General features: G+C 40.7%; 1 gene segment (V, D, J or C); it reads right to left on the bottom strand.

The window, feature by feature from the left end:
- Positions 1-24,192: 24,192 nt before the first annotated feature.
- Positions 24,193-30,036, bottom strand: LOC134352449 (T cell receptor alpha variable 38-1-like). The segment is given in 2 exon segments: positions 24,193-24,524; positions 29,982-30,036. Coding segments are annotated over 2 exon segments (387 nt in total).
- Between the last annotated feature and the right edge of the window lie 42,053 nt (positions 30,037-72,089).

A 72,089-nucleotide genomic window follows, 5' to 3' on the forward strand; every position in this document is an offset into this window, starting at 1 on the left:
ACTGTTTTTTCCGCTAACATTAAAATACAGATTTATCTTGATCATTATCATTTTCCCTCTTACTTTGTAAACATGCCAGAACCAAACATCACCTCCCTAGGTTTTCCTTTTTAATTTAAATTTACTTCCATGTTTTCTTCTCTTTTGTAACATGTCCGAACATGTCTTCTTTATCATACGTTTACTCCACACTCTTCCGAACAGGACTTGTCGTGACCATGCTCCCGCCACCCCACTAGGAATAGGGCTCCCCTGGTCCTCACCTACCACCCTACCAACCTCCGGGTCCAACATATTATTCTCCGTAACTCCGCCACCTCCAACGGGATCCCACCACTAAGTACATCTTTCCCTCCCCCCCTCGCTCTGCATTCCGCAGGGATCGCTCCCTACGCAACTCCCTTGTCCATTCGTCCCCCCCATCCTTCCCCACTGATCTGCCTCCTGGCACTTAGCCGTGTAAGCGGAACAAGTGCTACACATGCCCTTACACTTCCTCCCTTACCACCATTCAGGGCCCCAAACAGTCCTTCCAGGTGAGGCAACACTTCACCTGTGAGTCGACTGGGGTGATATACTGCGTCCGGTGCTCCCGATGTAGCCTTTTATATATTGGCGAGACCCGACGCAGACTGGGAGACCGCTTTGCTGAACATCCACGCCCTGTCCGCCAGAGAAAGCAGGATCTCCCAGTGGCCACACATTTTAATTCCACATCCCATTCCCATTCTGACATGTGTATCCACGGCCTCCTCTACTGTAAAGATGAAGCCACACTCAGGTTGGAGGAACAACACCTTATATTCCGTCTGGGTAGCCTCCAAACTGATGGCATGAACATCGATTTCTCTAACTTCCGCTAAGGCCCCACCTCCCCATTGTACCCCATTTGTTACTTATTTTTATGCATACATTCTTTCTCTCACTCTCCTTTTTCTCCCTCTGTCCCTCTGAATATAACTCTTGCCCATCCTCTAGGTCCCCCCCCCCCTTGTCTTTCTTCCCGGACCTCCTGTCCCATGATCCTCGCGTATCCGCTTTTGCCTATCACCTGTCCAGCTCTTGGCTCCATTCCTCCCCCTCCTGTCTTCTCCTATCATTTTGGATCTCCCCCTCCTCCTCCAACTTTCAAATCCCTTACTCACTCCTCCTTCAGTTAGTCCTGACGAAGGGTCTCGGCCTGAAACGTCGACTGCACCTTTTCCTACAGATGCTGCCTGGCCTGCTGCGTTCACCAGCAACTTTGATGTGTGTTGCTTGGATTTTCAGCATCTGCAGAATTCCTGTTGTTTGTCGTGACCTACTTTGTTGCCAGGAAGAAAATGAAAACCGCAAAAAAAACAGTTGATTTGATTAAAAAAAATCACTTCCTGACGAACATTTTCAACTGTTTCCAACGTGTATTGCGGTTCATAACCGTGAGCATCGGCTTCATATATGTATATAGTTTTAGGAACAATTGATCGACATTTATCTTTATTTCAACAGTTACAATGATCTTTCTGCAAGCAACTTTCTTTCTGGATGTGCGCGTGGTGAAAATGTCCTGACGTTAGGACTGCAATCATTCTCTTGAAATATACAGAAGACGAAAATATTGAATAGGAATGGTAGTTTAAATGTCAATTGTAGAAAACAATGTCTTTACCCCCTGTTGTCAACCGACTGGTGTTCAATTTAAAGGTTTGATAAAACTGTATACTTTCCATTCATAGGGACATACGTAGACCTGCTACATTTGGTAGAAGCCTCTTCCCTATAATTCAGAATCAAAGAAGGAAGCGTCGTTGGTTGATATGAGAGGGGTGAAGTTTAACAGGGAAAAAATAAAGTATTGGACCAATTGATGCAAGAATATTTAATGAACTACGATAGCAAGTGGTTCAGTCAGCTACATAGAACATGGAATAGTACAGAACAGTACAGGCCTTTCGTCCCACAATGTTGTGTAGACCTCCAAACCCTGCCTCCCATATAAGGCCCCACCTTAAATTCCTCCATGTAGCTATCTAGTAGTCTCTTAAACCTCACTAGTGTATCTGCCTCTTCCACTGAATCAGGCAGTGTATTACATGTACCAACCACTCTCTGAGTAAAAAATCTTCGTCTAATATCACCCCTTGAACATCGCACCCCTTATCTTAAGGCCATCTCCTCTTGTATTGAGCAGTGGTGCCCTGGGGCTGGGGAAGAGGCGCTGGCTATCCACTCTATGTATTCCTCTTATTATATTTTTACACCACTATTATGTCTCCTCACATTCTCCTTCTCTCCAAAGAGTAAAGCCCTAGCTCCCTTAATCTCTGATCATAATCCGTACTCTCTAAACCAGGCGGCATCCTGTTAAATCTCCTCTGTATCCTTTCCAAGGCTTCCACATCCTTCCTATAGTGAGGCGACTAGAACTGGACACAGTACTCCAAGTGTGGCCTAACCAGAGTTTTATAGAGCTGCATTATTACATCGCGACGCTTAAACTCCATCCCTCGACTGACGAAAGCTAACATCCCATAAGCTTCTTAACTACCCTATTAACATGTGAGGCAACTTTCAGGGATCTGTGGACTTGTACCCCTAGATCCCTCTGCTCCTCCACACTACCAAGTATCCTGCCATTTATTTGTACGCTGCCTTGGAGTTTGTACTTCCAAAGTGTACCACCTCTCACTTCTCTAGGTTGAACTCCATCTGCCACTTCTCAGCCTACATCTGCATCCTATCAATGACTCTCTGCAATCTTTGACAATCCTCTACACTACCTACAACACCGTCAAACTTGTGTCGTCTGCAAACTTGCCAACCCAGCCTTCTACCCACCACATCCAGGTCGTTAATAAAAAAAAACACGAAAAGTAGAGGTCCCAGAACAGACCCTTGTGGGACACCACTAATCACAATCCTCCAATCTGAATGTACTCCCTCAACCACGACACTCTGCCTTCTGCAGGCAAGCCAATTCTCAATCCACCTGGCCAAACTTGCCTGTATCCCATACCTTCTGACTTTCTGAATAAGACTACCGTGTGGAACCTTGTCAAATGCCTTATTAAAATCCATACCGATCACATCCACTGCACTACCCTGATCTATATACGTGGTCATCTCCTCAAAGCACGCTATCAGGCTTCTTAGACACGCTCTGCCCTTCACAAAGCCATGCTGACTGTTACTGATCAGACCCTGATGCTCTAAATGCCCAGAGATCCTACCTCTAAGAATCTTTTCCAACACCTTTCCCAGCACAGACGTACAGCTCACTGTTCTATAATTACCCTGACTATCCCTACTATATTTTTGGAACAAGAGGACAACATTCGTCTCCCTCCAATCGTCCGGTACCATTCCCGTGGAAAACGAGGACATAAAGATCCTAGCCAGAGGCTCAGCAATCTCTTCTCTCGCCTCGTGGATCAGCCTGCGAGTTATTCCGTCAGACCCGCGGACCTATCCGTCCTAATATATTTTAACAACTCCAATGCATCCTCTCCCTTAATCTCAACATGCTCCAGAACATCGACCTCACTTATATTGTCCTCACCATCATCAAGTTCCCTCTCACTGGTGAATGCCGAAGAGAAGTATTCATTGAGGATCTCGCTCACTGCACAACCTCCAGGCACACCTTTCCACCTTTATCGTATTCATTTCTACCTTCACTCCTGTCATCCTTTTAGTCTTCACGTAACTGAAGAATGCCTTAGGGTTTTCCATTACCCTACACGCCAAGGCCTTCTCATTTCCCCTTCATGCTCTTCTCAGCCCCTTCTTAAGCTCCTTTCTTGCTTCCCTATATTCCTCAATAGACCCATCTGATCCTTCCTTCCTAAACCTCATGTATGCTGCCTTCTCCCACCTGACTAGATTTTCCACCTCACGTGTCACCCATGGGTCCTTCACCTTACCATTCATTATCTTCCTCACCGGCACAAATTTATCTCTAACATCATGCAAGAGATCTCTAAACATCGACCACATGTCCATAGTACATTTCATTGCAACAATATCATCCCAATTCACACCAGCAAGTTCCAGCCTTATAGCCTCATAACTTGTCCTTCCCCAATTAAAAACGTTCCTGTCCTCTCTGATTCTATCATTTTCCATGATAATACAAATGCCGTCTATAATCCATATAGATCACATCCACTGCAATGCCCTCATTTATATGTCTGTTCATCTCCCCAGTGAACTCTATCAGGATTGTTAGACACAATCTGCCTTTCACAAAGCTTTGCTGACTGTCCCTGATCAGACCATGATTCTCTAAATGCCCATAGATGCTATCTCTAAGAATCTGTTCCAACAGCTTTCCCACCACAGACGTAAGGATCACTGGTCTATAATTACCCGGACTATTTCTACTATCTTTTTTGAACAAGGGGACAACATTCGCCTCCCGCCAATCCTCCGGTACCATTCCCGTGGACAACGAGGACATAAAGATCGTAGCCAAAGGCTCAACAATTTCTTCCCTCGCCTCATGGAGCAGCCGGGGGAATATTCCGTCAGGCTCCGGGGACTTTTCGGTTCTTTTGACACATTTGCGCTTTTATTTTTAAGTATTATATAGTAGAGCAGCGGAATGGTACATTAACGTAGCATAAGGCGTTTGTGAGGACAAATTTGACGATTTTTCTGCAGTTCTGGTCAGCTATCTGCTGCAAATGTGTAAGTACCGATGAAATGTTGTAGAGAATATTTATCAGGAAGTCTCCCGGTCTGAGAGATTTGCGTTATGAAGAAAGGATGAAACAATTAGGACTTTATTTCTCAGAGCTTAGGTATTTGAGAGGAGATTTAACCGAAGTATACAAATTTATGAACGATATTACCGTGGAAACATTAACTAAGAACACCAGTGAGTTCGAGTTTCTTTTTTAGAATTTAATTACATGATATCATGGAGACTATGCAGCAATTTTCACCGCCAGCCGAACTCTGATTTTTAGGTTGCACAGAGCTCTTACCCATACAGCGAGATAAACAACTACACATAACTTAGTTTGGCACCTTACGGTCAGTACATGATCAATCGTTTAAAGGACAGGTGAATTATCTCTCAGCGTGAGCGTAACATATCTTCCTGATTCCTGTTAGAACCATAGACCCATAGAACCTTACAGCTCAGAAACAGGTCTTTTGGTTCTTTTGGCCCTGCCGAACCATTTTTTGCCTAGTCCCAGTGACATGCAGCTGGACCATATCCCTCTATACACCTCTCATCAATGGACCTGTCCAAGCTTTTCTCAAATGTTAAAACTGATCCCTCATTTACCACTTCATCTGGCAGCTCAATCCAGATTCCCACCAACATTCCATATTAACATATGACAATTACAGTACGGAAACAGGCCATCTCGGCCCTTCTAATCCGTACCAAACTCTGACTCTCACGTAGTCGCACCGAGCTGCACTCAGCCCATAACCCTCCATTACACTCCTGTCCATATATCTATCCAATGTAACCTTAAACGACAACATCGTACCTGCCTCAACCATTTCTGCTGGAAGCTCATTTCACACAGCCACCACTCTTTGAGTAAAGAAATTCCCTCTCACGTTACCCCTAAACTTGTGTCTTTTAACTCTCAACTCATGTTCTCTTGTTTGAATATTCCCCACTCTCAATGGATCAAGCCTATCCACGTCAACTCTATCAATCCCCCTCATAATTTTAAACACCTCTATCAGGTCCCGCCTCAACCTTCGACGCTCCAAAGAATAAAGACCGAACTTGTTCAGTCATTCTCTGTAATTTAGGAGATGAGGTTACATTTTAGTAAACCTCCTCAGTACTCTCTCAATTTTATTGACGCCTTTCCTATACTTCGGTGACCAGAACTGTACTCAATACTCCACATTTGGCCTTATGTATATTTAAGCTTTAAAGTTACAGTTAAAGTTCCCTTTAAGATTTCCTCCCTTCACCCTTAGTCCATGTTCTTTGCTTTTTTTCTCCTCCCCTAGCCTCAGTGGAAAAAGCTTGTTTGCATTCACTCTATCAATACCCATCATAATCTTATGTGCCTCTATCAAATGTTCCCTCATTCTTCTACTCTCCAGGGAATAAGGTCCAAACTTATTGAACCTTTCTCTGTAACTCAGTTTCTCAATCACGGCAACATCCTTGTAAACCTTCTCTGCACTCTTTCAAACGTATTAATATCCTTCCTATAACTTGGTGACCAAAACTGTATACAATACTCCAAATTATTTCTTTATTAATCTTCTTATTGATTAAAAAAGCAAAAATACTGGCAAGAAGAGAATTAATTCATATGCATATATAAACCAGGTAACAATATAAACCAAGATTAAGATAGACATTATCAATTTCATGGATATTGTTAAACTAGTATAAAATACATAATAAAAAAATGAAAATAATAACTCTCCTCTTGCCAGTTTATGAAGCGAAAGGGGAAAAAAAGCATTGCGTTTTAAATGAAATAATAAAAACGTACACTATAACAAAACGAAAAAAAAAAAAACTAAATAGGACCTGGTCGTCCATTTTGAGGATAAGACCAAAAAAGAAAGATAGAAACACCTTTTCATCAAAATGTAAAACTTCCAAAAAAAAAGATTGTAATAGTAATAATTCAAATAAATGTAAATATTGGATAAAGGCTCGTCATTTTTGCTGAAATTTAAAGGGTTTTCAAATGTCCGATGTCTTACTTTCTCTAAACTTAAACAGGACATAACGGAGGAGAGCCAGTAAAATATCGTAGTTGGATTAGAATCATTGCGCTTTTATAAAATGGCTCTCCCAGCCAATAATGTCGAAAAGGCTATCATACGTTGAGCGGAAACAGGAATGTTTTCTGCCTCCGATGGGATAATCCCGAAACTTGTCATAAGCAAATTAGGATGTAAATCCAAATACGAAACTTTTGATAGTGTTTTAAAATCATCCTTCCAAATGTTATCTAGCTTTATACAACACCAATACAAATGAGTTAAAATCCAAGCTCAGTATTACATCTGTCACAAGTAGGATTAATATTGGAATAAATAAGCGCTAGTTTATCCTTTGACAGATGGGCCCGATGCACAACCTTAAACTCTATCAAGGAAAGACGTGAACAAGTAGATGAGTTTTTAATCGTATGAAAAACTTTACTCCACTGATTCTCTGAAAAAGGACTTTTGAAGTTCCAATTCCCAAGCGAGTATAACTTTATCATAACATATCATTTGCGAGCCGGTTATAGTTTATAGCTATAAACCCTTTTTGAAATGGTTTAAACTGAAAGAGAAGATGTGTCATATTAGGTAGATAAGCGTAAGGGTAATTTGGAAACAAACCACTTAAAAAAAATCATGATTTTTAAATATCTAAAAAAAGTCAACATCAGATAGGAAATATTTATCCAGTAACTGAGAAAAAGACATTAAACAGTCTGCTGATAACAAATATGGAAAGAAGTTTTTATTCCCGTCCACATTAAAAAAGACTTATCTAAAATTGATTTTTTAAAAAAATAAGATAGATATGACTAGAAAGAATAAAATCATTTAATTCAAGAAATCTACGAAACTTACACCAAATTCTTAATGTATGTTTAATAATGGGATAAAATTCTTGTCTACTAACCTTAGAAAACAGAAAGGGAAAAACAATTCCCAGTAAAGAGGACAAAGATAATATTTTCACGGAGTTTACCTCTAGAACAAACCATGAAGGACATTCATGTATATCTAGATTGCGAATCCAAACAGTAATATATCGAAAATTAATGGCCCAATAGCACATTCTAAAGGTCGGCAAAGCCATAGCACTATCTTTTTTTTTGTTTAATTTCTGCAAGGAGGGTTTACTCAATCTAGGATTTGTATAGTTCCAAATAAAAGATAAAGTTATAGAATCTATCCTGTCGAAGATCTTTTTTAGGAACAAAAGAAGGAACTGCCTGAAAGATATATAAATATTTGGGGAAAACAATCCTTGTAATAGCATTGACTGGACATATGTATATATATAGACACACACACACAATATGTGTGTGTGTGTGTGTGTGTGTGTATCGAGATCCTTAAAATTTTAGTAATTTAATATCAAGATAGGTAAAGTAATTTTTCGCAATACCAAGGTATTTGATTATTTGTATCCGAGTAATTATAAATAGGAAATAACTCGCTTGTGTGTACATTTCATTTATACCCAGAAATATAACTACTAAATTCAGAAACTATAGACAACATTGCAGGCACAGATTTCCTAGAAACTGAAATATAGACGAGCAGGTCATCTGCATGTACCGAAACCTTGTGTACTTGGTCCCTTCTCTTTCTACCCTGAACATTGTTAGAATCTCTAAGAGCAATAGCAACGGCTTCTAAGGCCCAGTTAAATAATTAAAGGTTAAGAGGGCCTCCTGTCGAGTACCGCTATGTAATCTAAAATAGGGAATTTTTGATTGTTAATTATAACGGCAGCCAAAGGAGATTGATAGATCAATTTGATCCAGGAAATAAATCGCGGGCCAAGATTAAATGTTTCCAAAATCTCAAATAAGTACGACCACTACACCCTATCAAAAGATTTCTCAGCATAAAGAGAAACAACTCATTTAGATCATTTAGATGGAGAAGTGTGAATAATATTTAATAATCTTCGAATATTAAATTGTGAATATCTATTTTTAATAAATCCTGTTTGGTCATCGGAAATAACAGTGGATAAAGTATTCTCAAGTTTATTGGCCAAAATCTTGGAGAGAATTTGAAAACCCACCTTCAATAGAAAAAAAAAGGTCTATAAGAGGCGCATTCAGATAAATATTTTTTCTTGTTTTAGGAATTAAACATACTGAAGCTTCATAGAATGTCTTTGGGAGAGTCCCAGAGGATATAGAGTCAGTGAACATTTGACATAAATGACGTATAAGTATGTCAGTAAAAGTCTGATAAAATTCCACTGTATATCCATCCGGTCCCAGAAAATTAGCTCATTAGAGAGAGAATGTAACCCTTGTATTTCTGCTTGTTTAATAGGTGCATGTAATGTACTCATACCGTGAATAGAAATTTTGGGGATAATCACTTTTTTGCAAAAAAAAAACAATCATAAATGTAATACTATCTGAAAATTCAGTCTCAAAAAGGTTAGGGTAGAAATCCATAAATATATTTTTTAATTTCACAAGGAAATACCATTGCAGGACTATCAGGTATTATTTTCAGGATCTGTCTTCTACTCATACTTGCTTTTAACTAACCAGCTAATAACTTACCTGCTTTATCTCCATGCATATACGATTGAATTTTAGATTTAAGAAGTTGCTGTTCAATGGGAAAAGTCAAAACCAAATCATGTCCTGTTTGGAGTTCAACCCTTTCCCTAAAGAACCATCACTAGGCGTTACTGAATAGAGTTTATTTTTTTTGTTTTCATCCTATTAGTGATCAGAAAAAAAAGTGTCCCTTAATTTTCCTTCTTGAACCTACTGAATATGAAATTATCTGTCCGCTAAGAAAATATTTCATTGTATCCCAGATAACCAAATTTGACATTCCCTCATTTGCAGTCAATTCAAAAAATAGAAAACAGTTGTTCTTTAATAAAATTTACAAAATTTGAATCGTGCAGAAATGAAGTATTAAATCTCCACTGAGTTATGGGAATATTTTCAGAGAATTCCAATGTTAGTTTCATAGGTACATGATCTGACAACACAATCACATCATAGGCATACTCAACAACAGAGGGCACCATTGCGTATCGAAAAGAACAATAATCAGTTTTTGAATATTTATGGTAATCATGTTAAAAACACACAAAACATCATTTTTCTCTATGAAATTTAAATCTTCAAATATCGACCAGACCGTATTCTAGTAATAAAGAATTAATACAAGTCGCAGCTTTATTAGGGAATGACGGATTGGTGAAGGATCTGTCAATCAACGGGTTAACAGAACACCGCCCATAATAAATTTATCGTCATTTAAATTCGGCAATACAGAAAATAGATTCAAAAAAAAAAAATCTGGGCTGTCTATATTAGGTGCATATACATATGCTGGGCTGTCTATATTAGGTGCATATACATATTCTGGGCTGTCTATATTAGGTGCATATACATATACCAAACCAATTTTTAACCACACAGCAAAACAGTAACAATCAAAAATCTTCCAATTAAATCAAACAGCATTTAAAAAACAAAAGGGATTTTTGAATTAATAAAGAAAATATACCCCTCTTATTTTATTTACTGATAAAGAATGAAATAAGGCTCCATTCCAAAAATTGAAAAGGCGATTTTCATTTTGTCTACGGATGTGTGTCTCCTGCGCAAAAATAAAATCTACATGAAGCGTTTTTAATTTCTTACAAATCTTTTCACCCTTAATAGTTTGGTTCATACCGTTTAAATTCCACCGATATTATATTGATGTTATGAAGATCCGTACTTACAATTTAATATAAACATTTTATAATGTAATCCAACGCGCAGACGCAGCACAAATCGGAAGAAAGTGGGAAGCTTGACTCGATCAGAAAGAAAAGCAAGGTGATTGACAAAGAAAAAAAAACACATGACTGCCCAGTCGAAAGAAAGCTAACCTAATAAAACTACCCACCTCCCACAAAAGCCCAGAAATCGTGCAATAGGCTAACGACATGCTAATCTATTGACCCTTTAACCCTGTCTCCAGTTGGCAGCTCTATTTGCAAAGTAAAAAGTTACCATCATCAAAAAATACATATCAAAGAATACATAAAGAAGTAAAGAAATTCAAAGTATTTTCATACAGTAGTTTACACCGAATTTACGACAATCATCTTAAATCAATTTAGTATACGCAGCCATGTAATTAAAAAAAGAATAAATTCAATCAACAAAAATATACTACAACTAATATTAAAGACTTACAAATCAAAGAAATGTAAGTATATATATATATGTTAAAGTCAGAACTACATTAACTGCTAAAGCAAACAACAACAGATCTGAGTAAGTTAAACAAGTCTGTATCTGAACATTGATTACACGAAGAGCGGACTTTCATCAACGGCGTTACAAAGCACTCCCAGCTAAGGATCAACTCTTGAAATTGCTTACGATGTGGACTTAAACTCTTTAATACATTTCTAACCATATTTTGGAGAGTCAATCCGTTTTGGATGCGCATTGGGAGAAATGATCATCAGACATTCCGGGTAACGCAGCGACGCGCGACAGCTCATTAATAAAAAAAAATAATAAATAAAAAAATCCGGTATCACTTCCCGATATTTCATTCTTTCGGCCTAAATCTCTGTGGCAAAATCTTCCACTAGAGGAATCTTAAATTCATTATAGACGTGCTTATCCCTTTTCCTTGCATTCCGAAGAAGAGCTTCATCGGTTGTAAAATAATACAAACAGAGAATTACAGGACGTGTTTTAATTTCGGCTGATTGTTTAAAACGCCGAATTCAGTGGGTTCTGTCCAACACCGACAGGCTTCGAGAATGCCACAAAAAATTCGGCCTCGCCAATACCTTATACAACCTCACCACAACAATTCAACTCTTATACTCAGTACTTTGATTTATACAGGCCAATGTGCCAAAAGCTCTCTTTACGACCGTTTCTACATGTGACGTCACTTTTAGATGATTTATATCTGTATTCCCGGATCCCGCTGTTCCACTGCACTCCTCAGTGCCCAAAGATTTACCTTGTGCGTACTGCCTCGGTTTATCCTTCCAAAGTGCAATACCTCACACTTGTCTGTATTAAACACCATCTGCCATTTTTAGCCCTTTTTTTCAGCTGGGACCTTATCCCTCTGCAGGCTTAGGAAACCTTTCTCACTGTCCACTACACCTCCAATCTTTGTATCGTCAGCAACATTGTTGATCCAATTTACAACATTATCATCCAGATCATTGATATAGATGACAAATAACAATTGTCCCAGCACTGATCCCTGTGGCACACCACTCGTCATAGGCCTCCACTCAGAGAAGCAACACTCCACTACCACTCTATAGCTTCTTCGATTCAGCCAATGTCCAATTCAATGTACTACCTTTCCATGTATATCTAACGAGTGAATCTTCCTAACTAATCTCCCATGCGGGACATTGTCAAAGGCCTTACTGATGTCCATGCAGACAACATCCACTACCTTCCCTTCATCCACTTTCCTGGTAATCTCCTCAAAAAAAAAAACTCTAATAAATGTATATAACATTACCTACCACGCGCAAAGCCACGTTGAATCTCTCTATATAAGCCCATGTCTGCCCAAATACTTGGAGATTCTATCTGTTGGTACACGTTCCAATAATTTACCAACTACCGACTTCAAGTTTACATCCAAGAATTTCCCGGATTATTTTTAGAGTCATTTGCTGAAATAACATAATTCAAACTCGAGATTCATAATTTACCCGCAGAGTCATCCTCCCTCCTGATTCCTAGTATTTTTTTTTTTAATTTCTTGAATTGCGTCTGTAATGCAAGGTTATTATCAAAATGCATTAACATTCGTAAACCCATCTTCTCCAGAATTGTCAAGTATCCAGATCAGGCTTACATTCACTCAGCTTGGGTGGGAATAGAGAATAGACAATAGGTACAGAAGTAGGCCATTCGGCCCTTCGAGTCTGCACCGCCATTAACTGTGATCATGGCTGATCATACACATCCTTCTCGCTATAGCCCTTAAATCCGCTATCATTAAGAGCTCTGTCTAACTCTTTCTTGAAAACATACAGAGAATTGGCCTCCACTGCTTTCTGAGGCAGAGCATTCCACAGATCCAGAACTCTCTGGGTGATAAAGTTTTTCCACAACTTCGTTTTAAATGGCATGCCCCTTGTTTTGAAATGGTGACCTCTGGTTCTGGTCTCCGCCATCATCGGAAGCATGTTTCCTGCCTCTTACGTCTAATCTGCTAATAATATTATATGTTTCAATCAGATCCCCTCTCATCCTTCTAAATTCCTCTGTATACTAACCCAGACGCACCAATCTTTCAACATATGACAGTCCCGCCATCCCGGGAATTAACCTCGTGAACCTGAGCTGCACTCGCTCACTAGCAAGAATGTCCTTCCTAGAATTTGTAGATCAAAACTACACACAATACTCCAGGTGTGGTCTTACTAAGGCCCTGTACAACTGCAGAAGGACTTCTGTGCTCCTATACTCAACTCCCCTTGTTATGAAGGCCAACCTGCCATTAGTTTTCTTCACTTCCTCCTGTACCTGCATGCTTACTATCACTGACTGATAAACAAGAACACATAAATCTCGTCTTGCTTCCCTTTGTCCTAAATTGACACCATTCAAATGGTAATTTGTCTACCTGCTCTTGCCACCAAGGTGGATAACCTCACATTTATCCACAAATAAACTGCATCTGCCATGCATTTGCCACTCACCCAACCTGTCCAATGTTCCTGCATAATCAAAACATCCTCTGCACAATGCATACTGTCACCCAGCTTTGTGAAATCTGCAACTTTGCTAAACTTACTTTTAATCCCTTCATCTAAATTATTAATGTGTATTGCATATTGCTGCGGTCACAGAACTGAGCCTTTCGGTACCCAATTAGTCACTGCTTGCCATTCTGAAAGGGATCCGTTAATCTCTACACTTTGTTTCCTGTCTGCCATCCTATTTTCTACGCATGTCAGTACCCTACCCACAGAACCATCTGTTCTAATTTTGCCCACTAATCTCCTATCTGGGATCTTATCAAAGGCTTTCTGAAAATCTACTTCCTTAACTACCCTTGGGTGCAGACATTCAGGCCCTGGGGATTTATTAGTCTTTAGTCCCATCAGTCTGTCCAACATCACCTTCTGCCTAATGTGAATGTCCTTCAGTTCCTCTGTTATCCTAGGTCCTCCGGCCACTATTACATCCCTAGTGAAGAAAGATCCAAACTAACTGGTCAACTCGTCTGCCACTTCCTTGTACCCCATAATAAATTCAACCGTTTGTGTATTTCAAGGGCCGAACTTTGGTCTTATCGATTTTGTTTTCCCTCTTCACATACCTAAAGAAGCTTTCACTATCCTCTTAGATATCCTTGGCTAACCTGCCTTTGTCTCTCATCTTTTCTCCCCTGATTGCCTTTTTAGTTATCATCTGTGGCTCTTTTAAAGCGCCCCAATCCTTCGGCTTTCTGCTCATCCGTGCTATGTTATAATTCTTCCCTTTTATTTTTATACTATCATTGACTTCCCTTGTCACCCACCGTCGCCCCTTACTCCCCTTAGAATCTTTCTTCCTCTTTGGAATGTACTGATCCCGCACCTTCAGTATTATTCCCAGAAATACCTGCTATTGTTGTTCCACTGTTATCTCTGCTAGGGTATCTTTTCAGACAACTTAAGCCAGCTTCTCCTTCATGGCTCCATAGTCCCCTTTGTTCAACTGTAATACTAACAATTCCGATTTCCCGTCTGCCTCTCAAATTGTAGATTAAAACTTATTATATTATGGTTACTACCTCTTCATGACTCCTTTAGCTCGAGTTCCTTTATCAAATCCGGTTCATCACACAAAACTAAATCAAGAATAATCGTCTTGCTGGTAGGTTCCAGTACAAGCTGCTCTAAGAATCCATTTCGGAGGCAGTCCGCAAACTCCCTTCCTTGGGGTCCAGTAACAACATGATTCTCGCAGTCTACCTGCATATTGAAATCCCCCATAACAACCGTAGCGTTAACTTTGCAACATGCCAATTTTAAGTCTTGATTCACCTTGCACCCTATATTCAGAATACAGTTTGGGGGGCCTGTAGATAACTCCCATTTGGGACTTCTTGCCCTTGCCTTTTCTCAGTTTTATCCATATTGACTCTACATCTCCTGATTCTATGTCGTCCTTCGCAAGGTACTGAATTTCATTCCTCACCAACAGAGCCACCCCATGTCCTCTTCCCACCTGTCTGTCCTTTTGATAGGATGTGTATCCCCGAATATTCATTTCGCAGCCCTGGTCCTCATGCAGCCATGTCTCTGTTATTCCCATAACATCATATTTGCCCATTTCCAACTGAGCCACAAGATCATCCACTTTATTTCTTGTACTTCGTGCGTTCATATATAACACTTTTAATCTATTACGCCCCTCACCTTTCACATCAGTTCCTATTGCACTTGGCCATACTCTTCGATCCCTTCCTGAACTTCCTGACCCGTTATTTCTGTTGTATTTCTTAACTTTCCTTATTATCTCTTTCCTTTTAACTCTATCCTTATATTTCCTCTCATCCCCCCGCCCCCAACCTCGCTACTTAGTTCAAACACACCCGTGTAGCAGTGGCAAACCTGCCTGCCAGAATGCTGGTCCCCCGTCTGTTAAGGTACAATATGTCACTTTTGTCCAATTCAGTCTTACCCCAAAACAGATCCCAGTGAGCTAAGAACCTAAATCCCTGCTTCCCCGCACCAGCTCCTCAGCCGCACATTCAGATTCCGTACCTCCCTGTTTCTGGCCTCACCAGCACGAGGAACTGGAAGCAAACCGGAGATAATCGCCCTGGAGTGCTTGATTTTCAGCCTTCTTCCGAGTTCTGTGAAGTAACGCTGCAGAATGTCTTTCCTTTCCTTCCCGACATCATTTGTGCCGTCATGGACTACTACTTCCGGCTGTTCACCTTCACACTAAATCAGTTTACCTGTCATTTCTTCACCACCTCCCTTCCGCTCCAAATGTGGCCAAGTCTCCTCCCTCAGCCTCCTCGCCGAAGACACTCGACCAAAATACTCGCACTTTTCCCACAGGGCACTTCCCTCTACAGGGCCGCTGACCGACAGGCCGCTCCACTAGAGCAAACCTTGCTCATATTGACTGCGAAATTCACTAATTCGTTTCACTTGCCGCACCTTTGCTGATCATGCCGACCGTGTTGCAGACTGGTCCCGATCGGTTTTTAAATCACCTGCTCCTGAAAATAGCAGGAAAAAAAGGCTGTGGTTCGGATTCAGGTCGCAAAGACGAAGTCTTTTTTGACTCTGTGACTTTATACGGTTTATAATTCCAAGGCCATGTGACATATGCCAATAAACCTAACATACACCTGGCCACATTTCGTTTTTGTTTTAAAAGAGGGACATTTGTTTCAGAATATTGTTTCTAGATTTCAGTTCAGTACTCAACATTATTGTCCAACAGACATTTGCCAGAAGAGCCCTACTGCTCGTTCTAAGTATACTACTGCAAAGCTGTACAAAACGAAGCTGTACTTCCTAATCAAATAACTACAGATAGACATGATGCATGGCGTTTCACCATCTCCAGCAGCTTTTATCAGGGGTGTCACCCAGAATTGTGTGCGCACTCGACTGTTGTACGCTTGGTTCACAAACGACCACACGGTCAATGTCCCGGACAAAGAAAAAAAAAAGTTTTTAAGTACGTCGAAGCCACCGCAATGGTGAAACTCATCACCAAACATTATTAGACGTCCTATAGAGAGGAGGTGTGTTACGTAAACGGCAGCAATGAATATCAATCGAGACAGGTTATATAAAAACAGCCAAGCATTTATTAAACACTGATAAACAACAAGGAAATTTAAAAAAAGCGAAAACTCTAACCGGAAGTTAACCGATATGCAGCCGTTCAACAAATCAACAATCGGCACTCGTTCTTGAAGCGTTGAATGCGAAAACAGTTCTTAAAGCGATAAAGTCAAATATAGTCCTTAAAACGATAAATTCGAAAGTCCAACAGATCTATTCGTTCAATTGGGGAGAGACTTCTTTGGAGAAGGATTTCTTCACAGACGCGACTTTCCTGCTGGTTCTGTCCACAGAGTCCACGTGAAGGTAAATAAGCAGTTTAAAAGAACTGACCTTAAATTATTTTAGAGAGAGAGAGCAAACCGTTGCATGAAATGCTTACTCTTTTTGGCAAGAGTTATCCTTAATACAGTTTGCTACTCTACTCCGCCAACGAAGACTCAATAAGGTCGATACTTTGTTAAACTACCAAACGATGAGGACGCCTCTCGATCCCTCGATCCTGCACTTCGATCAATTATTTACTCTCCCTTCTACTGTTGGAATTGAGTAAATCTGGAAATCTAAAAACTAAAACCTACTGTGTCATCTGGGTCGACCCACATATAGTTATGGTGCACATGCCATCACGTGACCTGACATCGGCGGGAAAATCACATCAGGTGACATCCAAAAGACCATTACATCATTCTCGCAAAAAAAAACAACAGACCTCCTTGAGCATGTAACACCTCCCTCCAAAAAATGGTCTCTTAAAGAACAAAATTTTAACCATTTATACAAAAAATACAAATGTATAAAATTTACAATATTATCTTTCAGCCCTTTACAAACTAATGTACAGTAGCAGTGTTACAAATGTTAAAATCTCACTCCAAAAAAACAAATTTTCGTTAAACATTTAACATCTAGACAAACAACAGTGATCACATTGCCTTTACCCTTAATATTAGTGATCAAAATATTGTACTCCTTTATCATTAGACTGTAATATTAAACTGGAGTCTAATTTCTGTAACCCTTTTCCTTAACAGTCACAGTGGCATGACCAAATTCACTTTTACCTATGTTAATAGTTAAGTTAGCTTTTGAGACTCTCTCAGATAGTTTCTCCTCGCAGTAATTTGTGCTTTCCATGTAATATTCCCTTTAACCAAATCATCAATATAGGACTATGTATCTTTTTTATCACTGAATCACGCTATTAATCATCCTCTGAAAAGTACATGGCTCATTCTTCATCCCAAATGGAACAACATTATATTCATATATCCCAGATGGGGTTGCAAATGCTGAAATCTCTCTACCTCTATCCATCAAGGGAACACACCAATAACCTTTTAACAAACCAATTGTTGTAAGGATTTGACCTGTCCAAATTTATCCGCAAAATCATCTACCCTAGAGATTGGATATGCATCATTTTTTTGTTTTTTTTTTTGTCACAGCATTCACTTTTCTGTAATCCGTACAAAACCTAATACTATTGTCTGGTTTCGGCACGATAACATATGTTGAACTCTAATTCGAATTAGTATGTCTAATAATATCATTCTCTACCATATACTTAATTTCTTGTTCAGCAAGTTCACATTTTCCCTTGTTCATTCGATACGGATGTTGTTTTATGGGTTTTGCATTTCTAAGATCCACATCATGTGTTGCTATGGTGGTTCTTCGAGGGACGTCTGGACATAAATCTCTATACTTAAAAAAATAATAACTGCTTCATCTGATCTCTCTGCTCTGGCTGTAAAGAGCTTTTTTTTATCAATATTTTCCAGAATGTTTAAATTTGGTAACCTGCCTGAAATAATGTTGGGTTTAAAATGAGTTTCAGATGAATCCTCCAGTAACTGTTCATCAATATAAGACTCATTATTGATCACAACAGTCAATAGCAACTTCTCTCTCATAATACGGTTTCATCATATGTATATAACACATCTTTGTTGTCTTTCTTCGATCTGGGGTTCATACCACATAACCTACATCAGTTACCTTAGATTTAATCTTAGAAGGACCATGGAATTTGGTTTGTAATGGGTTCGTTTGCACTGGGAAAAGAACCAACACCTTATCTCCAGGCTTAAATGACTTCATCCTCGCTTCCTTATCATACCACATCTTCATCTTCTCTTGAGCTAACTGTAAACTGTCCTTGTCAAGCTACACGCTTTATACAATCTTTCTTTCAATTTCGAAACATGATCTAGCAAATTAGTGTGTGTACTTTTTTTATTAATCCACTAATCCTTCAACAAGACCACAGGTTCTCGAACTCTATGCCCAAACACAAGTTCACAAGGACGAAAACCTAATGATTCCTGTACTGCCTCCCTTAATGCAAAAAGTAGTAAATGTATACCTTCATCCCAGTCATTTTCATTTTCTACACAATATGTCCTAATCATAGTTTTCAGTGTAGTATGAACTGTCTCCTTGTCTCCTTGTGATTCTGGATGATAGGCTGAGGAAATAATCGGTTTTACTCCCAGTTTATAAACTATCTGATGAAACAACGCAGACATAAAATTACTACCTTGACCTGATTGTATTTCCTTAGGCAACACAAAATAAGTAAAGAATGTTATAACAGCCTTTGTCACAGTTTTAGCTTTTATATTCCTAAGAAGTGTTGCCTCTGGAACATAAACGCTGTGCACATAATAGACAATAAATATTGATGTCCCGTTTTAGTTTTTGGAAAAAGATCTAAACAGTCTACAATGATTTTTGAGAACGGATCACCAAATACAGGAATTGGCTGCAGTGGGGCCACTGATTAGGTTTACCAACAATTTGACACGTGTGACCCGTTCTACAAAATGTTGTCACATCTTGTCTTAAACTAGGCCAATAAGAATGTTTAGAAACTTTGTTCATAGTTTTTTTAAACATATGTGACCATCAAAATGAATATTATGAGCCATAGTCAAAATCTCACTTCGATATATGTTAGGAACAACTACCGGATGATTAACTTCCCATTCCTCACTAGCAGGAATAGTAGGCGATCTCCACTTTCTCATTAACACCCCCTTTTCAAAATAATATCCAACTGGAACTTTTTCAATTTCACTCACTAGAAGAGTTTGTTCTTTTAATTTAACTATCTCAGGATCTCTACTCTGCTCTGCTATCATGTCTTTCCGAGATAAAGACAGTTCTTCCTGATTAGACTTACTACCAACATCCTGACAAATAATGTAGGTAAGAATGTGTCTGATACATCCTCAGAATTCGAATCTTGATTTGAACTGTCATGGGTAACAGCCTCATCCATTGCATCAGTCTTTTTGAGCCATAGCTCTTGTTACAACACAGGAAGAATCCGTGTGAGAATCTCTCTGTGATTCCTCAGAGTTTGAATTTATTATCAAATGCACTTCAGGAAAAAAAAAACTTTTCCACCTGCTAAATCATTCCTTAAAAAAAGAGAAAATTTATTCGCAGGTAAAGTGGATTGTAATCCTACTTTAACAACCCGGGTAACTAATCCTGAGCTTAAATCCGCTCTATTTAAATTTACTGGGATAAGTGCACTCCCTACTCCTCTTATATAAATTATCTCACTCATGTCAGACTCATCACGAAACCTTATCACTGTCTAATGTTAGTGATTGCGGAGCTTCAGTATCTCTTAGTATTCTTACTGGTACCGAATTGGACCCTTCCTTCAAGGATACAAATCCTTCTGTTATAAAAGCTTCATATCCCTTCTTAACTTGGTCAGACTCTGACACATCTTCATTAATATTTTCTAAACCCCGTGGCTCTACAGGTTTTTTTGAATATGCTGCACGCAGGCATCTGGGACCACTTCTTTCTCTTTCCGTTTCAATCGAAAGTAATTAGCTGCTACATGTGCAGGTTTCTTGCAATCACTACAGTTAATACCAAAATGTCTTTCCTTCACATGCTTCCTTTTCTCACTATCATCAGATTTAATTTCTGGTTTACCTTGACACTCTGTGCTGTTTTACCTTTTAAAAAATTTACCTGGAGAAAATGTATTCTTGTGAATTAAAACATACTCATCAGCCGATTAATCAATCTCCTGCAATGTAGCAGTGTCTCCTTCATTTAAGTATGTTCTCACTTCAACAGGAATGCCTTTTTTAAATTCCTCTTGTGAAATCGTTTTTTTTTTATTTATTATACTCCCCATTAACATTTTTAGAGGAAACCCATCTCTCAAAACACACAAATTTCTCATAGGCAAATTCCACATCAGTTTTGTTTTTGTTTCAACTTATTTCTTCAAACTTTTGAATCTTTTTGTATACGGTTCCGGAACCATCTCATATGCCTTTAATATGTTCTGCTTATCGGCATCATAATCCAGTGCTTGCTCAGCATTTAATGCTGTAGAAACTTCTGCGCCTTGCCTTTAATCACACTTTGTAACATCACTGGCCATTGGTCTTTTGGCCACTTTAAACTCAGGACAACTATTTCGAAATGTTGGAAATATGTGTCCACATACACGACACGCTGGAGGAACTCAGCAGGTCATGCAGCATCAGTGGGAAAGATCGGTCAACGTTTCGGGCCGGAACTCTTCGTCAGGACTGCAGGGGGAAGCGGCAGAAGCCCTATAAAGTAGGTGGGGGGTTGGTGGGAAGTAGAAGGCTGGTAGGTTCCAGGTGAAGGGGAAAGATAAAAGGGTGGGGGAAGGGAGGCAGGGACGTGATAGGCAGGAAAGGTAAAGAAAGAACAGGGGAAAGCACAATTGGTAGTAGAGGGAAGCGGAACCAAGAGGGAGGTAGTAGGCAGCTGGGGCAGGGGACACAGTGACATTGGGATAGGGGAAGGTAGGGGGAGGGAATTACGGGAAGTTGGAGAATTCTATGTTCATACCAAGGGGCTGGAGACTACATAGACGGTATATGAGGTGTTTCTATCTTTCCCATTGATGCTGCCCGACCTGCTGAGTTCCTCTAGCGTGTTGTGAGTGTTGCTTTGACCCCAGCATCTGCATATTATTTTCTGTTTATGTGTCCACGATAGCTTCATTAAACGGAGGAGCCAAAATAACCTCACGACTAGCAATAAACTGTTTGTTGGAAATAGAAACCGATTCCCAGACCTTATTTTCTGCATCTCTAGCTCAAATTCCCTCTAGTTTTCATTTCCACTTTAAATCTTTCAAACTTTAACCATTCAAGATGCAACCGTATTTCCAGATTACTCATTGGAAACTTATCTAACACCTCAACATCAAACAATACCAAATTAATAGAATGTTCAGCAATTTTTCTTTGTATGGAAGACTTGGTAGAATTTCTCGTAATTCCTTGAATATCCAACTTCCTAGCAATCTCCAGTACCTCGGATTTTCTCTCATTCTCTAAAGATCACGAGTCAGGCGTCTCCAAGAACCCGTTAATATCCATGGTTTCTGAATACAACACACACACCAATCAACCAAGAAAGAAAAAAAAATCGGATATTAACCTTTTCCAAATCAAAATGGCGAGTACCAGCACTTGAACTGAAAATCGGTACATTGCCCAGGAGCCCCCACCGATTATGTTACGTAAACTGCAACAATGAATATCAATCGAGACAGGTTATATGAAAACAAACAAACATTTATTAAATACGGATAAACGATAAGGAAAAAAAACCGAAAACGTTAACCGGAAGTTAACCGACATGCAGCCGTTCAGCAAATCAACACTCGGCACTTGTTCTTAAAGCGCTAAATGCGAAAAGAGTTCTTAAAGCGACAAAGTCAGATATAGCCCTTAAAGCGATAAATTCGAAAGTTCAACTGATCTGTACGTTCAATTGGGGACAGAATTCTCTGGAGAAGAATTTCTTCACAGCCGCGACTTTTCTGCTGATTCTGTCCACGTGGAGGTAAATAAACAGTTTAAACAACTGACCGTAAATTCGTTTCGAGAGAGAGAAAGCAATCCGTTGCACTAACTCCTTGTTCTTTTTGGCAAGAGTTATCCAAATGCAGGTTGCTACTCCGCCAACGAAGACACAATTAGGTCGATCGTTTGTCATACTGCCAAACGATGCGACTGCTCTGGATCCCTCGATCCGGCACTTCGATAAATTCTTCACTCTCCCTTCTACTGTTGGAATTGAGTAAATCAACACATCTAGCCAAAAAATTCCAGTCCGATAATATGATGTCTTGCAAGAGAACGCAAACCCGTTTTAAAAATGAAACTGCGTCACAAAACCAAACAAGCAACAGAAACGGAGATACAGCACGTTCTACCGGAAAATCTACAAACTAAATTCCTTCTGCGTCATCTGGATCGACCCTTATATAGTTGATATAGTTGTGGTGCACATGTCATCACTTGACCCCACATCGGCGGAAAATCAGCTCAGGTGACCTCCAAAAGACCATTACATCAGACTCGCAAAAAAAAGAAATCAACAACAACAATGGATCACCTTGAGCATGTAACAGGTACGACAGCCGTCAACTGGAATCTATGGAAATGATGTATTCATAATAGTCACCAAAGCAAAGGAGATGGTGATTAACTTTTGGGCAACACGGACTACTCACACCATTGTGTACATTAGCACTGCAGCTGTGGAAACTGCGAGTAGTTTATGTCGTCTGGGCGGATATCTCTTACAACGTTCATGATCCCAGAACAAATCTTAAACAACCAGGAAAGGGTAATAGCGCCAATGTTTCTTTCTTTCTTTTTTTTTTTCTTGACGATCAACTGAGAGCTGGATCATGCATATCTATACTCACATCTATCTACCGACGATTACGTGGAGATTAACCTAACTTGCCTCAACACTGCCTGGCCCAGAGACAACTCCGCAGCGAAAAGGAAGACTTTTTAGTGGTTAATCATTCATAACCAGCTCCAGTGTACACGCCAACAAGGACATTGTTACAGCATAATACCCGAAAACGGCCAGTGATATCATGAAGGAAACCACTCACCCAGCTTGTGAACGATTCGCCAAGATAAATGAGGGTGGAACACAGAGATAGAGCTCAATTTGGGGGGAGAGATAGATAGATAGATAGATAGGGAGAGAGAGAGAGGGAGAGAGAGAGAAGGGGGAGAGAGAGTTAGTGTTGCGGTTAAAGTTATTTGAGAATGTCGTTTGCAAATGCTGTGGATGCTGAAGCTGGTTACAGATTAATTGATAGCGTGAGAGATAGAGATAAATCAACAGAGGGAGAGAGAAAGAGAGAGAGACAGAGACAGAGAGATATCAACCGAGCAAGACTGACACTCCTCTCTGCACCATAAGCTCAGCGGATGCACAACATAGAAACATGGAAAACATCCATCAGATGTTTCTCTATGTTCATACGCTCCCAAACAATTATACGCATATACACATTCTCTCTATCTCTCTCTTCCTGTATATATATATATACACACACACACACACACACACACATACACACAGACAGCTGAGTGATTGTCTTTTTAAATGTCACCAGTCATATTTCCCATGCCGTGTTAACATATATTTCACAAATTAAATGAGATGGCAGTGATCTCAGGATCTCACTGCAACATTGGAAAGAGCGGTGCGGTTACACCATCACAAAGTCTTCACAGATGAAGGCGAGGGAAACTGCAATAGGTACTCTTTGAGGCGCCAAACCACAATCAGAAACAGAGTGCTCAAATATATCTAGCTGCGGTGATCAAAGTATTTATTCTACAGTAAGTCAATTTTTGTACGACCATTTAACTGGAATACATTACTGTGTGCCTTAGGGCACAGTAATAAACTGCAGAGTCGCCCAGTTGCAGCTTTGAGACGGTGACGCTGAATTTTTTTTTGCCCGTCTCCAGAGAGATTTTGAAGCGACTTTTCGCAAATTCGGCAAAATTGTCATCTCCACCACCACCTTTGTACAGTATGTACTCCAGACTTTGTCCTGGCCGTTGTCGGTAAAAATATAAACGATAGGTGTTCACTGTAGTATAATAGGTGTAGTTAAAAGTCACAGAATCTTCTTCTGCTGTCTTCACTTCTGGTGGCATTGTGTGAGTGACAGAGTTTCCATGACTCGTATCTGAAAAATAATGTCAAAACATGAAATGTTATATTGAGGTTTTTTTTTCAGAATTCAATTTCGAGATGTCTTTTGAAATGTCTGCTGCGTACAAACCAGTTAACCAGGCTCCGTACACAATCCAGACGACGAATATCCACATTATTTTTCTGAGGAATGCGTTGAGTGATTTTCTCCTCAGAAAAATGTCGCCAAGATTCAGGACTTTTCGATTCTGCTGTTTAAGTGCTATAATGGACGGGAAATGAGAACCGCCCAATGGGATACAGCCTTTTGATACATGCTCCGCCTATTGCCCCAGACAGGTCCAGATACCTCAGGGAAAGAGCGTCACACCCCGTTCCCTGACTGAGACAGCCCTCTGACGACATAAGCCTGCAGCTCTCGAAAATACTTATTTCCTTGGTACAGTCGATCGTCATGCCAAAGAGAAAGACGGTGGAAATTCTAAAAGACAGCTTCTTGCCGACTTTCTGCAAAGTAGCGATAACTACAAGGGCAATTTTCTGTCGGAGGTCGGTTGCTGGGACATATTTTATAGATCATGTATCACAGGATTTTCTATAGTAGCAAACAATGGTAAAATAATTTGACCACATCACTTAGGAATGCAGTTCTGTATGAAGGAGCTACTGTCCGTATAAAAGTTTATAATTATCTCTGCCTCTCGGTTTCTACCCTTTCACACCTGCCATTGCTGCTTCATTCTGTCCGCATCGGTGTCTGTATCTGTATGTCTGTCTCTAACAGAACTCGTGCTGGCGTGTGTGTGTGTGTGTGTGTTTGTGTGTGTTCATGTGTCTTTGGGTGTGTGTTCACATCCTGACATTCATTTATTCGCTATCTGTTGCTATTTCAGAGCAAGCTGAGCTGAGCAATTCCCAGGGTAGCGTTTTGAGTGTACCCGTCACAATAGGTTGAGTTTGATGGTGTGGAGATATACGGCGCAATACGACATAGGGTCCCCTGAAATGTTTAGAAGTAATCCTTCAAACTTCCTATACCTCACTCTCAAAAATGCCCAGACATTCTGGGAAGCAATGGACATATTACAGCTGATATGTCGGATATATCTCAGGACTCTGAAAGAAATGCAGCATGCCCTTTCATGTATGTATATTTCAATGTTTTGCCTGTCCGTTCTCAACCAATAATTTAGCTGAAACGACCAAAGGTATTGTGGCAGGTACGCTTCTCGCTCCTCCCTGATAAAAGACACCAGAATCTTCGACAACAGGAGTGCATGATTCCCACGGTATAAAGATAGTCCATTTTTTACAGGTCTCAGTGGGCAGCACAACCAGATTAATCTGTAAGGAGCACATAGAATAAATGTTGTATAGTATATAGGTATTACTCCTTCAATTTCTCTCTTTCTCGCTCAAACTCTCTCTCCCCCTCTCAACGTCTACCTGAGTCAATATCCCTGTATATCTTATAGTTTATTTATACTCCGTTTTTTTTTTCTGTATCACTTTCGTTATCTTCCTACCTGCAGGACTATGCTTTCCTCTAGCCATCACTATCTCTCGATTTTCTGTTATCTCTTTCTAATTCTTTGATATATGTGTTGCTTTGTTAACTTTCTCTTTTTTAATACAGATCGTCTCTTTTTCCAACCCTTTCTCTCCCTCAGTCTTTGTTATTTTTCAGTGCCTCTTATTCCAGCCATTTTGTCTACCTGTCGTTTTCTTCCTTTGCTTCGCTGTTTGCAACGTATCTGACTGTAATTTCTTCTTTCCATTAGTTACCCTCTGTCGTCTCCTCCTTTGCCTTCGCTCTCCAATTCCCCTCTCTCTCTCTCTCTCTCTCTCTCTCTCTCTCTCTCTCTCTCTCTCTCTCTCTCTCTCTCTCTCTCTCTCTCTCTCTCTCTCTCTCTCTCTCTCTCTCTCTCTCTCTCTCTCTCCTCCCTCCCCACTCCCTCCCTCTCTATTATACTCTCAGTGCCTTCCTCTCCGGCTACTATATCCACCTTTTGTTTACTTCATTTGTCTCGCTGTTTGTTCGCTACGTGTTTGTAATTTCTTTTTTTTTTGTTATTTACCCTCTCTCTTCCTCTCTCGCCTTCTGTACTCTTTGTGTTTGTGCGTGTGCTTATTGTATTAGCACCTCGCATCCTTACACTGATCTTTGTCTCTTTCCCTTTGAGCCTGCTACTCCGGCAGTATTTCCACGTATTAATTTCTCACTATAGATGTTCTCCCACTGAGATTTTCCGAAAGATAGACATTAAACTGAATCGTTATCCCTCCAGGCCTCGACATACTTGTCTACTCCTGTCTGATTCTGTGTTTTCTTCTTTAAAATGCAAAGATTAAAAAAAAACACAACTTCTCTTTCTGATCTAGCACAGCTTTACTGTCAGTCTATCCAGTTGGACACCACGTAGGCCTGCGGTTAGAACGGCTCTGCTATAGTTTGTGTCATTTCGGAGTTCGTAGTTCATTTGTTGCGCTATGTTGCGAAGGGACTCTGTACGTCCACACGATCGATAAGTGGGTTTTCCTTCGGAATTCAAACAATACGAGGTGGGTTAATTGCAAAATGTAAATTTCTCCATGATCTCCTTGAAATAATCAGCTTTGACGGTGGTTGCAGAGACAGTGTGGCTCGAGGTTTGTTACACCGACTTCGGCACTGTATCACTACTATTGGAAAAACAATACATGCAGAATACCTATTTATCTACCTATCTACTCTCTGTTTGTATATGTATGCATGCATTTATTCATTTATTTATTTATTCATTTATCTATTTATTCATTTATTCATTCGTTCATCCATTCATCTATTTGTTTATGTATTTCTTTACTTGTCTATCTATCTATCTATCTATTTATTTATTTATTTATTTATTTATTTATTTACCGACAATCCACTAAAGTAACGTATTGCATGTCCAAATGTGCTTTACCAGAGTTGCCGGTTGCCGTTGTTTCTTCTCTCTCTCTCTCTCTCTCTCTCTCAATTATTTTCTGGTCCTATCGAGAAGATGACACACTATATACTGCATATTCTGCAGTATTTACTGCAGTAACTAAATTACTGCATATGCTAATTAAATGGCTGCTTTTTATGTTATACTTAATAAAAAAATCTCTGTGATGTTAACTGCTGAGACAGCGATTCTTTTTCGAGCAGCTAGCAGCTTGCTTGGGTTATCAATAATGATAAGAAGTGAATGATCCAATGGGTGTCAATGTTGTTCTGTTATTCTTTTTTCTGGGGTTTATATTCTGTTCCATATGGCTGGGAACCGCTGTGTTTTGCGGGCTTTTCTGGAAAGACTGGGAGAAGACGGACGTGTTAGAAGCGCTCTGGTCCATCACCTTGGGTGGTGCCGAGCGGCGAGTGGAGAGGGTCGGAGTGGATCGCAGGGTGAAAAGAGAAGACCCAGGATATCTGAGCTCCAGATGTGTGCACCAAGAAATTGAACTTTGATAAGTTTGGCGCCTTTTTCTTTCTCTTTTATATGTTAGCTCTATTAATCTTATAGACTCAGGAAGATTCACAAAGTGTAACCTATGAAGTGTACACTGTGTGCTGTCTGATATTTGATGTGTGAGGTCGTACCAGGTGGTATTGCACAGCAACCGACACAACTGGGACACACGGTTGGGCGGCGGACGGGGTTTCTCCTAGATAAATACAAACCGATATAGCTGAGCATTACACAAAGAAAATGGATTGGCAGATATATCGGGAACGGGAATATTATTACTACCGTGATTACGATGATCAATATTCTTCCTCCTCATTCTAACAATGTGCCTGGACACGTGTCTCACCAGCCCGTTTTCCTGTGCCTTTTAACGATACATTGAACGGAGAGTATTGGCTACAAGCAATTGTTATCTTTTCGAAACTTCCGAATGACTGTCATTGTTGCCGGAATGCAGAACTCAAGAGACTGCACTCTGCCACACTTGGAGTGGCCTTATCTCTTCTGGAAGAAAATGGGCCCATACACGTGCTATCGCCCGGCAGACTCAGGAGGACGCGATTGATGAAACATGAGTCCGGGTAGATGGACAGGTGAAATCTCTCAGGAATGTGAACCATCATGGTCTTCACCACAATAATGCACAAAGTGATTCTCTCTGTTCCTCTCTATTCCTCTCCAGTTTAGTGAATTGATCTTTAGTGTATCATTATCAAGAATGATTTCATGAAAACTGGAGAAACCCGGTTCAAGGCATTTTATTAAACTCATTTCCTCAAGGAAATCAAACAGCATTTAGGAATTATGGTTATTCCATTTTTGCGGTAACAGCTTCTCAGTCGTCGACGACTGTTGTTGACGACTTCCAAATTGATTAGAAAAACGTCACCTTCTTAGATATGTATGCTCCGCCCTGCTAGACGTACAACTATACGCTATCTTCAGATTCTGCAAGTGATGCTGTGGAGCTGATAACGCGAATAAATGGATATCAGACTAATGTAATACTTTCTCTTCTGACCAGCTATCGCATCTATACCTGGTCGACAACACCAAATACGTCACAACCGACATTTGCCTTCAGAAGAATTGTTGCTTGAAGACACCGTGGAAAGAATAACTTCCTATGAAAGCAAGTGGATACCAGGAGATTAAGTGTTTAAAGCGGGTATCAAATAGTGATCGCAGTAGGAATCAGGGACGAGAATTCAATGCAAATATCCCCCAAACAAAAATGCCAACGACAGTGCTGAGAGGGGCTGACCCAACGTGAAAGGAGCTTCAGAATATCAGAAAGACAGCAAAGTCATCAGCCGCCGCTGGACCGAGCGCACGACGCTACGTTATATGAAAACTTTCCAAATCGCCTCCGGTGTTTGTTGAAGAAAATGAGGAAGATCTGGACCAAAGGCCCTATTGCACGAAGCTGGAAAATGTTAAAGGATGCCTTGTCCTCAAGGAAAAAGAATAATCTGCCATCGTCATGTTTATAACAATCCTCCTCGTCAGCGAGAAGTGTAGAATTCTCTTCTGAATGCCTGCGAGAAGGCTGCCTTCTTACTTCTATTTTAGTGTTTTGTCTTCTCCATCTCAGGTTAAGGTTTTGTTGGCTAATGCATTTTGGCCACATGCTCTCATTTATTAAAAAAAAACAACATGCTGCATTCCAAAACTCATTTTGTGTCCCTACAATTTCCTTTAGTCTCATTTTTCCTGTCACGAATTTCCCTCAATGGAGACACGCCAATTTCAGCACCTCCACCCAGAAAGGCTCATCCCTATTTGTTTCAGTGTTTTTTGAATACATCTCAATGATCAGACAATTGCCTCGCGAGGTCAGGCACATGAAAGGTAACTTAGCAGTTATCTGGTTATACCTCGCCAACGACGACGGCTCAGTACTACAAATCCTCATCCAGACTGGTCTGGACCACTAGTGTATCATATCAGAAGGCAAGACATGATTATCAGTTACCTAGAAGGAGTGAACTGCGCTTCACTTCAGTCCCCCTTACATCCTGGTGGGAGACGTCTAAAAAGGATTACAAACGGCTGCACCATCTCCCCCATCTTGATTTTCATTGCTTTTTATCTCCTCATATTAGCAGCAACAGACGGAACCAGTGGCTGTCTCTTGGAGCCCAGCATGTGGGGTTCACCGATGACATCACAATAACGATAGCAAGCCATGTCCACGCAAAATAGATACTGAAAACCCTGGACAACGTAGCTAGCTGTGCTGGGGCGACCAGCTGGCTACATTGTTAACCAACAAGTCCAGATGCACGGTGATCAAAAAAGGCTAGGCTACTTGCATGTTGTGTCTTGAAGTAGAAAGGGAAGACGTTTCGTCGACTGAGGACAAATCAGTGAAATGTCTGGAAAGCGGTTTAATGCAGCAATGCGAGACAGCGTCAATGTAATTGACACATAATGCAGACAGCAGAGCTGCTGCGGAAGATCTAGAGAACTGATGTGACAGGCAAAATTATGGCATGAAGTAACAATATGATCTGCTCTATGTCTGCTCTGGCTTTTGAAGTTGTACGAGATCCCCAGGGCTACTGTAGAATGCATCAAAAGGACAGTGCGCATGCACTTGAGGGGGAGGCTGGCGATTTTCCCATTTTTGTTTCCTCAGTGTGTCTCTACATATGAATAGGCCAGCTACAGCTCCCGTTGTCATCGGTAGTGAAACAGTTCAAGTTAGTAATGTACCGAGTTTTGTTAGCAGTAGGGAACTCCGATAACAAGCAAATAAAACAAGCGGGAGTTACAAAAAGATCGCACCGTCAACACGGACATAGGCAAGGCAGTGAGAGTTCAGCAATTGCCAGTGCCATCAAGAAGGCCTAATTCCAGTCTGTGCAAACTGCCAAATGATAGAAGATGCAGGTTGATGTGGCGTGGAAGCTGCATTTCACGGAGTCAGTACAAGCCAGAAATCGTGCTACGAACGACAAAATACAAAAAAAAACAAAGGCAGAAAAAAAATATCCTGGTGGAGATCACAGTACCATGGGTGGAAGGATGCGAGGAGACCCACAAGAGGAAGGCCCTGAAGTACCAGTGCGTGAGCATCCGGACAAACGTTGTCAGATATGGCTATTCGCAGTGGATATCAGCTGTAAAATTCCACGACAGAGTCAGCTTGAAAGAATCTGTCTGCGCTGGCTTGACCTTAACGAAGAGACTCAAGAACTAGTAGCTCGTATACTGGGGGAGAAGCAGAGAAAGAGCCGCTTTCTAGGTATAGTGCAGGCGAGTGGTGTGAAATTGGAGTCAGGATTTCTTGGGCAGTGACTTGCTGATCCGACAACTGGAAAGATGGGTAGTTAGCGCCGAAGCACTCTATGAAAGCTAGGCATCACCTGACGACATCTTCTCCTGGTCAAAAGCTATATTTACATCATCAGTTAACTGAAGAGAGTACGTGGTGTAAAACGCATGTTGTTTGATCCTCATCAGTATGGCTGGATGGGAGAAGGACTGGGTGCGTCATGTACGCAGAGGAGTAGTATAAAATGATACGTGTGACTGGAACCAGTGAAGAGTATGGCTGCTGCATATATCGCTGCGCTGTCAGTATTGCCGTGAGACAACCTCAACCTGCTATATTACTGTTTATAATATGTCATGGCGCACAGATATTAACTGTTCTCGTGGAGAAGGACTTAGAACAATATGGTGTTGAGATGAATCGTGTGCACCATCGAGGTTCAGAGTGTGGAACGGCTAAAATGGCACTTATGTTCGGTGTACCCGGAGAAATTAGCTGTACTATCTATCTGTCTTCTCGCACAGCTTGCACAAACCAGAGTCATCCAGACAGCCTGGTTTTGGAATGGGACATATTGTGACTAAAATTGAGCATCTTCAGACGATTTATCATTATCATTCCAGTATCGGCCCATGGAAGAATGAGTGGAGGACTTGGTACGTCATATACATAGAGGCATATTATAAAATTACACGTACAGCTGGCAGCAGTGAAGTGTACGGTAGCCGCATATGTCGCTGGACGGTCAGTATAGCCCTGAGACAATCTCATCCAGCAATATTATTGTTTATTATACGTAAAGGCGCACAAATGTTGAGTGTCCTACTGCGCAGGCACTTAGATCGGCAATCTGTACGGTGCCTGCGATTTGTAATGTTAACCGTTTCACTACCTGACTCATGTATTTAACGTTACAGTGGTCTTTATTCCCAGTGATACATGATATACAGTGTACTGCCCGTCCAGGAAATAATTTATCCGAGAAAGAAAAAGCTGGATGTTGGCGGCTATCCTCTCAGGTCTAAAAAAAACACTGAAAGCAAAGGTGAAAAGGTCGACCAGAATGTTCTTTGGCTTTTCCTTATGTTCAACAGTAATATAAATGAGTTTGCTACTTCGGGTCATTGATAAATAAAATAAATGTTTGTACCAGAACAGGTCCAATCTGTTCCAGTTGCATTCCTGCAATATTTTCCCATGCATCTTTAAAACGGAAAATCTGGGGAGGACTTCCGGGTCATCAAGGGAATGGCGGCGTAAGGGAAAGTTCTCTCGACAAAAGATAAGGTAAACTGCCCCAAAATCGAATTTAGACAAATACTTAATATTGCAAAACTATATTAATAAAAGGGGCAAGGATGATATCTAAGAACAGTTTAAAAAATCCACTCCGAAGGCTGATAAACACAAAGAAACGGAGCAACGTGACGGGCCTAGCTCCCCCACGGCAAGCCATGACGGAGAGAATGAGGGGGAATCGGTGACTCTGTCTTTGATTCTTGGAGAGATTCTTGAGTTCCGACAAGATAACAGCAAACAGCTGGAAAGTATTAAAGGAGAAATAGTAAAAACTAACTCGCCGATAGATGAAGCCGAAGCGAGGATTGTTGGAATTGAAGAGAAGCTACAAAACGCCGAGGAAGTGATAGCAGAAATGCTGAAGCTGCAAGACCAGCTCCAGTGGAAACGAATAGATCAAGAAGGCCGCTCAAGAAGGGAAAATGTGAGGATTTACGGAGTTCCCGAAGGAACTGAAGGTAAACTCGGGTTGATGATTCCCTTCTTGGAGAAGCTGCTTCGAGTGAACCTTGATATACCGGCCGCAAAAGACCAACAGATAGAAAGGGCTCACCGCGCGTTGGCACCACAGCCTCCGGCAGGCGCCCAGCCCAGATCGATTCTAGTCAGATATCTCAGTTACAGAACGAAGGAAGAGATGCTTAAACGGGCATGGCAAAAAAAAAAAGGTTTCATGTGGAGCTACGGTAAAATCAGTTTAGACCACGATTGCGCACCGGGGATTCTTGCCAGACGGAAGGAATATAGGGAAACACGGAGAGTCCTGAAGGAAAACAACATCAGATTCCAGACCCTGTATCCAGCTCGGCTGAGAGTCTTTTACGACGAAGGGACAAAAACTTACGCTACGGTGGAGGAGGCAACGTTGGATCTGGCGGAACGGGGACTACCTATTAAGGTTATCACCCAACCGGTGTCGCTACTGGAGAGGATTCGGCAGAAGTCGTGGCAGTTAGTGGGCCGAGGACGCTCCACTCGAACCAGAGTATCAAACTACAAGGAAAAGCTGCAAATATTCAGACCCGAATGTACATAGAATACTGATAATTAAGAGGAATGACTGAAAAGAGTAAATCGGACTTAAAGGTAAAATGGAAACTGGTAACTGTAAATAAAGTAGACGGAATAACTTGAATGATAGCAATATGGTCGAGACATGAATAGGGGAAAATTCTCTATGATTATTCAAACTGCTGAGGGCCCTCTAACACAGGGTGAAGATAGAGTTTATCCCTCTGAACTGAGGCGGGTCGGTGCTCAGGCCTCACTGTGGGAAGTCGGGAGAAATTTCAAATGTTACACGCTCAAAAATGTCTAGGGTGTGGCTATATGTATTGGTTTACTGTTGAGAAGGGATTGCTTACTGTTTGGTTAGAAAAGGAGAGTGTTTTTATTCTACTAGAGAAAAATGCAAACTGAATTGGTAAAAATGATTTCCTATAATGTTAATGGGGTTTTGAATCCAATTAAAAGAAATAAGATTATGTCTAAATTGAAAAAAGATAGGGCACACATAGCTTTCCTCCAGGAAACACATATAAGCCAATCTGAACATGGAAGATGAAAAAGAATGGGCTTTAGGCATGTATTTTATTCATCATATAAATTGAGTCGCAAAAGATGGGTAGCTATTTTAATATCAAGTACTCTTAATTATGAACATATTTCAGAGACTAAAGACAAAGAAGGGCGGTTTGTAAAAATTACAGGAAGAATAGAAGGTACAGAAATAACATTGCTGAATGTTTATGCTCCTCCAGGTTGTGAATAGTCATTTTATAGACTCATTTTTGACCTAATGGTCAGTTCTCAAGTGGTAGCAATTTGTGGAGAGGATTTTAATATTAGATTAAATCCTGTATTAGATCCTTCAAGAATAGTTACTCAGAATAAACTTCTGACTCGGAAAATGAATTTATTGATGGAGGAGTTGGGAATTATAGATGTGTGGAGGGAATTACACCCCACTAGTAAAGATTATACATATTACTCTTTCCCTCATTCAGCCTATTCAAGGATAGACTATTTATTTATCTTTAATGCAGATAGACTCAGGATAAAAAAAAATGTAATATTGCAACAACTGATCTGTCGGATCATAGCCCAGTCTCTATGTCTCTAATCCTGGAAAGGAACATGAGGAAAACACGACGGAGGCTATACTCACATATACTCAATAACACAAAAGTAATGGAGAGATTAAGGGGAGAAATCAAAGAATATCTAGACCTTAATGACACGGGAGAAACATCACCAGTGTTCTTATGGGATACATTGAAAGCTGTACTGAGAGGGAAAATTATTGCCATTACCACTCACATGAAAAAAAATCAATGCACAGAAATTTGCAGACCATCAAGGAAAATTAAAACAACTTCAAGTTATAGATAGCAACAAAAATAATTCAAATCTAAAACAGGAAATTAGGAAATTGCAAAGTGAAATTGACGATATATATATACATTGGAAACTCAAAGAAATTTTATTTACCTGAGACAAAAAAATTATGAAGTAGGAGGTAAATCAGCTAGATTATTAGCATATAAATTACGAAAACAACAAGCAGACAATACAATTCATAAAATAAAGAATCCAAAGACAAAGCTTGTGGAGAGTACAATAGGGAAAATTCAAGAGAGTTTTGAAACATATTATCGAGAGCTGTACTCACAAACCCGAGCCCCCAATGAGCCATATATAGACAGGTTATTGATTTTTTTTAGATCTACCTAAACTTACAGATTTACAAAATGGTAGTTTATTAGAACCAGTAACTGACAAAGAACAGAACGTGGCCATCTCTAGGTTAAAGGCAGGAAAGTACCCGGGTTCTGATGGGTTTACCTCCGAGTGGTACAATTCGCTGAAGTCACAGTTAGCCTCATTACTACTTAACACCTTTAATTGGATCTTGCAGAGAGGAGAAACTCCACCTCCTGGAGAGAAGCGATTATTTCAGTTATTGCTAAAGAAGGTAAAGATAAACTAGAATGCGGCAATTATCGGCCAATTAGTGTTCTTAATTTAGATTACAAACTATTTACATCTATATTAGCGCGCAGATTGGAAAAGCTTTTACCTGGCCTAATCCACTAAGACCAGACTGGATTTATTCAACAACGACAATCACACGACAACATAAGGAGAACTCTACACGTGTTAATTAGAACGAGACAGAGACAATGGTAGTAGGATTGGACGCTGAGAAAGCTTTTGATTCGGTTAGTCGGGCATTTCTATACAGAGTGTTAGGACGATTCGGCTTTCAAGAAAAAAATATTAAAGTAATTCAGACTCTATATGACAGCTCTACAGCCCGAATTAATATAAATGGAGACCTCTCTGATTCCTTCATCTTACAGAGAGGCACTAGACAGGGATGCCCAATTTCTCCACTCCTTATTTTGCGCTAAATATTGAACCGCTTGCCCAACTAATAAGACAGAGCGAAATCCTAAAAAGGTATCAAGGTGGCAGGAATTGAACAGAAAGTGGCGTTATTCGCAGATGATGTTTTGGTATATCTGAGTGAACCAGAAAAATCATTTATAGGATTGTTTACACTGTTGGATGACTTTGGGAAAATATGAGGTTATAAAATAAATGTAAAGAAAACGCAGGTTATGTCCCTAAATTATACACCATCCAAATAATTGCAGGATACATACGATCTTGAGTGGGAAGCTAAATCATTAAAATATTTAGGAATAACCCTGCCGAAGGATCTTTCAACGCTATCACAGGTAAATTATGGGCCATTAATCTCAGAGATAAAAGCAGATATGTATAGATGGAATCTTATCCCCTTTTCAAGTTTAAATTCAAGGATAAATACTATAAAATGAATATTCTTCCTCGGTTACTGTATCTTTTCCGTACTTTACCTGTGGAGGTGGATAATAATCAATTCAGGGAATGGGACAATGGATTTCCCGCTTCATTTGGCAAGGAAATAAACCTATAATTCGACATAACACCTTACAGTTATGGAAGGAAGGAGGAAGTATGGTTCTTCCCTGCCTGAAAAATTATTTTTATGCTTCACAGATAACCCCTCTGTTATATTGGTGTAATAGGGAATATACTGCTAGACGGAAGGAAATAGAATTTGGATTAGTTGACAGTTTTCCTCTACAAGCCTCAATAGCTGACAAACGTTTGATGGCCCAACTGGAAACATTTAAAAACAGTTGGATAAATCATACATTAAAAGTATGGCAGAAGGTGGTTAATTCGTGTGGAATTAATAACATGTTAAAGCTCTTCAGATGGTGTGCATATGATACCGAGTTCCTTCCCAAAGAGGAGATAAAATATTTGAACTATGAATAAAGAAAGGTCTTACAACCTACCTCTCATTTATAGATAAAAGAGTATTACAAAGTTTCCAAATCCTGCAGGACAAACATGGCTCAGAACGCAATGACTTTTTTATGTACCTTCAAGTACGAAACTATGTTAACCAGAGTTGTAGATATACAGACCTATCAACAGTAGAATTTGAATTTTTCAAGATTCTGAATTCGGCTTGCAGTTCAATACCAAGTAAATCAGTTTCTCGATTATACAATGCACTCTCCCATGCTAAAAATGTAAACACATTGTATATTAAATAGAAGTGGAAGAACGAAGCGCGGTTGGTACTTTCAGAGGAGGCTTGGGGGAAAATCTGCAGCTTTCAATGGTCCTCGACTAATTCTTTGACTTGGAGAGAACATTGTTGGAAAAATATTATAAGATACTTCAAGACCCCATATCAGGAAAAAATACAAAGATAAAAACGTGACGTGTTGGAGAAGATGCGGCGCCAAGGAGGCAAATCATTTTGATATTTTCTGGGATTGCCCTAAATTAAGTCTATATTGGGAAGGTATTCATAGAACATTAGTTAAGGTACTTTGGTCCCAGATACCTCTGAACTTTGAGACGCTCTATTTGGGGCATGTATTGTTTCTTGAACAGAAGGAAGATATAAAGTTGCTGCAGGCCCTCTTAGCGGCAAATAAGAAATCAATCACTAGAAAGTGGCTAAATCCAATAATACCTACATTAGAAGATCGGCACGAAATTATCTTGGAAATATTTAAAATGGAAATGTTGACTTGCTCCCTGCGAATTCAAAAAGAAAAAAAAAATATCACATCTGGAATAACTGAATTGAATATATAACCCCAATGCGAGCAGACTTTAGATGACTCTCCTAATGATTTATACTGCTCTTCTCATCAACACAGTAATATTGCTGACGTAAGCACTCCTAGTCTAAATGTTTACTGTTTATTGTTTTCTATTGGAAAATAGAGAATTAATACAAGTGAAGGAAAAGATTTGGGAAAGGGATAAAAAATGATAAAATTAAGGAAATAAGTTCATAGGGATTGAATAATTATATCTGGGGGCAGGAGCAAGCATGAACAAATTAGGATATAAACACCTACAATGGTTGTTACATAGACTTACTTACAACATTTTGGACCAGTAGGAATGGTCCTGAAGAGATATATGGAAATTATTATTACTATTTTTCTTAACAAACTAATACCATTACTTAGCCTAATAGATTAGAATTACCACTGTACATAATTATCTATTTAAGTGTCTAATTTCCTTTTATATCATCTCAATGTGTACTTAAGAATGTATGAATAATTATAGTTTTATACATATAAAAAATGGAAAAGGTTAAACGTGTGAAAAAAGTACATGATATTTGTGAATTCTTTATCCAAATAAAAAATAAAATTAAAAAAAGAAACCGGAAAATCTAATCATATACGGGCTCATAGTTTTTCGTTTTCATCTCGAGACATCCGCAAAATCAGTGTGCTGTTTGGGCCAACGGATGTCTCAGCTGATGTGGTCGTCATTTTTCTCAGCCAGCAGATCAGAATACGGAATTGGAAGTTTTTTTTTTTTTTTTTTTTTTTTGAATGGTGAGGGTCAGGGCAGCAGAGCATGGGAGTTTGTTAATATCTGCAAGTAGTGTTCATACACAATATTGCAGCGAGGACTGCATATTCCCAGAGAAATCAGCCATTTAGTGAATGTTCCTTGGGAATTCACTGTGTACCTTAATACAGGAAGTTATGCTCATCTAAAGTGAGGGAAAACGTTTCGATCATCAACATGGGATTAATATAAATGTGGAAAATACAAAAACAAAACTGTTCAAGCAAAGTATACGATGTCAAATTCACCAAATTCCTCTCATCTACTATGCTGCATGCAACTACTTTTAGTTAGCATTAAGTTAGCATAAAGGAAGCACAGCCAGTCATGTAACAAATACACAATTCGCATGTTTGGGTTCGAAACGTATCAACAGAACATCCACCGAACTTGACAGCCATGATTTTATTGCATTTCGTTGCGGTCATTCAATTTCATCATGAAAATTCGGTTCCATTAACTATCATTTTATCTTCTAGTTAGTTATGTCCTACATTTGTGCTACATTAGCTGAGCTTTTCATTTGAACATTCGAAGAACATGTGTCGATGAGAACATTTATTCGAAGAATACAAGGACCGACTTCTGCGTCGAATTACCAATCGGCTAATGTTAATTTTATTTCAGGAAAGGAAAAACTGTGTTGATAAGGTGTACATCTGGAAAAGAGACATGTTTTTCCACATTCCATTCACCTCCTGGTCGCAATATGACTAAAGTTTCTGTCAACTTGTATGTTGATTAACTTTATTGAAACTGGATCCATTTCGGGTTTGCGTAACACGGGGTGGGGGAGTGGGGGTATAATTTTAGAACCTGCCCACAAAGCATGGTAGGTACTTGACGAATTTCAAGTTACATTTAAGATTACTTATCATTCATGAGTTTTGCAATATTGCCAGATGAAACAGCTTTCCTCAGGGGCCAAGGAGCAAACAATAAAAGAGCAGTACACTCCAATCTAAGCATCGCCCATGGCACAAATTGGAAATATGGTCACAATATCAGTAAAATTGTAGAGTCATTGGGGTGTTAATATAGCCCACGTCCCTGTATGGTATGACTGCACATTTGATGGTAAACTTTCGTGTTCCAGATCGTGCTTTCACCAAGCGAACACTACAGAGCAGCACAGACGAACACGGGATGGTACTGCCATGCGAGCACTAAAGTGCAGCATCACCGGGATTGGCTGCCCCAGCCCCTATACGGATCCCAGCAACGGCCCTGAGAGCCTCTCCAAAACCGCTTTGACATCTTCTATTCTGATCGCACAAAACAGGGAAGTCCATGTTTTGAGCCTCTTCTTTGTCACAATCGAGGCAATGCAGTTCTTCGGAGGTCAGTCTCAACAATGAATCGGTGAAACGGACTTACAGTATTGTGCGTTACCACCCCGCAAAATCTGTTTGCGATCACAATAAAGTGTCCAATTCAATAATTTGCAACACACACCGACCAATGGTTTACAACAATCCCATACGAAAACAGAATAATGATATGTAAAAGTGCAGATTCAACAGTATGAAGCAACGCCATGCAAGGATAGTCCTGCAGTACCTGACGATCTTGGTATTCAGCAGTGACTTCTGATCGTATATTTTTAATATAAGTACTAAGATTACTCATAGCTCGATTTTCTCTTCACTCCACGTCTGTTAATGCTCAGCGGCAGTGTTTTCACTGTGCTTGAGTTCTGGTAACTCTTGGAGACGTTCGTTCTCCAGGATAAGCTCTTTTGCGACAGGTACGCACAACCGCAGATACTTTGAGAACCTATTAAGGAACTGGACATGCCACTCGATAACCTTCTGCTCATGAGGGAGAATGCTGAGGTCACATATGGAAGCTACATGGAAGCAGTCGCCCCTTGGGTGCAGGAGACATGTAACGGGGTGACGATTAGGGGAGTGTAGGGAAATATACAGTTAACATAAAGTCACCTTTTCACTGTTCCTGTCAATAATAAATATATAACTTCAGATACTGCTGTGGATAACGAGCCGCCGGGCGGAATTAGCAGTGAATTTGGCTACGACACTAAATCTGATGTTGTAGCTCAGGTGAAGGGAACAGGACGGCAGTTGTAATCGGAGATTTCACAGTTATCGGAACAAAGCAGATAGTCTCTGTGTACGAAGTACACAGCCGTATACTGCCTGCCAGATATCAGGGTCTCAGATGAGACGGCTCAGGAACAGACATTCTAAAGTTCGAAGGTGCGCAGTCTGATCTTGATTTAGTTTGTCTCCGATGACGAAGGTAAAAAACGTAAGGAGAGCCAGAAAATAAATTTTAGGAAATATGGTGCAAAAATTTCAAAAGGGACCTGCAGAGTGGTAATCTTTGTATTGTAGCCAGTGCCATGCGCTGGTGAGAGTAAGAATAGAACTATTGTGATGTGGAATTCGCAGATAAGGGACATGTACAAGGTCAAGGATTCTGTTTTATGGATTATCGGAGAGTATTCAGGGGCGTCTATGAACTCTGCAAAACGGACAGAATACACCCGAACGCGTGAGCGTCCAATATACTTGCAAAATTCTCGGGGGAGGGGATGTTGATAAACAAGTTTGCCAGGGAGATGGGAACCCGAGTGATAATGCTGACGATGATTACGCTGTCAACAGGGTGAGTTGCAATGTAATAAGGCGGACAAAATCTAAAACGGTGCAGACTGGTTTATATCTAAATATGCGCAGCATATGGAATGGGGAAGAAGAATTTGTAGCACAGATACAATTGGAATATACCCGTAGCTCATAGAGGATAATAGCTGTGAGTTCAACGTCCAAGCCTGAACATTGTATCGAAATGATATGCAGGTCTACAGAAGGGTTGGCGTGACTTTATTTTTCAAAAGGAAAGCAAATCTTTTGAAAGTGGTGGCATAGGGTCGGAATGTGCTGAATTGCCTTGGGTAGAGCTTACATCTGCAAGTTAAAAAGAGCATGATATGAGTTATTTACAGACACAATACAGTAGTAGCGATGTGGTCTACACACTACAACGTGAGTTAGAAATGCATACTACAACCGCAATGTTATGATACTCATGGTGGTTTCAATCAACAGATTGATTGATGAAATTCAGTTAGTGCCGGATCCCAAGTAGGGTATTTCCAGAATGCATTCCTGATATCGTTTTAGAACAGGTCGTGATTGTGAAACCTAGAGATCATATATTCCGGATTGGGTGCTGTGCTATGAACTGGAACTGAGAGTTTTTGGTAAAGAACCCCTAAGGGAAAGCTGATAAAAATGTGATAGAATTCCTCCTGAAATTTGAGAAGCTGATGCTGGAGCCAGAAGTGTTATTATTACAGTGACGTAAAGAGAAATACAGGGGCGTGAGTGCAGAGCTGGTCAACACTGTGTGGCCATAATTACTGGCAGGGGTGACGACCGAACAAGTATGTCTGCAACAATTGAAAGTCATAGAAGACATCGTACAGGATAATTGGTAGTGTGGAGTAGCAGAGGGATCTGGGGGTACAAGTGCACAAATCCCTAAAAGTTGTCTCGCAGGTGGATAGGGTAGTTAAGAAAGCATATGGGGTGTTAGCCTTCATAAGTCGAGGGGTAGAGTTTAAGAGTCGTGATGTAACGATGCAGCTCTATAAAACTCTGGTTAGACCACACTTGGAGTACTGTGTCCAGATCTGGTCGCCTCACTATAGGAAGGATGTGGAAGCATTGGAAAGGGTACAGAGGAGATTTACCAGTCTGCTGCCTGGTTTCGAGAGTATGGATTATGATCAGAAATTAAGGGAGTTAGGTCTTTATTCTTTGGAGAGAAGGAGGATGAGAGGAGACCTGATAGAGGTGTACAAGATAATAAGAGGAATAGATAGAGTGGATAGCCAGCGCCTCTTCCCCAGGGCACCACTGCTCAATAAAAGAAGACATGGTTTTAAGGTAAGGGGTGGGAAGTTCAAGGGGAAAATTAGGGGAAGTTTTTTTTTACTCAGAGAGTGGTTGGTGCATGGAGTGCACTGTCTGAGTCATTGGTGGAGGCAGATTCACTAGTGAAGTTTAAGAGACTACTGGACAGGTATATGGAGGATCTTAAGTTGGGGGCTTATATATGAGGCAGGGCTTGAGGGTCGGCACAATATTGTGGGCCTAATAGTCTGTACTGTGCTGTACTATTCTATGTTCGATGCATTACAAATGCAGGATCTTACAAGAGAATTCAAAACCAACATAAACGCCAAACACAGCATATAATAATACAAAAAAAAATCGATGTTGAAGGATTGGGAAGCATTAAAATACAGCAGACGGTAACTCAAAAATATGAAAGAAAATATGAGATACAAAGGGATCTAGCCATAATATTGAAAACGACAACAAATGTTTTCTTTCAGACACATAAAGAGCAAAGGAGATGTAAGAGTGGATAGAAAGGAGCGGCGATAGGTGGATATTGGACCGCCGGAAAATAATGCTGGAGACAAAATAACTGGGGGTGAGTGTGGGGATCGTACGCAAAGAGATACCTGAGGAACGGAAAACATATTCTTTACTGTGAACGATACTAAAAGTATGCCGGAAGTCTGAGCTGAATTGTGTGAAGCTGTAATTACTGGAGATGTTTCTTCTGAAATTGAAACCTCTGAAGATAGATCGGTCACCTGGACCAGTTAGTATACAGAGAAATGTTCTGTAGGAACTAGATGAAGAAGTACTTGCGTGAATTATTATGATCTTTCAACAATCAATATGATTACGGCATGCTTCCGCAAGACAGGACAAACTCAGAATTTCCACCCCTATTCAAACAGGGAGAGAGTCAAAAGGGAGCGTATTAAAGCTCAGTTAGTCTCAACACAGAGTGAATGGGAATTTATTGGAGTCGACTTTTAAGCATGGACAAAGTGTGAGCTAATTGGCAAGATAAAAAAAATGGAGAATTCCTGCAGGTTTGTCTCGTTGGCTGCATGTGACCTCTGGTTTTCCACAGGGGTCTGTTTTTGGAAAACCTATTTGTAACCCTGTGCCAATAACTTCGATGACGCATTTGATGGTATTGTGACACATTTGGAGACGATGAAATTATAGTTCGCAGGGCGGGTAGTTTTGAACAATTAGAGGAGCTACATAATAACTTTGAGAGGGTAGGAGAATGAGCAGCGATGTGCCAGACGGAATTCAGTTTCAGGAAGTGTCTGGTTATGAACTTTGATTGGAGAAATAAAATAGTACGCCGTTTATTAAGTGGATACTAAAATAAGAAATTAGAAGTGGAAGAGGTCTTTTTTTTTTCTTCAAGTTTCCCTTATGTCTGTGGTGAGGAAGGAAAATGCGATGATACCATTCATTTCAAAGTGACATAGACTATAAAAACAAAGATGCAAATTTGAGCATATAAAAGGTAGTGATGAGCCCCACTTGGAGTATTGTGAGCAGCGTTGGGCCCCTTATCAAGCAAATAATGTATTGACATTAGAGAAGATTAAAAAGAGGTTCACAGATATGTTCTCGCGATTGAAAGAATCGTCATATGGATACCGTTAGAGGAATGAGGGGTGTCCTCAGTGGAAATAACGGATGTTGAAAGCACTTGATAGAGAGGATGTAGAGATGAATTTGCCTATGATGGGGCCATCTAAGGCCAGAGGGCACAGCCACCGAATAGAAGCGCTACCGTCTAGAACGGAAGTAGAGTGATTTTTAACCAGAATGCGGTGAATATATCGATTTATTTGCCACTGGTGGCCGTGGAAACCATGTCATTTGGTGTACTTCAGGTAGATTCTGATGGCCGGTTCATTGAGCAAGGTGTGAATGGATTGAAGAGGAAGGGATAAGATTGGAGCATTGCAATAAAATGGATCAGTCATTATGTAATTTTTGGAAACAAGTGGTCCAATTCCTATGCAATAACTTGTGGTCTTTTTGAACTGCACTCTCTCACCTTAAGTTTGCCGTGTTTTTCTGTTTGTTTGTTTGTTTGTTATTTTATTTATTTATTTATTTTTTGATGAGCTCTCCTGCCCTGCAGAGTATTGGGTTCTGACCTATCTAGAATACCTGAATTGACGAATTGTTGTTTAGCGAGTGTCTTTAATCGCTTGTTTGTTTTTTTTAATGTTTGTTTTTGTTTTTGTTTTTATTTGTTTCATCTTGCTAACTTTAATTAGATTGACTCAGGAATTCTGCATTTTGGTATTATATAAGCAGACACCCGATTAACACTCGTCTCTGCGTCCCAGTATTGAGAATGTTTCGTCTCGTTGTGCCACTTTTTCAGGAGGCATCGACATTTTGATGGAACTATGATTAATAAACCCAGGTCTTTGCCTCTACTTGGAATCCTTTTTTCCCTCCGTCTTTGGTTTCATTCATTACCAATGATACGCATGACAGAAGTTCTTAGCGATGTAGTGGACCCTGCGAAATTTGAATGGCAGCTTAGAAGTTAGACAGCCGACAGAGCAGATGTCACCTTTTGTATAGTCCAGTTCTGCGTCTACTTTCCGACTGACACGAGTCTTCCTTCCGAGTTTCTGAGTTCACCTTCCGTGTTTACCTTCCGACCTTCTTCAGTTTAGATTCAAGGCATTTTTCAAATATCTCTAGATCCACAATGTTCATCGGCCTTCCATGTTTCCAAATTTCATTCAAAGCTCCAGACTTTTGTTCAATGATTCCGGGTTTTATTCAATGTTTCCGTTGTTTATTCTATGAGTTCTCCATGTCTGTCTCGATTTCATAAGTTCTGTCTCGAGTTTACCAAAACAAACCTCAGGTTGCCAGGTTTTTTTCGAGTTTATTGAGTTTGACTCTATTCTACCAGCCCTAAATCCAAGAAACTTGCCCTGTGCCGATGTTACTATTCTTGTCCTGAGTTATCTAGATTCCTCTGCAGTCGATAAGGTCTATCCTGAGTGTAGCATACTTGTGTCGAGTTTACGAATTTACCAAATCTTTCTCGAGTTTATCAGTCATTTTCCAAATTACTCAGTTCCGTTTCCAGTAGTCCCTGGATCTCGAGTTTCCGAGGTCTTCCTGGGCCTTGATCCCGGCCATAGCGAGCAGACTGCTGTGTTACACTGGTCTGCACGTAGAGCTGCAGGGTATAGGGTGTCTAAAGCACCAAGAACACCTTAATAAGTTAATTGTTGTTTTATGGAGTGTCGTCAATTCCTGCTGTTTCAGCTCGTTTCCTTGAATATATTTTGACCGATTCGATGTTTCGAAGTCTTTGTATTATTTAAGCGGAAAACCAATAAGAGCTTATGGCGGGGTTTTACCTTTGAGGATGTTTCGTTTTGTTGTGCCGTTCGGCCGAGCCATCGATATTTTGTGGGAATTCTGATTAATAAACTCTGATTGCAGCATCTCTATATAGGAGTATGTCGTTCCTCCGTTCTCGGGCACAGCCTTTGGCAATTTACACTGAGCCATCCTCCAGTTTATAATTAATTAGCAAATGCAGGCATCTGCCGATGCACTTTCTATCTAATGAGTCACAATAAGATCGCCTTGATTTCTCTGCGTTCGAAAGTCTAAATCAATAATCTGCATTTGGGTATTTCATGTCCTGGAAACGCGAGTGTAAATTTTTCCGGTTTTGTCTAGATTAATAATGTATTCCATCTATCAAAACTTGCAGATATAAGCTTACTTGTCCAAATGTGGACTCACCAATGCCTTATACAATTAGAGCTTAGCGTTCCGACTTGCTATAATGGAACTTTGCGGAAATCGGACGGATGAGAGAAGGATAATTCACTAAGTTCCACTGACCAGTCAGAGGGGGAAAAAAAAAGTGTCCGACATGTAGCTGTGGTGTATTAGACTTTCAGGCATCGACCAATCCCCGATGACATTCATCAACTCTTGCAACTTGATGGAAGACAAGAAAACTGATCGTCTTCGCAGGGGCCGTAACTGAGTGCACAAAGTCTAAGTGGCGATGTTGAAGCGTTAGTTCTTCAAGGCTACAACGATAAATGGCTTAGTCAGAGAAAATAAAGATAGGAGCAGGCCTAGGTCATTTTTTCATCCGTTGCATCTTTGAATCTAGTAAGTTGGATCAGTAGAGATGCCAGACAGTATAGTGGAATACACCTATTGCGGGATGTATGAAAGTTGGGAGATGTTTAGTGTTCCTGAAGACTAGAGATTGGAAAGGTGTATCGAGACGCATCTTGAAACAGCTGGCATTAAGTATTTGGAGCTGCAATAAGAGGAACTCCGGATCACACGGGATGCTGAAGGGTATAGTTCAGAGATATGGAGAGGTGGTTGCACCCATTGTGCAGGACAGCACCTGGGTGAAAGAGGGGAGATTTTTAAGGAGTTAGCTCAAAGTTCTGCTGTGGACATCCTCATCAACAACAGGTATTTCAATGTTGATATATTTGGAGAATTGACTTTATAATGGGATGTCTCATTGTCTGGGACACTGGCAAACAGTCTGGACCTGTTGATCAACAGGAAAGATGGTGTGTGTGGGGGGCAGGGGTTGGGGTTGGGAGGAAGAGGCTCGCTGTGGTAATATAGGATTGGTTAGTTTGGGGAACGGACAATAAACTCTGTGGTCGAGAACGAGATTTCAATTTGTCATGTTGCGTCCCGTATGTCCTGGGAATACCGGAACCAATTCTCAACTTTCTGAAAAAGGAGTCTGAAAGGCCAGATGCCGATGTTCATGTAGGTACCAAGGACATGGGTAGGACAAGAGACAAGGTTCCAGGGAGTGCAGTGTGTTAGGTTCCAGCTGGAAAGACAAAACCTCCGAGGTTGTGACCTCCGCATTGCGATACGTGCCATTTACAAGTGAGAAATAAGCTAGGACGGTTTTAAAAGGTAATGGATTGGTGAGGAGTTGGTGTAAGAGGGATTGCATACGATTTTAGGATTATTGAGTTCTCCTTCAACGAAGGTGATAACTGTACCGAATTGACCAGTAAGACCTGTACAGAATTTATTGCACTGTGCGGATTGCCCTTGAACTGTAGAGGTACAATATCCTAGAGGGAAGGACTGTTAATGCTGCACGGTGTGTATAAAATATAGTTGCAAGAGAAGGGCACCCGAGAGCCAGAACTCTGCAGTCGTGGTTGAATCAGATGCTGCAAGACTTCAGGCAAAGTCAGGAATTACAGGTTAACCACAGTGCAAGCTGTGTCTTGAAGACGATCGTAGGACTGGCCGATGAACTCCTATATTTGTGATTTTGTGGCCATGTGTGAATTGTGTAGCTGTAGACATTGATAACGCTAGAATTATGAAACTGTAGCCATGTGTTGTCATACTCTGCTCTGTTAAGTCCGCATTCCAGTTCACGATCCGGTAAGTCGATTCCTTATTCCGGGTTTTCCTGTTTTCATTTGTTCCATTGGGTGCTTTAATTGAGACATCTGAGTCTCGTTTTGGACTGGCACATACATACCTCTCCAAACAAGGATTCCCTCCTGGACTGTTCCCTTCACCTCCCTTCTGAATCTGCGCCTGCAACATCGCCTGCTACCTTGCCTGTTACCTTCGTCTGCCACCTTCGTATGAATCTTCATCGTACTTGCCCGTCGTTAACCTGCCGGAGAGAGAATATAGCCTTGTCGCGTCAAGATAAAGAAAAATCTATCATTGACTTTGGAGCTGTCTTTCTGTGCCCCCGTGTTTAGTGTTTCGTGTCCAGGCTCTATGCCCTGTTACCAAGGAGCGGAGGGGACTCTGTGTAGAGCCCCGGCCCTAAGTCCTGTACCTAAGAAGGGATCCTGGCTCAGTGCTACGTATACGAGTCCTGGCCCTATGTCCTGTTCCCAAGGAGGGATCCCAGCTCTGTGTTCTGTGTTCCTGTGTTCCAAGTTCCAGGCGCCGTGTTCCAGTCATATCCAAGTCAAGGCTTCGTGTTCTCGTACTCTGCTGGATCGTGCCCATCCGAATCCGCGAAAATTACTTCGGCAGTTTACCTCGGCATTTCCCTCGCCACGTATGCTCGGAAGTCATTCCGGCCCTGCGTCCAGGAAAAGGATCCAGTCCTGCGAAAGAATCCCGGCCCTGTGTCCAAACAAGGTTCCCGGCCCTGCGCACCAAGGAGGCGTCGCGGCTCCGTACCCAAGACCCTAACCAAGCCCTAACAAGTCCCTTGTGGTGGCAAAAAAGAATCTGAGCAAAACGGGTACATATATTCGTTGAAAGTAGCATCACTTCTAGATGGTCTCAAAATTATGGCATATTGGCCTTCGTAAATTATTTTTTTACAATACAGAAGATGCGATCATATCTCGAAGTTATGCAAGACGTTGTTGCGGGCGATATATCGAGTTTTGTATTGCTGCAGTAAGATGCAATCAAGGTTGAACCCGCGCAGAACAAATGTACAAGGATCTTGCCCTGTCGGCAGGACATGGGGTCGAAGGAAAGACTGAATAGGTTAGGAATCTATTCTTTATAACGCCGCAGAAAGACAGGAGATTTAATAGACGATTAGGAAATTATGAAGGGTATAGAGAGTGTAAATGCAAGCAGACTTTATCCATTGATGTCGTTTAGGACTACATTAAGAGTTCATAGGTGAAAGGTGAAAAGAATAAGGAGAGAGTGAAGGAAATATATCTTTACTCAGAGGATTGTAGGGGTGTTGAATGAGCAGATGGTAGAAGATACCTCTGAGTTTGATTCTAAAGATTTTGAGAAATTTGGATTGGCACATGGAGAGCAAGAAAATGCACGAACATGATCCGGAAGCACGTCTTTGGGACTAGGTAGTTTAAACCTTTTAAGCTTGAACTATGTGCACAGAAATCACAGCTTCTACGTTATCCTTCTGCATGACTCGATTAAAGAAGTGCCTGCTCAAATGACACCAATGTTGAAAGATTAAATACAAACAAAGAGTACCTATAATCAACAGCACTTTCACGGAGTCTTGACCTCTAGCACTCAGTCGCGTCCTTAAACAATAAAACGTATGGTTTTAAAGATAAATATCTTCCCAAAGTTCCACTCGTCATACTCAGCCAACGTAAAGCTAACTTCCCATATGGCGGGACATTAACCTCGCTGACGATATAAATACGGAAAATTATGTTCATTGTTTATAAATCCATGGATTTGAGCGTTATCTTCAAACTCACTGAAAATGTTTCGTGACTTTTATAGAAAATATATTTTAGGGTGTGCAAATAATGTTTCCAGGAGCAAGAAGATGCTGACCAGAACAGTAGGACGTCGTTTTAGCAAACTGATGAGAGAGAGATGTTTTGATCCAGTTACTGCTGACTCCGTGGTGGGAATTGCTGTAGTCGCAGGGTATATTTCAAAGGGATGTTGACAGTTACTTAATTAGTGATGGAAATGTAAGTTATTGGGACACAGCAAGAGTCTTTGTGAGTGTAAATTCATGCACTATGATCAACCGTGGAGCAAGATCAATTATTGGCTTAGTTTTTTTTTTCAGTTTGTTATAGAATTTTGTTCAACGTCGTTTATTCTGAGCTCGACAGCTTCATCGCAAAGTCTCATTGCTTGATTGCTCGGAGTTTTCTGCACTCACAACTGCCGTTCTGTTTTTTCTTAATCAGAATTACAAATCTTCCTTGCCTTTTTCCTCTTCTTGGTGGCGGAGAAGAGCACTTAGCCGTCAAAACGTATCTGAAACAGTGAACCACGCCCCATATACATCGTTGAGTGCCATACCCTTAACAAAAGCACCCATTTAATGCCTGTCATTGAAACATTGGCAATTTAATCCAACAAACCTTTTTCTGTTCTTTGTCATTCCACTGCCCGTTGTGTACTACGAAATTGATGTCTTTGATTTTGTTTCAACTACTAATTTCCCATCAGGTTCACGACTGGTTTCAATCACCTATCCGCCCCTATACCACCACCGCCGCTAACACATTTAAGCAGTCCGTAAGCGTTCTGAAATATGTATCGACGTTCGTAATGCACAACGCCCTCATTAAGACGTCATAATTGCCGCTGAAGAGTTCCCACTGACGCAAGATTTTTAAAAGCTCTCCGCTGCACCGTTTCTCCTGTAACGCATTATCTGCTCCATTCTCCTTGTGATTAATTTTCATATTTATCGTTACCATTTTGAGCTTCAGAAGGGCTATCAACAGGTGCCACAAATAACAACATAACACGATAAGAAATAGGAACACATATATGGCATTTGGCCATTTGTTTCGCAATATGATACACATGTAATCCAATTTCCTCGTTATGCTATTGCCATGTCTCTCCTAATATCAATATGTGCTTCTATATGCTTCAAAACGATGCATATATGTAGATAAGTGCATCGTTTCCTCAGCTGGCATTTGCAACTTATTTCACAAATACACCATTATAATGCTTAAGATATTGCTCCTCGTCCCAGTTTTAAAGAGGAAGCCCGTGTATTCTGAAGTTCTGTCTGCCGTCTTAAACTCGCCTATATAGGAAACATCATCTCCATATCCATCCTATCAAGGCCTTTTTTTTTTCCATTTGTTAAGTTTCAATGAGATCACAGAGAATTCTCCTAAATTTAACTGAATTCTGGCGCAGACACATCCAACGGTCCTCATATAACAAGCCATTCAATTCTGAGAATCAATCCGGGATTTTTTTTTTAATCCCCTCCAGAATCACATATACTTTATAACACAAGCGGCCCAAACCTGGTCACAAAAGTCGGAGATGCGTCACAAATGCTTTATAATATTTCAAGATGACAACGTTGCTCTTATATTCAAGTCCTTGAAATGAATGCTAAGAGTATATTTATCCTCCTCAGCATAATCTCAAATTGCAATTTAATCTTTAGTGCATTCTGCATCAGCCGTTCTGGGTTAAAAGTGTATTGTGTGAACCATGCACTTTGACTTCATTTGGAAATACATAATCTTTTAAAACTGCAGATATTGGGGTCAAACCTGTTCAACTCAGGCTTTCCATTTAAATTGTTAATTGGCAATAAATAACTGTCCTTTCCATTAGCATTAAAGGTGCAGATTTGCCTTAATCCTTATCATTTTCCCTCTTACTTTGCAAACATGCCAGAACCAAACATCACCTCACTTGGTTTTCCTTTTTAATTTGAATTAACTTTCATGTTTTCTGCTCTTTTGTAAAATGTCCGAACACATCTTCGTTATCATACGTTTACTTCACATCCTCCAGAACAAGAGTTTTGGTGACCTACTTTGTTGGCAGAAAGACAAGGGAAACAGAAAAAAAAAACAGTCGATTTGATTTTTTAAAAACTCACTTCCTGACGAACATTTTCAACTGTTTCTAACGTGTATTGCGATTCATAACGGTGAGCATCGGCTTCATATATGCATGTAATTTTAAGTGCAATTGATCAACATTGATCTTTATTTCAGCAGTTACAACGACCTTTCTGCAAAGAACTTTATTTCTGGATGTGTGTGTGGTGAAAATGTCCTGAGGTTGGACTGCATTCATTCTCCTGAAATATATAGAGGATGAAAATATCGGATAGGAATAGTAGTTTAAATGTCAATTGCAGAAAACAATGTCTTTACCTCTTTTGTCAACCGACTGGTGTTTATTTTTAAGGTTTGATAAAACTGCATCCTTTCCACTCATAGGGACATACCTAGACCAGCTATATTTGCTAGAAACGGATTAAATAAAGGGCTTACACGCAGCCTCTTCTTTATAGTTCAGAATCAAAGAACGAAGCGTCGTTGGTCGATTATGAGAGGGGTGAAGTTAAACAGGGGGGAAAATAGTGTTGGACCAATTGATACCAGAATATTTAATGAACTACTATAACAAGTGGTTCAATCAGCTAAATACAACATAGAATATAGAATTGTACAGCACAGAACAGGCCCTTCGGCCCACAATGTTGTGCAGACCTCCAAACCCTGCCTCCCATATAAGCCCCCACCTTAAATTCCTCTATATACCTGTCTTGTAGTCTCTTAAACTTCACTAGTGTATCTGCCTCCACCACTGAATCAGGCAGTACATTACATGTACCAACTATGCTCCGAGTAAAAAAACCGTCGGCTAATAACCCCCTTGAACTTAGCACCCCTTACCTTAAGGCCATGACCTCTTGTATTGAGCAGTGGTGCCCTGGGGAAGAGGTGCTGGCGATCCACTCTATGTATCAATCTTATTATCGTTTACACCTCTATCATGTCTCCTCTCATCCTCCTTCTCTCCAAAGAATAAAGCCCTCGCTCCCTTAAATTGTGATCGTAATCCATACTCTCTAATCCAGGCGGCATCCTAGTAAATCTCCTCTGTACCCTATCCAGTGCTTCCACATCCTTCCTATAGTGAGGCGACCAGAACCGGACACAGTTCTCCAAGTGTGGCCTAAACAGAGGTTTATAGAGCTGCATTCATTACATCGCGACTCATAAACTCTATCCCTCGACTTACGAAAGCTAACACCCCATAAGCTTTCTGAACTACCCTATCGACCTGTGAGACAACTTTCAGGGATCTGTGGACATGTACCCCCAGATCCCTCTGCTCCTCCACACTACGAAGTATCCTGCCATTTATTTTGTGCTCTGCCTTGGAGTTTGTCCTTCGAAAGTGTACCAACTCACACTTCTCCAGGTTGAACTCCATCTGCCACTTCTCAGCCTACTTGTGCATCCTATCAATGACTCTCTGCAATCTTTGACAATCCTCTCGACTCTCTACAACACCACCAACATTTGTGTCGTCTGGAAAATTGCCAACCCAGCCTTCTACCCCCCCACATCCAGGTCGTTAATAAAAATCACGAAAAGTAGAGGTCCCAGAACAGACCCTTGTGGGACACCACTAGCACAATCCGCCAGTCCGAATGTACTCCCTCCACCACGACCCTCTGCCTTCTGCAGGCAAGCTAATTTTGAATCCACCTGGGCAAACCTACCTGGATCCCTTGCCTTCTGACATTCTGAATAAGCCTACCGTGTGGAACCTTGTCAAATGCCTTACTAAAATCCATATCGATCACATCCACTGCACTACCCTGATCTAAATGCGTGGTCAACTCCTCAATGAATGCGATACAGTCTTGTTAGACACGTTACGCCCTCCTCAAAGCCTTGCTGCCTGTTACTGAGCAGAACCTGATTCTCTAAATGCCCAGATATCCTATCTCTATGAATCTTTCCCAACACCTTTCCCACGTTAGGCTCACTGGTCTATCATTACCCGGACTATCCCTATTACCTTTTTGGAACAAGGGGGCAAAATTCGCCTCCCTCCAATCGTCCGGTACCATTCCTGTGGACGACGAGGACATAAAGATCCTAGCCAGAGGCTCAGCAATCTCTTCCCTCGCCTCGTGGAGCAGCCTGCGGGTTATTCCGTCAGGCCCCGGGGACTTATCCGTCCTAATGTATTTTAACAACTCCAACACCTCTTCTCCCTTAATATCAACATGCTCCAGAACATCAACCTCACTTATATTGTCCTCACCGTCATCAAGTTCCGTCTCACTGGTGAATACCGAAGGTAAGTATTCATTGAGGGCCTAGCGCACTGCACAACCTCCAGGCGCATCCTACCACCTTTATCTGTAATCGGTCCTACCTTCACTCCTGTCATCCTTTTAATCGTCACGTAATTGAAGAATGCCTTGGGTTTTCCATTACCCTACTCGCCAAGGCCCTCCCATACCCCCTTCTTGCTTTTCTCAGCTCCTTCTTAAGCTCCTTTCTTGCTTCCCTATATTCCTCAATAGACCCATCTCATCCTTGCTTCCCAAACCACATGTATGGTGCCTTCTTCCGCCTGACTATATTGTTCACCTCACATGTCACCCATGGTTCCTTCACCCTACCATTCTTTACCTTCCTCACCGGCACAAATTTATCTATATCATCCTGCAAGAAATCTCTAAACATCGACCACATGTCCCTAGTGCATTTCCCTGCAACAATATCATCCCAATTCACACCCGCAAGTTCTAGTCTTGCAGCCTCACATTTTGCTCTTCCCCAATTAAAAATTTTCCTGTCCTCTCTGATTCTATCCTTTTCTATGATATTGTTAAAGGCCAGAGAGCGGTGGTCACTGCCTCCCAGATGCTCACCCACTGAGAGATTTGTGACCTGACACGGTTCATTACCTAGTACTAGATCTAGTATTGCATTAACAACACATAAATCTTATTTCGACACATACGTCGATAGGAAAGGCTTACATGATTATATGAACAGAATTTATCCATCGTGATTACGTCATAGAACAGAGTGTCATTTGACACACACTCCCCACTATCCTGCTGCGGATTATGCAATCAATGTAAAATCAAATTGAAGATGTCTGACCAGGGGGATATACGGTACAGCTGTGTAATTTGTTTCGTGGAAACATTGCTCTGTCAGCTACCTCAAATAAAGCGCTGCATCTTGACAATTTTACCAGTCTCCGCGTAGGCAGGAGAGCCAACATTTTGCAGATGAACGACATAGAATATGCTTCATCATTAACCTGTCGTGAAGTACGGGCGTGGCGGCTCTGTCTCAATCCTCCTCCTAAATTGTAATTTCGAGTAATCCATCCATCATTTTAACTACCAAGGTAGTATTCCACCAATATTGTTGTAGCAGTGTACACTCTACCTTATTAAACTACACGGTGGTACAGCAGGTTCTGAGTACTGCGATGAGCAGTGAAAAATCAGCACACCCCGATTCTGTCACTATAATTCCGGGACATTTCGAGCAGACCATCGAGAAGAAGGCTCCGAAGAATTACCAGCAATATACAGTATCACACATAGAAGTCGAAAGACGCATAGTTGTGACACCATCAAGAACAATAATATTTCAAACCTCACTTACAAATGCCGAGAGGCCCTGACGTATACAGAAATTATAATGGCCACACTGCCAGTTCTCAGGATGACAAATAGTATTTGCTTATTGATGTGGACCAGCGTATATTTGACTACTGTGAGTCTACATATTGGACCATTTTCAGAGAGTAACCTTCCAATCTGCTCGCATTCGCTATAGATGATTTCGAGTGCATCAGGGCATGTTCAGATGCCTGTGTGACTGTTTGCATGCCAAAGCTTCCTACGTAGCGCTAGCTAACATCATGAAGATCAGATTCACTAAGAATGAGCTCAGTGCCTTTTACACACGCTATGAAATGTAGAATTAAAACTCCAAAATAAGCGTCTTTATCTGCCTGTACAATGGATACGTCCGTACATTAACGGAAGAACACAGGCGAACTCGATGGGAAATAATTCCTTCGTTTTACTGATAATCAACACTGCCGCACAACATATGCATACAATTATAAAGAATGCCCAAAAGTGGTTCTATATCATTTGGCGTTTGAGTTTATTTGCGTTGTCAGCGAAGACTCTCGCAAATTTCAAGAATTTTACCGTGGAGAACATTATAACTAGTTGTATAGCCGTCTTACATGGAGTGGCCACTGAACAGGATCGGAAATGTGTGCAGAAGTTTATAAATGCAGCCAGCTGTATCATGGGCCGCAGCCACCGCAGCATCCAGCACACCTTAAAAGATAACTCCCAAAACGGCGACGTCCGTCAAAAAGAACACCCTTCACGCAGAACATGCCAATTGCACATTCCTGTCATCAAGTTACGAGGTAGATGACCTTCATGGCACGCACTCAGCATTTGTTGAACAGCCAGCATCCTTCACATCCGCCATCTGACTCTGCATGGACAATACACTCTTGAGCACTCCTTCATTTATTTTGTTCACATTTTGCTCAAAATACCTCTTTTTTTTTTCCTTATTCTGCACATCCACTTATAATTGGATTTTTTTTTTTCTCATTGTTAGTCCGCAATGAAATACAGGCATGCCGCAAAACATCTTAATTCCTGACTTTTGCCAGCAGTATTGAATTTGTTTATGATTCTTGTTCTTTTAGTTCGGAATGCTCTTCAGTTTCAGCTCAATCTAACACAGTTCGTTGATGATCCCATATTTAACCGTCCAAAGCATTGCTGAACTATTTGCTTCAGTCAAATGCAATGGCGATCGGCGAAAATCATTCAATGGCTAGGGCAAATAGAAATAGGAATGGAGAGGCAGGCCGAAAAATCCTAGAGTATTTATTCCGCTGATTGGCAGAGTTAGCGTGATTATTTGAAGCTGTAGCTCTTCGAGCGTTCGGCACGGGGAGGTAATATTTGTTTTCCCCAGCATATTTATTGTTATATAAAGCAGTCACATCCAAGGTGCAGCATACAAGAGACCTGGTGTCAGTCAGTAAGGGGAACATAATTAAACAGCCAGTGTTGTGTACCCCCGCTGTTGTCACCTCAACATCTGGTATATTCATTTCCATATTTTTTGAGGGGGGCAGGGCTAATGACCCTAGAGATTATCATCACAACTGTCGGGTTTCTGGCTTGAGTCTGACTCTATAATCCAGAACAGAAGGCGGAACAGAGTCAAGCAGTGCATTATTTAATTAGTTGAACGAAAAAGAGGCTACGTGGATGCGAACGAATTTCCAGGATAGCACAAAACCTCCAATGTACCAATGTGCGGGACACCTTGGATAGAGTATTCAAGGTACTTAAGTGGCAGCGTGAGCAACTAGAGGGCGTAGTCTGATTGGTACTAATGACATAGACAGGAAGAAATACAAGGATATGCAAAGTTGGTTCAGGGAGTTAAGTGCTAAGTTAAAGGACAGTGCCTGCAGGTTTGTCAACTCTGTTTTTTTTTCCAGTGTTATTATCTAACCATATAACAATTACACGACGGAAACAGGCTATCTAGGCCCTTCTAGTCCGTGCCGAACGCTTACTCTCACTTAGTCCAACCGACCTGCACTCACTGCATAACCTTCCATTCCTTTCCTGTCCATATAGCTCTCCAATTTAACATCAAATGACAACATCGAACCTGCCTCAACCACTTCTGCTGGAAGCACGTTCCACACAGCTACAACTCTCTGAGTAAAGAAGTTCCCCCTCATGTTACACTTAAGATTTTGCCATTTAGTTCTCGACGCTTGTTTGAATCTCCCCTACTCTCAATGGAAAAAGCCTATCCATGTCAGCTCTATCTATCGCCCTCCTAATTTCAAATACCTCTGTCAAGCCCTCAACTCCCCCCCCCCACCTCGGCCTTCTACGCTCCAAATATTGAAGACACAACTTGCTTAACCTTTCTCCGCTGAAACCCTGGTAACATTCTAATAAACATGAGGAAATCTGCAGATACTGGAAGTTCAAGCAACACCCACACACAGATTTCTGGTGATCGCAGCAAGCCTGGCAGCATCTATAGGAAGAGGTAAAGTGGACGTTTCGGTCCGAGACCGTTCGTCAGGACTAACTGAAAGAAGAGATAGTATGAGATTTGAAAGAGGGAGTGGGAGACGGAGATCCGAAATGATAGGAAAAGACAGGAAGGGGAGGGATGGAGCTAAGAGCTGGAAAGTTGATTGGCAAAAGGGTTATGAGGGGATCATGGGAGAGGAGGCCTATGGAGAAAGAAAGGGGGAGGAGTGATGGTCAAGCAGTATAGTAAGAGGGACAGAGGAAGAAAAAGTAGAGGAAGAAAATATACAGCTTTCCAGCTCCTATCATTTCGGATCTCCCCCTCACCCTCCCACTTTCAAATCTATTACTATTTCTTCTTTCAGTTAGACCTGATGAAGTGTCTCGGCCAGAATCGTCGACTGTTCCTCTTCCTATAGATTTTACCTGTCCTGCTGCGCTCACTAGCAATTTTTTGTTTGTATTGCTTAACATTCAAGTAAATCTTCTCTGTACTCTCACAATTTTGTTGACACGTTTCCTCCAATTCGGTGACTAGAAATGGACGGAATACTCCAAATTCGACCTTACCAATGCCACGTACAATTTCAACATTACATCCCAACTACTTTACTCAATGCTCTGATTTATAGAGACCAGCATACCAAAAGCTTTCTTCATCACCCTATCCACATGAGGTTCCACCTTCAAGGAGCTATGCATCATTTTACCTAGATCTCTCTGTTCTACTGCATTCTTCAATGTCCTACCACTTAGCATGCATCCCCTATTTTGATCAGTCCTAGCAAAATCTAGCACGTGACATTTATCAGCATTAAACTCCATATGCCATCTTGTAGCCCACTCTTCTAACTGGCCTAAATCTCTCCGTAAGATTTGAACACCTATTTCATTAACCGCAACTCTAACTATCTTAGTATCATCTGCATACTTACTAACCCAATTTACCACCCCATCATCCAGGTCATTAATGCATATGACAAAGAACACTGGACCCAATACATATCCCTAAAACACACAACTAGTCACCGGCCTATATTTTGAGAAACAGTTATCCGCCACTATTCTGTGGCTTCTCTCATCCAGCCATTGCTCAATCCATTTTACTACTTCAATATTAATACCTAAGGATTGAACCTTCCTAACTAACCTTCCGTGTCGAACCTTGTCAAGGGCTTTACTGAACTCCACAGAGATAACTTCCATCGCTTTACCCTCGTCAATTTTCCTGGGAACATCTTCAAAAAATTCAATAAGACTTGTCAAACATGACCTTCCGCGCACAAATCCATGTTGACAATTCCTAATCAAGCCCTGTCTGTCCAGGTAGTTACATATAGGATATCTTAGAATACCCTCCGTCAATTTACCCTCCACTGATTTCAAATTCACAGGCCGATAATTGCTAGGTTTACTCTTAGGACCCTTTTTTAAACAATGGAACAACATGAGCAATACGTCAATCCTCCGGCAGCATCACCGTTTCTAATGACATTTGAAATATTTCTGTCAGAGCCACTGCTATTTCCAGGCTAACTTCCCTCAAGGTCCTAGGCAATATCTTGTCAAGACCCAGAAACTTATCCACTTGTATACTCTTTAAAAGCGCCAGTGGTTCCTCTCCTTTAATCATCATAGTTTCCATTACCTTACACAATTCAATATCCTTCTCCTTAGTAAATACCGAAGAAAAGTAATTGTTCAGAATCCCCCATATCTCTTTTGGCTCCACACATTGCTGTCCACTCTGATTCTTTAAGGGACCCATGTTATCCCTCACTATATTTTTTCTTATAATAAAGCTATACAAAACCCTTTGGATATATTTTCAGCTTACTTCCAAAAGCAACCCCATGTCTTCTTCTAACTTCTCTTATTTTTTTTTAAGATTCTATTACATTCTTTATATTCCTCCCGTACCTCATTTACTCCATGCTGCCTATATCCATTGTTGATATCTCTCTTTTTCCAAATCAAGTTTCCAATATCACTTGAAAATCAACTCTCTCTCAAAATTTCAACCTTTCCTTTCAACCTAACAGGGACATAAAGATTCTATACCCTCAAAATTTCACCTTCAAATGGCCTCCATTTTCTCCATTACATCTTTCCCATAAAACAGGTTGTCCCGGTAGACTCCTTCTAAATTCTTCCGTATCTCCTTAAAGTTAGCCTTTCTCCAATCAAAAATCTCAACACTGCGTCCAGACCTATCCTTCTCCAAAATTATATTTAAGTTAATTGCATTGTGATCTCTGGACCCAAAGTGCTCCCCAACACAAACCTCAATCACCTGACCTCTGTCATTCCCAAACAGGAGATCCAACACTGCCCATTCTCTACCTGATACCTCTAACTATTTCTGCAAAAAACTATTCCGCACACATTTTACAAACTCCAAACAATCCAGCCCTGTTTACAGTATCGGTTTCCCACTCTCTGTGTGGAAAATTAAAATCTTTCACAATCACAACCTTGTGCTTACTACAAATATCTGCTATGTCCTTACAAATTTGCGCCTACAATTCTCGCTCCCCATTTGGTGGTATATAATACACTCCTGTAACTGTTACTACAGCTTTCTCATTCTTCAATTCCAACAAAATAGCCTCCCTAGAAGAGCCCTCTAATCTATCCTGCCAGAGCACCTCTGAAATATTTTCTCTGACAAGCAATGTCAATATTCCCCGCCACCACCCCCGTCTCTCCGATTTCATCACACCTGAAGCAATGAAATCCAGCAATATTTAGTTGCCAAGCACACCCCTCATGTAACCATTATTCACTAATATCTACCACATCATACTTCCGGATATCAATCCATGCTTTAAGCATATTCACCTTCCTTATAATGTTCTTAGCATTAAAATAAAAGCATTTAAGAAATGGCTCAACTCTTAATCTCTGTTAAGCACAAACGGTGCAAGCAACTTTTCTGCGTTATTTTTCTTCTTTCTACCCTACATCTTTTCCTACACTCTGGTTCCCCTCCCCCCTGGTATCTAGTTTAAATATAGTAATATCGTCCAGTTTAACTCGTGGCGAAGGACGTGGTATAGCAGGATGGACGTCATATGTATATTATTCTTTTTTTTTTCAGGGAACGTCACATCTGCACAGAAGATGTCACCTAAATGGAGGAATCCTAATTCCGAGTAGGCAAGTTCGCTGATGTTGCACAGCGTAGTGCGGCGGGCTGGTGGTTAAGCTAGAGTTGCAGAGGCATGAGAACTAGACTGCAAAAACAGGTAATGGAAATGTTGTGGTGACAGATGCAGTTAAGACGTCAGTAAAAATCAAGAATCAAATGGGTGGGTATACTGAGTCCACTGTTCCGAGCTGCGTATATTTCAACAACTGAGGTATTATAAGGATGACAGATGACCGATGCAATCGATCGAAGTATGGAAGAAATGTTCTGTCGCCCTTAGTGAATCTTTGTTTCAGGGGATGTGTTTCAATAACCTGGAATTCCATTGCTTCAGATACAAAAGAGCAGGAGAGATTAAATGGGTAACTGCACCACTACACATTAGTGCAAATGCCAAGGGAGGGCTCATTCTTGTGAAAATAAAGAGCTTGCTTAGTGTTTTTCTTTTTTTTTTGGTGGGAAGGATATAGAGGAATAAAAATGTTAAGGCCACATTAATTTGGCTGTATTATGGAACACCATTCAGCGCGCTGGATTGACAGGAAAATTCCAAAGGAGTCTGCTGCAGTTACAAGAAACATGCGGTTGTTATGGTAGGCCATATCACGCTTCTACATATTGGCAGAACTCCCATACTCCATATTCTAGTTGGACTAGTTCAGAGAGAATGTGACAAATGTATTGAAGAAACTTCCGCTTTCAGTACACAGAAATCCCAACCAGAGAGTATTGGATATTTGGCCTGCTGATTGGGAATGAGTCAAGGCAGGTTTGTGTAGTGAAATACTTTGCGTCCGGTACAATAATTTCTGTAGTTTCAAAGTTGTTAAAAATGATACATCAGTCTGTGCGTTGAGAAGCTAATTTTGAGTAAGACCAATTTTGAAAGTCTCTAAACGGATCTGGAAAGTGTGGTATGGGGCAGCTGTTTTCTACAAGGTTATACTTGGAAACAGGGGTGCCAGAAAATGTAAAGTTTTCGGTGTACTGGCTTGTGTGTGGCTCTCAGAATGAAAAGCAAATAACAGGTACAGGAAATTAGGTTTTCACGTGCGATTGCATACCCTGTTTGCTATATTAAAGATACGAATCGCAGGTTGATCACGAGGATCAAATGAGCTAACTGTGCAATATACGCAATGCAAGAACAACAATAAGATATATCGCAGGAGAGCTTTAAAAAAGGCAAGAACATGTCCTAGCATACAGATGAATGAAAATCGTAAGGGAAGAAACATATACTGTATATGTGAAGCAAAAGTTTTGCAGTGGCCACAATGGACATCCAGAAGGTCAGAATGATATCCTATATATCGAGCCAAAAGCGATCAGGTAATTTTAAAAGAATAACTTGCAACTGTGTTTACTCGGGGGATGGGCATAAAAACTATATCAAGAAGCAGTAATGACGGCTTGGAGCCTAAACAGGTCAGAGAAGCGATGTTTCCTGTATCGAAGCACATAAATGCGGATAAATCCTCAGGTTCACAAGGTGCTGCCACAGATCCTACGGAAGGTAAGTGCAGAACTTGCAGGGGACCGAGCAGAGATTGTGTAAAATATCCGTAGCCAAATGTCAGTGACTGGAGGACTAGAGGATAGGTAATGTTTTTTTTTTTTTCTTTTTTCTTCTTCTGCTGTTTAAGAGAACCTCGAAACCTACATCATAAAATTACAGGACAGTCGGCCTCACACCAGTAGTTGGGAAAATATTGGAAATTATTTTAATGGACCGGATGTATGATTATTTGCATTAACAGGGGAAGATAGAGATAATCAAAATGTGGCGTTGTAAGTAGTGTCTGACGAAAATCATAGTGATTTTCCAGAAGGTACGAGGAGAGTTGGTATAGACAAGACTTACAGTGTTGCTGCCTTTACAAAATACAAAAAAAAAACGCGGTTTACGGAGATGTCTAAGTGTTACTTATGTTTTGTTTTCCAACGACAGTCTGGTCATAAATCAGCAGCGACCTGCCCAGTAACGAATAGGAACAAGGGTAGCGCGGTTACCTAATCTGAGATGATACTTGCCGTCCTAACTTTGATCAGAAAGAAAGCAAAACTGTATATAAAGTTCAGAAACTTAAAACAGGCATCGGGGTAATGAGTATTTTTTTTTTGAAGTAGAATTTACTGCTCAAACTCGCGATCTGTAAGACAGAAAGCAGCCTCTGAATGATCGAGGAGAATCCTGCGATATTTTATATTTGTATTCGGAGCGATAATTTTTCTCTACGATGATGCGGTGTAATTCCGATTAAGTCAGATGAAGGTGCATTTAAGACTACTTTTGTCGGAATTAACTGTGGAGGAATACGTTTTTTTTTTTCCTGACAGTGCAATGGTAACATAACATATTATTGAAGATTTGGTCGGCATATACACTGAATACTGAAAGAACAAAGCGAATAGATTGCAGAACTTTATCAAATACCGTCGTGCTTCAGTAGGAAAAGTGGGAGCCCCAAATGACTGCAGCACATTGAATGTTGTGTCTCGGTAATTAAATTAAATAGGGATAATCCAGGTACGTATAGGCAAGGGAACTTCATACCATCAGTAGAAACGAGACAACCGTTTGATGAGTGCTAATCAATGGAACAGATAAACATGAACTACAGTAATGCGCTTGATAATCTTAAGGTTCTTCGTGAGGTTTGATTCATAAGCTAAAAATGTATGTGATACTTTGCTTGGATTCAGCAATGCAGACGGTAGAAGCAGTAGGAATGGAATTTTGTCACTCTGTCAAAAGCTTGGTTCTTGCATACATACTGCTCGGAACTTATATCAACGTCATTTATGAAAATGTACACAGCAGGTAGAGCAGGTTAGGTGGCGACAAGCTCTTCTGCAGATATGGACAATTTAGTAGCGATCAACGAACTGAAGAAGATATAAATCAGTTGTTGAGATGAAATGTGAAGAGGCAGAATGAGGTAAATCAGGCAGATGTGGCCGGTTGCGAAATTAAATTGATGTAAAGGGTACACAGATAATGTTACCCCTTAAAAGATATAGCTTGCTTTCTCCACTAGCATTGGGTTTGCAGATAGCTCAGTTTCTTTCTGTGTATAGCTTAATTGGGAAATATAAATTATTACAGAAGATCAAAAGGATTTCACACATGAATCATTAGTATTCTTTAAGGATGACGCTCCTTTCCTTTTGAATGCTGTAAATGTTATTTTAAGCTTTTAATTCCCCTCGCCATATTTCTGCTCGCTCCTTCATATGCATCGTTTCTGTTCTCGCATTCTCCATGGCGATGCAGCCTCCATTTATGAGTATCATTTTCATTGCAGAATCACGAGGTCAAAGGTTTACACGTTGCCTCTATTTTATTTCATGGACATTATTGAGCACTACCAGTGAAGTTTCTACATTTCTCTCATGTTCGCCGCAAAATAAATACCCACAGCCTTACACCAGGTATTTTCTGGTAACTGTCTTCGAAACTTTTGTTTTCAGTTCGTAAAAAAAGTAAAATGTATTGAGCCAAATAATTATTTTTTGCATTGTCAATCATCAAAAATGCACTGTACGTTATTTAACCCACCGATATTTATCAGTATCTTTTTATTTTATGTTTTCTTACGCTAAATGTGATAACTTGACATTGAATATCATGGTCAAGCGGTAGCCGATAGTATTCATCGGACTGATGTTTTAAAACCACTAGTCGCTATCCGTCTCCTAGAAACATTATAAGGATTTCCATATTAGCAGCGTTGACCCTTTCATATTTCTTGGCCATAGGTTGCAACAGTCTCACTACAATATTATTGTGAGTTCAGACCGTTCTTGTGGCACAATATCTGACTGCTGAACAGAAAGGCATAGACTCTGTGTTCAGCGTCCCGCCCCGAAGGAAAATCCGGGTTCTTAATAGACTACGTTAATATAAAACTAAAAAAAAAAGGACTAATCCCATCCCGCGTAGAAAGAAATCTGTCGGTCCACCATAAATTTCGGACTCTTCCATAGTCATACCAAAGAATCTCATTTAGCAGAAAATGCCCTTTAGCCCAAATTGATTCAGCATCCGTATCAGGTTTAATATAATCGGCGTATGTCGTGAAATTAGCTGTTTTGCTTCAGCTGTGTTGTGTAATACATAGTCTTGACAAAATCATAAATGTGTTAAGAATTACATGAGAAATTAAGTAACAAATAATCAACAAGTGTTAATTGGCCACTCATAAACTTGAAGAAGGAGGGAAGGGTCTATTATTGGAACATTGAGTGTGAGCCTTCTACGACTACACCGTGACTGAGATGATTGCAATGTCAAGAGGACATTCCCTGGTTACGGAGGACCTTAAATATGTAAGCGTCCTTTTTGAGGGTTTTCGGTTTGAAAGTTCTCCATTGTGGAGGCGGCTGAATTTATAGCTTTCTGCAGTTTTATTTAATTCTTTTTGGCATTATTCAGATTTTCGCTTTGTACTGGATGAGTAGAAAATTACAAGTGTCACGCCGCTATTTAACAAGGGAAGGAGACACCAGAAAGTAAACTATAGACCTATTTCCTTGACATCAGAGGTTGCGAATATATTGGAATCGAATGTTAGAGATGAGAGTACGGAGGACCTGAAAGCACATGACAAGATTGGCCAAAGCCAGTATGGCTTCTTGAAAGGAAAATCCTGTCTGACTAATATTCTGCAATTCTTTGAGGAAATTATAAGCAAGTTAGAAAAGGCAGATGTAGTAGGCAGATATGCAGTCTACTTAGATTTTCAGAAAATTCTCTACATGAGGCTGGTTAGCAAGATAACAGCCCATGGAATCAAAGGAAAGTTAATAGCATGGCTGGGCAATTGGGTAATCGGCAGAAAAAAGTGAGTGGGAATAAAGGGATCCTATTCTGTCTGGCTTACCAGTGAAATTCCACAGGGGAAGGAGTTGACACCACTGTTTTCTATGTCAATGATTTGAACTAAGGGATACATGGATTTGTGGCTACATTTTCCTATGATAAAAAGTTAGTTGGGTGGGTGGATTTGTTTATTTCTTCTTATTTCTTTCTTTCTTTCTTTCATTCTTTCTTTCTTTCTTTCTTTCTTTCTTTCTTTATCTATCTATCTGTTTGTTTGTCTGTTTATTTATTTATTTATTTATTTATTTATTCACCTATTTATTTGTTTATTTATTTATCTATCTATCTATCTATCTATCTATCTATCTATCTATCTATCTATCTATTTATTTATTTATTTTTAGGAAACAGAGAGCCTGCAGAGAGACGGAGATAGTTTAGGGAAATGGGCAAAGAAGTGGCAAATTAAATACCATGTGAATATACCTGCACTTCGGCTGAAGAAAGGAACGGGTAGACTATTATTTAGATGGGGAAAGAACGCAAAAACACGGATGCAAAGTCAGTTCGGAATCCTAGTTCAGATTAAACTCCAAATTAAATCGCTGGTTAGGAAGGTGAATGCAATGTTGCCATTCATTTATGCAGGTATAATATATAAGAGCAGGGATGTGATGCTGACGCTGTATAAGATAGTCGTGAGACCACACTTGTACTATTGTGTGTAGTTTTAGTCTCCTTGTTTTGGAAAGAATGAACTGACATTGGGGAGGGATGATTTCAGTAATGAAATGTTTGAGGAACGTCTGGCAGCTCTTCGGCTGTATTAGCTGAAGTTCAGGAGAAGGAAGGAGAGATATCATAGAAAACGGTCTGAACAGATGACACCTAGCAAAGTAATTTCCCATGGTAGGGGTGCCTAGGACAAGAGGGCACGATTTCAGGATTGAAATACTCTGCAGTTAGAATAGAGATGTGGATAAATTACTTTAGTCCAATCTGTGGAATTTGTTGCCACGAATGGTTGTGCAGGCCAAATCGTTGGGTGCTTTTAGGCAAAGATAGATAGGTTTTATATTAGCCAGGGCATAAAAGGATACGGGTAGAATGCCGGGTGTGCTGATGACTGGGAGAATTGGATCAGCCACGATTGAATGGCGGAACCGAATGGCCTTTTAGCTCCTATATCTTATGGTCCTATGGTATTATTTATTTATTATTTTGTTTCAATATGTGGAAACATAGAAATATAGAAAACCCACAGCACGATAAAGGCCCTTCGGCCAACAACGCTATGCCGAAAATGTCCTTACTTAAAAATTACTTAGGGTCACCCATAGCCTTCTATTTTCCGAAGCTCCTTATAACTATCCAGGAGTCTCTTAACACCCAATCGTATCCGCAAATCCACGCACTTACTGCATTCTGAGTAAAAGAAAAAAAAGAACACTGACATCTCCCCTGTACCTACTTGAAAGAAGCATAAAACTTTCCCTTTTCTGCAAGCGAGATCTTGTCGGATCTGCGGATCTTGTGCACCATAACAAACTAGGACTCCACTTGTTAGAACGCTCTCCACATAATCTGTAGAAATTACCGCGTATTTTTTTTTGTGCCACAACAAGTCTCGTGATACTCCAAGTGAGATAAACACAGTATCATGTTTTATTTGCAAATGTTTCAATGTGTTGCCCGCAGGATAAGGCCCTTCTTCATACTGATCTGTCTTCCAAGACATAATCTTTCAGAAGTTCTAAAAAAAATTGGATTATTGCTAAAGTTTACTGCAGTGTATTCTTTTTTTTTCCTGCGACACCACTCGAGCAGCTGATCTACCTAGCTCCAATAAGTGTGTACGTCACCATCTGATATTCCCACAGTTGTCATTCCGTTGAAGACAGAATTGCCGATAGTGTTTAAGCTGTGCCTTACCACACAGTCTTGCGTGTATCGATATTACAATTCTCTAGATGCTGCTGTGTTGTTGTGCCATGCTATTGTTTTGGCTCGTTGGAGTACAATGAAAAAAAAACACGTCATTGCTCTGCTCATACTTTTCTCGAATTTGGACGTTTACTCGGATTTACATTTTGACCTAATCAGTTTCTGATACTGCAGTTGAAACTAGTTCATATACTTCAAATCGAAACATTTCTGTCCCTCTCAACCGGTAACCTTTTCCTTAACGTTTACTGCTTCCTCGCGGATCAATCTGATTTCCTCTTCTGATCGGTCTTTCTCTACTTTCGCTGTTGGTAAACATTAAATCAAATCCTCAATTAAACGACCCAAATGTTTGTTTGCTTTTCTGACCGTTAAAGTTTCTTGTCCGACAGTTTCCATTCGACAATGTTCCAATGGACTTTAACACCAGTATTCCCTTTGCCGCAACCGTGATTTGCAACCCTTCATATTGCGGCCACGATCTACACTGATCGTATGTTACTCGTAGAATGGATGTGAAGTCCGCAAGTCCGACGTGGCGTCCGAAACGTCTGCAATGTTTGGTCTCCGGATACTTCGCTGATGCCAACCTTGTATTTGCATTTTTACCACAGACTCAGTCTTTAATCTAAACTTCTTGGATTCTTGTACTTGGACTTCTCACTCCATTTGCAGGTCTGATGTTTGAATCTTCTCCCATTTAGATAATAGCCCAGGCTTTTGTTCCTTTTACCATGGTGCATTATTCTACATTTAATAACATGGATTTCATATCCACTACATGTCCATTTTTCCAGTGTGTCCAACTCCAACTGCAATCGCTTTTCTACCTCAGCACTACCTTTCCCTCCATGTATCTTCATATTATCCGCAAACATTGCCACAAAGCTATCAATGCCATGGTCAACTTTAAGCTTAATTTTAGCCACACAATTGCTGATCTTCTGAAACAGAACTTGGGCGTTTCACGTGGCCTCGACGTGTCAGATTCCACCCGTTCCGGGCACTCACGCATATCACTCCCTACAGTCACAACGGCCAGATAGAGAGCGCTAACTGCTGCAGCATGCACCACAGGAGCGAAAAGGGAGCAGCAATGAGGCCGAACGATCAGATTTCTGAGGCACTGCTCGCTGCTCCCTTTGCACTCTGATTATGTGACAGTAGAAAGTAAATTTATCATCAAAGTGTACAGACTGTACGCATCCACAATATGAATTTAATGCAGGCTCGCTTAGGAAGATAAAGAAAAATAGAATAAAATGTCATGCATATCGAATCCCTGAGATAGGTCTATATGCTCTGTCGTCAAATCAGTACTGCAACGAGTGAAGCCATCCACATTGTGTCAGGGCGCCCTATCGATGCCTGACAACAACCAATCCGGAATCTGACACAAAAGACAGGAAGGAGAAGCCATGCTGATCAACTGTTGTTTTGTCTTTTTTGAGCATCGATGGTTTATTCTAATCCCACTATCTTCTGGTGCTGGCCTCCCTTCGTGCCATACGGACATTGTTGATATTTAAAAGCCTAAACCTTCAGTAAACCGCAAAAAAAACGTAGAAATAGTGAAATTGTAAGAAGTTTCATTTCTGTTTCATTAAGAGAAATTACAGACTACGTATTGCAACAATCCCAGTCAGGGACTATACATGTCAACAGCGAGGAGTGTCACAGTCGGAGTGTCGCTGTATATTCCCAGCGCCATTTTGAAATATGTTTTATACCACTTAGAAAGAGGAAATACAGGAAACATTTAACAAATTATGCACCGGTTCTGTGTCCAACAATTATGTGTACCGAGGGTGGGTAATGTAGCAGAATCCTCTTTTCAGTCAGTATGGGTGGAAATCAGGAAGAAGAAGATGGTAGTTACTCTATCGGGAATATTCTACAGACTCCCTGGTAGCAGCAGATATACAGAGCAGCAGATTGGGAAGTAGATTTTGGAAAGGTGCAAAAATAACATCGTTGTTATCATGAGTGACTTTAACTTCCCTAATATTAACTGGCACCTGATTATTTTCAATGGTTTAGACGGTGCAGAGTTCGTTAAGTGTGTCGAGAACGGATTCCTGTCACAGTATGTTGACAGGCTGACTAGGGGGAATGCCATAATGGATCTATATTCAGAAAGGAGCCAGGTCAGATCACAGATCTCTCATTGGTGAGCATCTGGGGGACTGGGACCACTGCTCCCTGGCCTTGAGGATTATCGTGGAAAAGGATACAATCAGAGAGGACAGAAATATCTTTAATTGAGGAAGGGCAAATTATGAGGCTATAAGGCTAGAACGTGTGTGTGTGTGTGTGTGTGTGTGTGTGTGTGTGTGAATTGGGATAGTGTTTTTTCTTTTTTTGCAGGGAAATGTAGTATGGGCATGTGGTCGATGTTAGGGATTAATATGTCCCGGTGTGGAAGATAACGAATGATAGGGTGAAGGAACCATTGCTGACAGGTGACGTGGACAATTTAGTGAGGCAGTAAAGGGCAGCATACATGAGGTTTAGGAATATTGGGGAATATAGGGTAGTCAGAAAGGAGCGTAAGAAGGGGCTGACGAGAGGTAGAAGGCGGCATGAGAAGGCCTTGGCGAGAACGGTACAGAAAAAAAAGAAGCATTCTTCAATTAAGTGATGAACAGAAGGATGACATGAGTGAAGGTAGGACCGATTAGAGATAAAGGTCAGAACATGGGCCTGGAGGCTGTGGAAGTGAGCGAGTTCCTCAATGAATACTTCTCTTCGGTATTCACCAATGAGAGGGAACGTGATGATGAAGAGGACACTATGAGTGAGACTGCTGTTCTGGAGCAGGTTGATATTCCGGGAAACGTGGTGTTGCAGTTGTTAAAATAGATTAGGACGGAAAAGTCCCTGGTGCCTGACAGAATATTCTCATGTTCCTTCACGAGGCGAGGGAGCAGATTGCTGAGCCTCTGGCTAGGATCTTTAAGTCCTCGTTGTCCACGGGAATAGTACCGGAGGATTAGAGGGCGGCGAATGTCGCCCACTTGCTCAAAAAGATACTAGGGATAGTCCGGATAATTATAGACCAGGGACTTACGTTTATGGTGGGAAAGCTGTTGGTATCGATTCTTACAGATATGATCTATGGGCATTTGGAGTATCATGGTCTGATCAAAGACAGTCAGCATGGATTTGTGAAGGGCAGATCGTGTCTAACATGCCTAATAGAGATCTTTGAGCAGGTGACCAAGCATATATATGAGGGTATTGCAGTTGATGGAATCTATATGAATTTTAGTCAGGCATTTGACAAGGTTCCACACGGTAGGCTTATTCAGAATGTCAGAAAGCATCGGATCCAGGGAAGTTTGGCCAGGTGGATTCAGAATTGGCTTGTCTGCAGAAAGCAAAGAGTCGTGGTGGAGGGAGAACGTTCGGACTGGAGGGTTGTGACTAGTGGTGTCCCACAAGGATCGGTTCTGGGACCGCTAATTTTCATGATTTTTCTTAATGACCTGGATGTGGGGCTAGAAGGGTGAGTTGGCAAGTTTGCAGAAGACGCAATGGTTGGTGGTATTGTGAATAGTGTAGAGGTTTATGGAAGATTGCAGAGAGACATTGTTATGATGCAGAAGTTTCCTGAGAGCTGACAGATGGAGTTCAACCAGGAGAAGTGTGCTGTGGTACAGTTTGGAGGACAAACTCCAAAGCAGAGTACAAAGTAAATAACAAGATACTTGGTAGTTTGGAGAAGCAGAGAGATCTGGGCGTACATCTCCACAAATCCCTGACAGTTCCCTCACAGTTAGGTAGGGCAGTTAAGAAAGCTTATGGGTTTTAGCTTTCATAGGTCGAGGGATAGAATTTAACAGTCGCTATGTAATGATGGGGTTCTGTAAAACTCTGGTTAGGCCACAAATGGTGCGTTGTGTCCAGTTCTGGTCGCCTTACTATGGGAAGGATGTGAAAGCATTCGAAATGGTACAGAGGAGATTTACCAGGATGCTGCCTGGTTTAGAGACTATGGATTATGATCAGAGATTCAGGGAGCTAGGGAGATAGACTCGTGAAATTTAAGATACTACGAGACAAGGTATATGGAGGAATTTAAGGTGGCGGAGCGTTATGTGGGAGGCAGGATTTAAGGGTCCGCAAAACATTGTGGGCCGAAGGGCCTGTACTGTGCTGTAATATTCTATGTTCCTTGTTGTATGTTCGATCTTGAAGGGAAATAACATTTCACCTCATGAGATCGTCTTCGAATCTGTTCCCATTTTTTTTAGGGTATTGTAAAATACGTTGAAAATCAATTCAGAAAATGACTAGCATTTATTCCTACCAATTGCTTGAAAACTCAAATCAATTAGGGAACAACAAAAAGTTCAAATTAAACCCATACTTCAAATCTTGAATAACAACCGCAATCTGCTGATTGAGTTCATTCTACTTCACTCAAAGGTATGGAACCGGACGTTGGA

This window comes from Mobula hypostoma, chromosome 10 (assembly GCF_963921235.1).
Source record: "Mobula hypostoma chromosome 10, sMobHyp1.1, whole genome shotgun sequence".
Lineage (NCBI taxonomy): Eukaryota > Metazoa > Chordata > Chondrichthyes > Myliobatiformes > Myliobatidae > Mobula > Mobula hypostoma.